Here is a 72,089-nt window from a genome sequence, read left to right as displayed (position 1 = left end):
CTATATCCAAATCAAAAGCGATCTGAGCCAATTTTAAGTAGGATGTCGAAGGGCCTAACACAACTCACTGTCTCAAATTTTAGCAAAATCGGATAATAAATGTGGCTTTTATGGGCCTAACACCTTAATGCGGTGGATCGGTATATAAGGGGGCTATATCAAGATATAGTCCGATATAGCCCATCTTCGAACTTAACCTGTTTATGGACAAAAAAAGAATCTGTGCAAAACTTCAGCTCAATATCTCTATTTTTAAAGACTGTAGCGTGATTTCAACAGACAGACGGACAGACGGACGGACAAACAGACAGACAGACGGAAGGACAGACGGACGGACAGACAGACGGACAGACAAACGGACAGACAAACGGACGGACAGACAGACGGAAGGACAGACGGACGGACAGACGGACGGACAGACGGACGGACAGACGGACGGACAGACAAACGGACAGACAAACGGACGGACAGACGGACGGACGGAGTGACGGACAGACGGACGAACGGACAGACGGACGGACAGACGGACAGACAGACAGACGGACGGACGGACAGACGGACGGACGGTCGGACAGACGGACGGACAGACAAACAGACAAAAACAAAAATCTGCACAAAAAAAGAATCTGTGCTAAACTTCAGCTCAATATCTCTATTTTTAAAGACTGAAGCGTGATTTCAACAGACAGATGGACGGACGGAGTGACGGACAGACAGACAGACGGACGGACAGACGGACAGACGTACAGACGGACGGACAGACGGATGGACAGACGGACAGACGGACAGACGGACAGACGGACGGACAGACGGACGGACAGACGGACGGACAGACGGACGGACAGACGGACGGACAGACGGACGGACGGACGTGACTGGCTCCTCTTAATTTTTTACGATAATAAAGAATATATTGGGTTGCCCAAAAAGTAATTGCGGATTTTTCATATAGTCGGCGTCGAAAAATTTTTTCACAGCTTGTGACTCTGTAATTGCATTTTTTTTCTGTCAGTTATCAGCTGTTACTTTTAGCTTGCTTTAGAAAAAAAGTGTTAAAAAAGTATATTTGATTAAAGTTCATTCTAAGATTTATTAAAAATGCAAAAAAATCCGCAATTACTTTTTGGGCAACCCAATATAAAAGGTCGAAAATGGATATATCGATGTGTTGCAAACGAAATGACAAAATGAATTTACCCCCATCCTTCGGTGGTGGGTATAAAAATTCACAGTTTGGATGCAGGTTAAGGGCTGGTCGCATCATTGGACCGTGCTTCTTCAAAAGCGCTACCGTGAGATGATATCCATGTTTTTTTTTTTTGCCCAAAATGCAAGAGTTTGACTTGCACGACATGTGGTTTCAACAAGACGGTGCCACATGCCACACAGCAGCCGTAACAATGGACTTATTGAGAGGCGAGTTCGGTGAACATTTTATTTCACGTTCGGTAGCGGTCAATTGTCCGCCTGGATCGTGCGATCTATCGCCTTTAGACTATTTTTTTGTGAGGCTATGTTAAAGCTCATGTCTTATACAGATAAGCCCAATTGACAAGTCTAATTGACGCATTGGAATACAACATTAAAGCATTTGCTCGTGAGATACCGACCGAAATGTTGGTAAGAGTATGTGAAAATTTGACTAAACGGAGGGACCATTTGAGGCGCAGTCACGGACGACATTTGCATGAAATAATCTTCAAACATAAAGTTATATGGATTCCATTAAAGAGTTCATGCATTTTTCTGAATTTTATGTGTTTTTTTTTTTTTGAAAAACTGTGCTATAACTCTTAAAAAATAGCCCTTTGCAACTCTATGCTCCCCCAAAAACGCCAAATTCCATGTTGATCTCCTTCGTACTTTTCCTCAGTAACTGCCTCGTTTTGTTTAGCAATTTTGGTTTTGTTTAGCAATTTTTCTTATATGGTAATGTTGATCATATTTCCCTAAAAGTTATAAGAAATGTGCTAAAAGTTTATATATTAGCTCAAATTTAATTTAAACATAAATTTTGTCTTACAAAAAACTTCATTTCCTACATTGTATAGAATTCCAACAAAAACTTCAATTCCATACCATTTCCTATTGCCATTGGATTTCTTGTGGACTTTTCTAAAGTTTTGTTTTCCAGAACCTTCCCATAGTTCACACATGCAAATTATCCCAATCAGATGCTTCATTAGTTGTTCAAATGCACCACGATGTTTGCACAGACAAACTTTTTTTCTTCTCACTGATGCCACACAAATGGGCCCTGGGCAAAGAGTTGGCATGACTGGAAAACCGTACAGCATGCTAGCACTTTGTTTGTTCAAAGCTGTAGATGAAGAAAGCACGTGCAAACCGCCCAAGTCTACAACTTCTTTGAGTGATGGTGACGTGCTGTGAATTCTTCAATTGTTTTGTTATGCCAGAGTATTTAGTGTAAATATTGATCTAAATCTTGGTTGGGCGATAGCTTATTTCCCCATCCATGTCAATGACAATGGTGGAGGACTTTCAGTCTGCTTTTGTGTAGATTTTTACTTTGTTTCAATTGTTTGCCATATTTAGTGCAAACATAGATTCTACCCCCCCTCCTCCTCCCAGTCCCCAACCCCTTGGCAATACTCATAAATAAATTGTTTAGCAGTTGTGCGTTAAAAACTGTTTACACCGCAAACAAATGCACCAAACAAAAAAAAAAAAAAGCAACGTGTGAGAATGCAGCCATCGATGCCAAGCAAAAGAAGAGAGCTTTAAAGTACCTACTCCAGTATTTCAATATTTGTTTGTGTGTTTAGAAGCTAACAGCCATGGCTTGCACACATCCACCACGAAGTGTGATCGGAGAAGAGAGAAGCAGGCGGAAATTCATAATTAACATGCACACATTCTCAAGCCAAAGGGTTTTGATGATGATGATGATGATGTTTAGCCAAAACTTTTTGGGAAAAACAAAATTCAGCTTTGTGTGTCAAAAAACCCATTTATAATGTTTTGTATAAATGTCGAAACATTTTTAGGGGACTTTTGTTTTTCTTTTTTTATTTTTTATTTAGAAAGTATTTAAGCTTTAAGTATGCGTATGACTGGAAGAATATGCGATAAATAAACAGATTTATGCACTAAGTGAGATCTTAATAAGTTTTAAATTAAATAAAAACCAGTAAAAGAGTGCTAAGTTCGGCCGGGCCGAATCTTATATACCCTCCACCATGGATCGCATTTGTCGAGTTCTTTTCCCGGCATCTCTTCTTAGGCAAAAAAAAGGATATAGGAAAAGATTTGCTCTGCTATTAGAGCGATATTAAGATATGGTCCGGTTTGGACCACAATTAAATTATATTTATGTTGGAGACCTGTGTAAAATGTCAGCCAATTCGAACAAGAATTGCGCTCTTTGTGGGCTCAAGAAGTAAAATAGAGAGATCGATTTATATGGGAGCTGTATCGGGCTATAGACCGATTCAGTCCATAATAAACACGTATGTTAATGGTCATGAGAGAATACGTCGTACAAAATTTCAGGCAAATCGGATAATAATTGCGACCTCTAGAGGCTCAAGAAGTCAAGATCCCAGATCGGTTTATATGGCAGCTAAATCAGGTTATGAACCGACTTGTACTTTTTTTGACATAGTTGTTGAAAGTAACAATAAAAAACGTCTTGCGAAATTTCAGCCTAATCGGATAGGAATTGCGCACTCTAGAAGCTAAAGAAGTCAAGTCCCCAGATCCGTTTATATGACAGCTATATCAGGTTATGAACCGATTTGAACCATATTTGGCACAGTTGTTGGATATCATAACAAAGTACTACGTGCCATAATTCATTCAAATTGGATAAGAATTGCGCCCTCTAGAGGCTCAAGAAGTCAAGACCCAAAATCGGTTTATATGACAGCCATATCAGGTTATCGACCGATTTGAACCATACTTGGCACAGTTGTTGGATTTAGAAACAAAGCACGTCGTGCAAAATTTCATTCCAATCGAATAAGAATTACGCACTCTAGAGGCTCAAGAAGTCAAGACCCAAAATCGGTTTATATGGCAGCTATATCAGGTTATGTACCGATTTGAACCATACATGGCTCAGTTGTTGGATATAATAACGAAACACGTCGTGCAAAATTTCATTCCAATCAGATAAGAATTGCGCACGCTAGAGGCTCAAGAAGTCAAGACCCAAGATCGGTGTATATGGCAGCTATATCAAAACATGGACCGATATGGCCCTTTACAATACCAACCGACCTACACTAATAAGAAGTATTTGTGTAAAATTTCATGCGGCTAGCTTTACTCCTTCGTCCGACGAACGGACGGACAGACGGACGGACAGACGGACGGACGGACATGGCTAGATCGACATAAAATTTCACGACGATCAAGAATATATATACTTTATGGGGTCTCAGACGAATATTTCGAGTAGTTACAATCAGAATGACGAAATTAGTATACCCCCCATCTTATGGTGGAGGGTATAAAAACAAGTTATGGTCCGAATCGGGGAGCTGTATTAGGTTTTAGACCGATTCAGACCATATTTGACACGTATGTTAAGGGTCTTGGGAGAAGCCATATGTTCAAACTGTAAAAACTACGGTTGACAGTTGACAACATTATGGCAAATTACCCAAAATCTGACGAACATATGTATATATGGGAGCTATATCTACTTCTGAATCGATTTCGGGAAAAACTTCTCAGATAATGTAGTAGTCGTCGAGGAAAGCGATGTGCAAAATTTAGGCAAGATTGGTCAAACAATGCGCTTGCAGTGGCTCTTGGGATGAAAATCTGGCCATATACATATATGACAGCTATATCTAAATCTGGACCGATTTCTATAAAATTCACCAGTTATATTGAAAGTCATAACAAAATCCTTCCTGCAACATTTCGACAGAATCGGTTAACAATGAGCACTTTTTTGCAATATTTCTCAAAATCGGACGAACATATGAGAGCTATACCTAAATCCGAACCGATTTCGAACAAACTCCTCAGATACTGTGGCAGTCGTCTACGAAAGCGTTTTGCAAAATGGGTCAATAAAGTGAAAATTGGGCGATGTACATATATGAGAGCTATATCTAAATCTAAACCGATTTCCATGAAATTCACCAGCAATATTGAAAATCGTAAAAAAAAATCCTTCCTGCCAAATTTCGAGAGAATCGGTTAACAAATGAACTTTTTATTGCATTATTATTGAAAATCGGACGAACATTTATGTGGGAGCTATATCCAGATCTGAACCGATTTTTTCCAATTTCAATTGGCTCCGTTTCTAGGCCGAAAAACAGACTGCACAAAATTTTAAGCCGATCGGATGAAAACTGCGACCTATTCTTTGTACGCAAATTATTGTAATATGGACAGACGGACAGACAGACGGACATAGCTAAATCGAATCAGAAAGTGATTCTGAGTCGATCGGTATACTTATCAATGGGTCTATCTCTCATCCTTTTGCGTGTTACAAACTAATTCACTAAGTAACAAGTAAAAAGGCGTTAAGTTCGGCCGGGCCGAACTTTGGATACCCACCACCTCGGGTATATATGTAAACCACATTTCATCAAAATTCGGTGAAAATTTCATACCTTATACTCATTTACCTCATACCGATCTGAACTATATACGACACCGATGTCGAAAAGCCGAACATAAGTCACTGTGTCAAATTTCAGTGAAATCGGATTATAAATGCGCCTTTTATGGGGCCAAGACTTTAAATCGAGATATCGGTCTACATGGCAGCTATATCCAAATCTGGACCGATTTGGGCCAAGTTGCATAAACATGTCGAAGAGCCTAACACTAAGCACTGTCCCAAATTTCGGCGAAATCGGACAATAAATGCCTCTTTTATGGGCCCTAAACCTTAAATCCAGAGATCGGTCTATATGGCAGCTATATTCAAATCCGGACCGATCTGGGCAAAATTGAAGAAGGACGTCGAAGAGCCTAACCAAACTCACTGTCTCAAATTTCAGCGACATCGGACAATAAATGCGTCTTTTATGGCCCCAAAACCTAAAACCTAGATATCGGTCTATATGGCAGCTATATCCAAATCTGGACCGATCTGTGCGATATTGCAGAAGTATGTTAAGGAGCTTAACTTAACTCACTGTTTCAAATTTCGGGGACATCGGGCAATAAATGAGCATTTTATGGGCCCAAAACCTAAAACCTAGATATCGGTCTATATGGCAGCTATATCCAAATTTGAACCGATCTAAACCAAATTGAAGAAATATGTCAAAGGGCCTAACACATCTCACTGTCCCAAATTTCAGCTAAATCGGATAATGAATGTGGCTATTATGGGCCTTACACCATAAATCGGAGGATCGATCTATATGGCTGCTATATCCAAATCTGGACCGATCTTAGCCAAATTAACGAAGGATGTCGATGGGCCTTACACAATTCACTGCCCCGAATTTCATCAAAATCGGATAATAAATGTGGCTTTTGTGGGCCTAAGACGCTAAACCGGAGGATCGGTCTATATGGCAGCTATATCCAAATCTGAACCGATCTGGACCAAATTCAAGAAACATGTCAAAGGGCCTAAGACAATTCACTGTCCCAAATTTCAGCGAAATCGGACCATAAATATGGCTTTTATGGGTCTTAGACCCTAAATCGGAGGATCGGTCTATATGGCAGCTATATCCAAATCTGGACCGATCTGAGCCAAATTGACAAAGGATGTCGAAGGGCCTAACACAACTCACTGTCCCAAATTTCAACAAAATCGGATAATAAATGTGGCTTTTATGGGCCTAAGACCCTAAATCGGCGGATCGGTCTATATGGGGGCTATATCAAGATATAGTCTGATATAGCCCATCTTCGGACTTAACCTGCTTATGGACAAAAAAAGAATCTGTGCAAAATTTCAGCTCAATATCTCTATTTTTAAAGACTGTAGCGTGATTTCAACAGACAGACGGACAGACGGACGGACATGGCTAGATCGTCTTAGATATTTGCGCTGATCAAGAATATATATACTTTATAGGGTCGGAAATGGATATTTCGATGTGTTGCAAACGGAATGACAAAATGAATATACCCCCATCCCTCGATGGTGGGTATAATAATACCCTGTACCACATTAGTGGTGTAGGGTATAACAAGTAAGGAAAGGCAAAAGTCGATCGGTGCTGACTATTTAATACCCTACATCCACCCCATAAGTGGAAATAGGAATTTTGGCTTAGTGTTTCCCAAACATCCCATTTTCACATTCGAGATTGTGTGCAAATGGTAGCTCTAACTACTCCAAATTTCAAAGAGATATCGCTCGATATCGTTCTCACACAACATATTTTTTACTAGTTTTTATTGATTTTCTCCCACTGTGCGTGAAAAGTGACACCTCCTTGTAGAAATGTTGTGCATGGCTGAAATAATCACAAATGTTTCCAGCATTTGGTGAGGGGATGACCACCGCTGAATCTCTGAAGGTGTTCTTGCCGGCAGGATTTGAACCCGGTCATTAGGGCATGCTAACCCATGCACTACGGTGGACCGTAGGACTTAAAATGTTATGATGATCAAGAATATATATTCTTTGTGGGATCTTACACGAATATTTTGAGGTGGAGGGCATACAAATTTGGAAATCGGTCCACAAATGATGATTTGTCAACCCGAACAAATCCTGACACCAAGTTGCGAGATGTTTTTCACCACTTGAACATTCCATCGGTGTTTTGGTCCTACACAGTGTTTGCCTTCAAAAGACTTCTTAGCTGAATTCTTCATTTATTCTGACAAAAATACTTAGCCAACGCAACCGTCATATCGTCATACAGCCCAAATCGTCATACAGCGCATGCAGTTTGAGGTTGATAAGATGCACAGTGGTGCGGTTTGAGTTTTTTCGTTGCAAAAACCTAAACGGCGTATGATAGCTAAGTGTTCAGCCTATGAAATTAATGTTTGGAAAGGGTGCTACGTTTTTCAGGTAACTAAGTGGAGAAAATTGTTTATACCCGTGTAGGGTGTGGTACAGGGTACTATAAGTTTGTGCATTTGTTTGCAACGCTAAGAAAGAGAAGAGCTAGACCTAGGTCGCATTTATTGTCTGATTGTTATGAAACTTTGCACATGTCACTTCTTTGGCTCAAGGACGAACGCTATTAATTTTGAAAAAAAATCGGTTCATATTTAAAAATAGCTCCCATATATGTCTTTCATCCGCTATGGCATTTTAAGGCTGTAGAAGCCATAATTTTTGTCCGGATAATTTTGTAACCTTTTGTAATCAGTTTTGAAATTAGTTAAGAAATAGTGATTGAAATTTTAAAAAAGAAATTAAATAAATTTGAGACAAATTGAAGAGGACTGTTGAAGGGCCTCACACAACTCACTGTCCTAAATTTCGGCGAAATCGAACAATAAATGAGCCTTTTATGGGCCCAAAATCTTATATCGAGAGCTGCTAATCAGACATATGGCAGCTATATCCAAATCTGGACCGATCTGAGCCAAATTGAAGAAGGATGTCGAAGCGCCTTACGCAACTAACAATCCCAAATTTCGGCGAAATCGAACAATAAATGAGCCCTTTATGGGCCCAAAATCTTATATCGAGAGATCGGTCTATATGACAGCTATATCCAAATCTGGACCGATTTGTTTCACATGCAGAAAGATATCAAGGGACCTAACTTAACTCAGTGTCCCAAATTTCGGCGACCTGCTTATGGACAAAAAAAAAAGAATCTGTGCAAAGTTTCAGCTCGAAACCTCTATTTTTATACCCTCCACCAAAGGATGGGGGGTATACTAATTTCGTCATTCTGTTTGTAACTACTCGAAATATTCGTCTGAGACCCCCACAAAGTATATATATTCTTGGTCGTCGTGACGTAAACTCGCCGCTTAAAATTTTGCACAAATACTTCTTATTAGTGTAGGTCAGTTGGTATTGTAAATGGGCCATATCGGTCCATGTTTTGACATAGCTGCCATATAAACCGATCTTGGGTCTTAACTTCTTGAGCGTCTAGAGTGCGCAATTCTTATCAGATTTGAATGAATTTTGGAAAGACGTGTTTTGTTATGATATCCAACAAGTGTGCCAAGTATGGTTCAAATCGGTTCATAATCTGGTATAGCTGTCATATAAACCGATCTTGGGTCTTGACTTCTTGAGCCTCTAGAGGGCGCAATTCTTATCCAATTTGAATGAATTTTGGCACGTAGTATTTTGTTATGATATCCAACAACTGTGCCAAATATGGTTCAAATCGGTTCATAACCTGATATAGCTGTCTTATAAACAGATCTGGGGACTTGACTTCTTGAACTTCTAGAGGGCTCAATTTCTATCCGATTTGGCTGAAATTTCGCAAGACGTTTTTTATTGTTACTTTCAACAACTATATCAAATAAAGTACAAGTCGGTTCATAACCTGATATAGCTGCCATATAAACCGATCTTGGGTCTTGACTTCTTGAGCCTGTAGAGGTCGCAATTGTTATCCGATTTGCATGAAATTTTGTACGACGGATTCTCTCATGACCATTAACATACGTGTTTATTATGGTCTGAATCGGTCTATAGCCCGATACAGATCCCATATAAATCGTTCTCTCTATTTTACTTCGTGAGCCCCAATGGGCGCAATTCTGATACGAATTGGCTGAAATTTTACACAGGTCTCCAACATATAATTTAATTGTGGTGCGAACCGGACCATATCTTGATATCGTTTTAATAGCAGAGCAACTCTTTTCTTATATCCTTTTTTGCCTAAGAAGAGATGCCGGGAAAAGAACTCGACAAATGCGATCCATGGTGGAGGGTATATAAGATTCGGCCCGGCCGAACTTAGCACGCTTTTACTTGTTTTTTTTTAATACTTTTGAATACCTTCAAAGCCAAGTAACTCCTTTGTTTGTTACTTGAAATCGCATACAAAGAAAACTTTGTCTTTCTCTATGCAAATTAGTTTCTCCACCCGAAAAGCAGATTTGTTTCAGTGTTTTTTTGCATAATTGTTTGAACAAACTGTGTCACTTGTTAAACAATTTTCTAAACGTGTTTGATTTTAATACAATTCAACAAGAAAAGCGTTGCTTTTTGTTACTTCTTGCCCAAACATTTGAATGTTTTCTCTGGCAGAGTTGTGCTGTTTTTTATTCGATCGTTATTGTCACATTGTCATCATTAGAGTCGTTTCAACAACCACGACTTTTAGTCAACCAGCAGCAAAAAAAAAAGCTATGCTTAGAAAAATAGAAATTGTGATTCTGGCCACATAGCGTTGGATTTTTGTCCAGGTTCGTTTTAAATGAAATCAGTAATGACTGCCAATGCGAGCTGAGTTCATTGAGCAGTTAGGATATGTAGCCAAGAATGTGGCCAGTTCATTAAATTAACAATCCTTTTATAAAATGGACAAAAAGTGTTTGAGATTTAAAAGGAAAAAAATGCTAAGTTAGGCTAAATGGGGGTGAATTAAAAATTAAGAAAAAGTGGCTATTTTTAAGTTTTAGACAACTATTGGGTTGCCCAAAAAGTAATTGCGGATTTTTCATATAGTCGGCGTTGAAAAATTTTTTCACAGCCTGTGACTCTGTAATTGCATTCTTTCTTCTGTCAGTTATCAGCTGTTTCTCTTAGCTTGCTATAGAAAAAAAGTGTTAAAAAAGTCTATTTGATTAAAGTTCATTCTAAGTTTTATTAAAAATGCATTTACTTTCTTTTAAAAAATCCGCAATTACTTTTTGGGCAACCACATTAGCAGAGAAATTTTCTTGAATAAAAGAAAAGACTTAGATACATCCATCCATGGGCGCACCGGTAGCCTAGTTGGTGTCCTGCTTGGATTACGAAAGCAGGGGACGTGGGTTCGATTCCCGCCAGAAGCCTTGGTCTGTCGCTACTGTCGTATCACAATGGACTTAAAATTGTCTAAGTGAGTCTGTAAATGACTGCCACTCTTACCTATCCTAACCCAACCTACATCAATCGACATTTCTTTAAAATAGTAGTAAAAATCAATATCATTTTTTTTTTTCAACAATTTCTTCTTGCGTGTACTTGAGTACTTCCCAGAAACCCCACCTTGTTTTCATTTTAACGTTCACTTGTTATTTATTTCTCCATTTGTCTGTTTTGGTAATTATGCAAACATCTCTAACACAATTTTGATATGAATAATCGTTATGGTTGTTGTTGCTGAAAACAAGTTTCCATTTTTTCACAATCGATATCAAGCAACTACTTTGCACATGGGATGGCGTGTGAATATTTCAAAATTGTTTTAAGGTGAATTGGTCAACAGACTTATTTCAGACAGACATGCAATGTGCGAACGCAAAAATGTAGTGCAAAAATCAACCAAATAGCAAAAATAGCAGAAAACTAATGTTATCGAATATGGTTAATGCCAATCGATTTGCCAAAATCAAAAGACTTAAGAAACAAACTTGGTGTGTGGTTGGACAACTTTACAATTTTTACACAAAATCACTTCAAGGCATGATGGTATATGGGCAGATCACAGAAGCAGTTTACCAACCAGCAAATTATCAAATGAATTTTTTGGTTAAAACAATGTTAGAGTAGATATTGAATTTTAAAAAGCTATAAAAAATGGGACTTTGATGATATAAAACATAGAAATCATATACAAATTCTTCCCTATCTTAGGGTCCCTAGCAATACTAAACAGGTAAAAGCGTCCTAAGTTCTGGCGGGCCGAATATTACATACCCTCCACCATGGATCGCATTTGTCGAGTTCTTTTCCCGACATCTCTTCTTAGGCAAAAAAAGGATATAAGAAAAGATTTGCTCTGCTATTAGAGCGATATCAAGATATGGTCCGGTTTGGACCACAATTAAATTAAATTCGAATAAGAACTGCGCCCTTTGGGGGCCCAAGAAATAAAATAGAGAGATCGATTAATATGGGAGCTCTATCGGGCTATAGACCGATTCAGACCATAATAAACACGTATGTTGATGCTCATGAGAGAATACGTCGTAAAAAATTTCAGGCAAATCGGATAATAATTGCGCACTCTAGAGGCTCAAGAAGTCAAGACCCAAGATCGGTTTATATGACAGCTATATCAGGTTATAAACCGATTTAAACCATACTTAGCATAGTTGTTGGATATCATAACAAAATACGTCGTGCAAAATTTCATTCCAATCGGATAAGAATTGCGCACTCTAAAGGCTCAAGAAGTCAAGACCCAAGATCGGTTTATATGGCAGCTATATCAGGTTATGAACCGATTTGAACCATACTTGGCAGAGTTGTTGAATATCGTAATAAAACTCGTCGTGCAAAATTTCATTCCAATCGAATAAGAATTGCGACCTCTAGAGGCTCAAGAAGTCAAGACCCAAGATCGTTTTATATGACAGCTATGTCAGGTTATGATGCGGTTTGAACCATACTTACTACAGTTATTGGATATCATAACAAAACACGTCGTGCAAAATTTCATTCCAATCGGATAATAATTGCGCCCTCTAGAGGCTCAAGGAGTCAAGACCCCAGATCGGTTTATATGGCAGCTATATCAGGTTATAAACCGATTTGAATCATACTTGGCACAGTTGTTGGATATCATAACGTAAAACGTCGTGCAAAATTTCATTCCAATCGGATAATAATTGCGCCCTCTAGAGGCCCAAGAAGTCAAAACCCAAGATCGGTTTATATGGCAGCTATATCAAAACATGGACCGATATGGCCCATTTACAATACCAACTGACCTACACTAATAGGAAGTATTTGTGCAAAATTTCAAGCGGCTAGCTTTACTCCTTCGGAAGTTAGCGGGCTTTCGCCAGACAGACAGACGCATGGACAGACGGACGGCCATGGCTAGATCGGCATAAAATGTCGCTACGATCAAGAATATATATACTTCATAGGGTCTCAGACGAATATTTCGAGTAGTTACAAACAGAATGACGAAATTAGTGTACCCCCCATCCTATGGTGGAGGGTATAAAAAACAATAATTAATATTTTTATATCCACCACCGAAGGATGGGGATATATTCAGTTCGTCATTCCGTTTGCAACGCATCGAAATATCCATTTCCGACCCTATAAAGTATAGATATTTTTGATCAGCGTAAAAATCTTAGACGATCTGGTCATCTCCGTCCGTCTGTCTGATGAAATCACGCTAAAGTCTTAAAAAACAGAGAAATCGAGTTGAAACTTTGCACAGATTTTGTTTTTGTCCATAAGCTAAGTTATGTTCGAAGATGGGCTATATCGGACTATATCTTGATATAGCCCCCATATAGACCGATCCGCCGATTTAGGGTCTTAGGCCCATAAAAGCCCCATTTCTTATCCGGTTTTGATGAAATTCGGGACAGTGTATTGTGTTAGGCCACGCGACAACTTTCTGCAATTTGGCCCAGATCCGTTCAGATTCGGTATAGACAGATGCGGTATAGCGACACCACTTGGTAGAGAAGTTTTAACATGACAGGATACCTCACAAATGTAGCCAGCATTAGTAAGGGGATAGCCATCGCTGAAAATTTGTCTGATGTTTACGCCGGAATTTGAACCCAGGCGTTCGGCGTCATAGGTCTCTGTTTCCGCGAAATCGGTCTAAAAATCCACTTTTATGGAATTAAGAATCTAAATTGGAAGATGGGTCTATATGGCAGCTTTATCTGTATACGGTCGGATCTGGACCATATGCTGTTCGGATGACAGCGGGCTTAATACAAGTCACTGTGACAAATTTCAACGAAATTTTGTAATAAATGCAGCTTTTATGAGCTTAAGACCCTTAAACTGCGGCCCGCTCTATATGTCAGGTATATCTAAATACAGAGATATTCGGTTCCAATTTCAGCAAAATCGGATAGTAATTGCGGATTTTATAGCCTAAAGCCCGGCCGACACCGGATAAATATGAGTACCACACAGGCTGAAACTTTGGGCTCTGATTTGTGTGTTGTCCATCGTTATCACGGGAAGCTTAGCTAAAAGCTACCGGGCGCATCCACAGGTTCCGGGTGGGGGAAAGCTCCGCGGGCAGTTAGCGATTTTCGAGAGGATAGTCTCAGTGAAGAGTCGGGTGGCACTGGCTCTTAATTAAATTTTGAGTGCCAATTACATTCGAGATGACAAAGCAAGTTCAAATAACCAGTGGCCAATATCAGCGTCTGTTCCCAAGTTAGAGTCGGCAGGAGGTGAGCGTCGGATTTTGAAGCAAGCGGCTTGCCACAACGAGGGGCGCTGGGCCAGTAACCCGCCCCCAGAAAACTGTGACAACCACTATGACGAACAGAGGAATAGTAATAACGGACCCCCTTAACGTTGACGACCAACGCAGACGAAAAAAGGACCATAATGTGTGGATCTGCACCTGGAATGTCTGAACTCTCTATAGAGAAGGTGCAGTATATGCGCTAGTGAATGTATAAGAAAAGTACAAAGCAGATAATACCGCCTTTCAGGAAGTGCGATGAACTGGTAATGGCGTCACTACAACACCAAACGGTGACGAATTATAATTTAGCTGCCATAACACTAGGCATGAATCTGGCTGTGGATTTGTGGTTAGTCGTAGACTGAAACACCTTGTCTCCAGCTTTACTCCGGTGGATGAGAGGCTAGCCACAAACCGCATAAAAGCCAAGTTCTTCAACATCAGCCTTATTTGTGCCAATGCCTCGACGGAAGACAAACACGAGCAGACCAAGGATATTTTCTACGAGCGCCTAGAGAGAGAATATGACCGCTGCCTCGTCCATGATATTAAAATCGTTATGGGAGATTTTAATGCGAAGATAGAGAAGGAAGATATCATTGGTCCATCATTGGAAAGTTTAGCCTCCAGTAATGGGTTGAGGCTGATAGATTTCGCCGCGGCAAAAACCATGGTAGTTAGTAGCACCAGATTCCAACATAAAAATGTTCACAAAGCCACATGGTTGCCACCCGATCAAAACACGAGGAACCAAATTGATCACGTTGTGATAGATGGAAGGCATTCACCCAATGTGTTAAATGTTCGATCGATCTGTAAGGCGATTATAGATTCGGATCATTATCTTGCTGCAGCAAAGGTTCGATCTGACACTGCACGAAAGCTGATCATTGAAAAGTTGCAAACACAACAAATGGTAGCGGCATACTCCACTCGACTGTCCCAACTGCTTGATGTGGCAAACAATTGCCCACTTTATGGAAAATGTCGTGAAATCCGTACTTGGATACCGGAAGCCTCTCCAAAAAAAACCCATGGTACGACCAAGAATGTCGAGATGCTACTGATGCCCAAAATGCGGCATATAGAGCAACCCTGCAATCAGTAGTAAGGCGCCAGATGAAGTGGAGGTATCGGGAAAGAAGGAGAGAGGAGAAACATCAATTCCGCAGAAAGAAAAAGGAAATGGAAAGACGTGAGTGTGAGCCAATTGAGGAGTCAGAATGAAGTCCAGAAATTCTACCAAAGAATTAAACACCAAACCGATTGCTTCAATGCGGGCACATCCCCCTGCAAAGACAATGAAGGAAATCTGGTAACCGACACCGATAGCACGCTGAGGATATGGTAAGAACATTTTACCCAACTGCTAGTGTCCGATGTTGGCGGCGTAGAGTATACCGCAGAACCAATCAATGATGATGGTATGGAATGTTTACCTCCTAGTCAGAATGAGGTCCAAGTGGCAGTGACCCGTCGGAAGAACAACAAGGCAGCAGGAGCCGACGGGTTACCCGCTGAACTATTTAAGACCGTTGGCGACATGCTGATAAGGCGTTTGCATCAGCTTGTCTGCGCAATCTGGCTAGAAGAACGCATACCCGATGATTGGAACCTCAGCATACTATGTCCCGTTCACAAGAAAGGAGACAAGACCAAATGTGCCAACTACAGAGGAATAAGTCTCCTTCCCATCGCATACAAGATACTCCCGAGCGTACTGTGTGAAAGATTAAAACCTAAAGCCATTGACATAATTGGATCCTATCAGTGCGGTTTTAGACCTGGTAAATCCACCCTAGACCAGATATTCACACTGCGCCAAATACTGGAAAAGACCCGAGAAGGATAAATCAACACCTACCATCTCTTTGTTGACTACAAAGCCGCCTTCGATACTCCTTTACGATCAAAGGTATTTCAAGCCATGTCTGAGTTTGGTAGGGCTGCAAAATTAATAAGACTCTGCAGGATGACATTTGCTGATACGCGTTCCTCAGTAAGAATAGGAAAGAATCTCTCCGAACCATTTAATACCAAACGAGGTTTCAGATAAGGAGACAGCCTATCGTGTGATCTCTTTAATATCCTGCTGGAGAAGATTATACGAGATGCAGATGTGAATAGATATGGCACACTGAGCACAAGGGAACACATGCTACTCGCCTATGCCGACGATATCGATATCATGGGTCGGTCACCGGAAGTAGTAACTGCAGCCTTTGAAAGAATCCAAGGAGAGTCAGTGAAAATGGATGTGGCAGTAAATGGAGATAAGACGAAATGGATGGTTTCAACTCCCAAAAAGCCTTGTACGCCCAGTAGATTAAGAAAATGAAGAAAGTTGGGAACCACAACTTTGAGACAGTCAGTAACTTTAGCTACCTCGGCACGTTTTGAGATTAAGCGAAGAATAATACTGACAAAAAGATGCAATTTTGGATTAAGTAAGCAGTTTAAAAACAAGGCCACCTCTTGACAGATGAAGATTACACTGTACAATACACTGATACTCCCCATGCTGTTATATGGTTCTGAAGCATGGGTACTTGTGAAAGCAGATGAGGCAGTGCTTGGAGTATTTGAGAGAAAGATTCCTCGTAAAATATATGGACCAGTTTGCGTTAGCGGAGAATATAGGCGACGTATAAACCACGAGCTGTATGAGCTGTATGACGACGATAGCATAGTTATACCCATCAAAATACAACGGCTAGGTCATGTTGTCAGAATGCATGAAGAAGCTCCAGCAAAGAAGTCATTTGAAGGCAAACACGATGGAATGCCGGTATGCTAATCTAGTCATTCCGTTTGTAACACCTCGTTATATTGATCTAAGGCACCATGAAGTTTATATTTTCTTGATCGTCTCGACATTGTGAGTTGATCTAGCCATGTCCGTCCGTCCATCTGTCGATATCACGATAGCGGTTGAACTCGTAAAGCTAGCCGCATGAAATTTTGCACCGAGACTTAATATTGATAAAGGTCGTCGATGATGGCATATGCGCAATATTGGTTCAGATTTGGATACAGCTCTCATATAAACCGATTTCCTGAGTTGACTTCTTGGGTCCTTACAACCGCAATATCTATTGAATAGCATAAACTGTAATTATTGGGTTGCCCAAAAAGTAATTGCGTTCTATCTTCTGTCTGTCTTCTGTCTGTAATTGCATTCTTTCTTCTGTCAGTTATCAGCTGTGACTATTAGCTTGATTTAGAAAAAAAGTGTAAAAAAAGTATATTTGATTAAAGTTCATTCTAAGTTTTATTAAAAATGCATTTACTTTCTTTCAAAAAATCCGCAATTACTTTTTGGGCAACCCAATACTTACTTTTTCACCATTTAGAAAATTTGCCATTTCCTTTTTGCCACATCTGACTTGATCTAGATTTCCTGAAATATCAAAAAAAAAAACACACACTCCTAATGAACTGCTGCTGATGCTGTTTTGATATGAAAAACATTTTAATATTTTTTTTTTGCATGTGTGAATATGGCTTTCTTCCTACATCCCATTGAGCAGCACCCTGCCAAGCAGCTTCTTTGTTATCCTCTGCACATTCTCCAATAATTTCAATACTCTGCCTTTGTCGGTTTTTAATATGATCATGAAAATGCTCCTGCTGCTACAGGTATTTTTTTTTTTTTATTTCTATGGGAGTTTGATTTGCTTTCATGCATGCATGCTGTATGCCAAATGATGATGTGGTGCCGTTTTGGTGTGTAGGCTTCCCCCATTGGTTGCATGTTTGTGAATGTTGGTCTGCCGATTTTCTTTCTATCGATTGTGCTTCACTTTAATCTATGGCCCATATTGTAGGGATCAAAGGTTAAAGTGAATGGTTTATTTAGAAAGTGGAAACTCATTTCGCCTTATTTTATTTGATTTCAATGATTTTTTTTAAGGAACAACCAAAGCAACGATATATGAAATTATGAGGGTATGAAACTAGTAAAAGAGATGTAAGAGTAAAAATATGAAGAACCCACGACTTTGAATGTCAATTTGGATATTAACACCGCGTATTACTTAAAAAACCATCCTGTTTAGCCAAATGGCCATGATGGCCACCTCTGCATAAATAAGATTCCAAGTACATTTTTTTGACAGAATTCCATGTCTGTAGTTACAAACAAACAAGCAACAGTGACCATTTATTCACTAGGCAGCCATTAATTTCACAACATTATGATAATACCTTTAAACAGTGCTTGTTGCTTAAGTCTTTCGTTTTAAAGAGTTGCCATTCAATTTCCTCATGAATATTCCCAAGCTGAGTCATGTTGGTGGCACCATCAGCAATTGATGATTCACCCGACAATTGTTAAAATGTTCTAACAGCTCCTTAAGTTGCGGTTTGAAATATTCAAATTTTTAATATTTGCATAATTTTGATGATTTTTGGTTATTTTTTTTTCCAATTTACTCAAATACTTAAAAATATTTGGCATAAAGTGTTATCTCGTGGATGTTGCATTATTTTTGTACAACTTTTGTCGCCATTAATTTCCTTCAAATTTAAAAGTATTGGTCGAATGTGTTGTTGTTGCCCAATTTTGCTTTTGTTTAAGAGTCGTAGGGCGTGAGAACTGCATGAGATCTTGAAATTAAAATTAAGCACAGTGGTTTAATGGGATTGTGGAATAATGAATATTATCGAATGAATATCCTGTTGAGGTACAGCGAAAAGACTCCTGTTCCAATAGGAGCCTTACTTCCCCCACTTTAATGCCGGCGTTCAGATGCACCAATAGCGGTAGATCCTTTAAAATATTCTTAAACCAACAAGTCGAGAGGTTTCAAATGGTATGACAACGCTAATATATTCCTTTCTAAGGTGGAGGGTATAATTGTTGCACTAATCCCGGAAAAGTACAAGTAAATGAACACTAGATTTAGACCCACCTCCATTGGATGGGGGAATAAAGTATTTTACATATAAAAACAAGTAAAAAGGCGTTAAGTTTGGCCGGGCCGAACTTTGGATACCCACCACCTCGGGTATATATGTAAATCACCTTTCATCAAATCCGGTGAAAATTTCATAACTTATGTCCCATATCAGTTATATCAAATATGTTCCGATTTGGTCCACCGAATACTAATAAGTACAGTAGCTATTGGGTTGCCCAAAAAGTAATTGCGGATTTTTTAAAAGAAAGTAAATGCCTTTTTTAATAAATCTTAGAATGAACTTTAATCAAATATACTTTTTTTACACATTTTTCTAAAACAAGCAAAAAGTAACAGGTGATAACTGACAGAAGAAAGAATGCAATTACAGAGTCACATGCTGTGAAAAAATTTGTCAACGCCGACTATATGAAAAATCCGCAATTACTTTTTGGGCATCCCAATATATCTAAAAATAAACCGATCTGAACCATATACGACACGGATGTCGAAAAGCCTAACACAAGTCATTGTGTCAAATTTCAGTGAAATCGGATTATAAATGCGCCTTTTTTGGGGCCAAGACTTTAAATCGAGATATCGGTCTACATGGCAGCTATATCCAAATCTGAACCGATTTGGGCCAAGTTGCATAAAAATGTCGAAGAGCCTAACTCAAAGCACTGTCCCAAATTTCAACGAAATCGGACAATAAATACCATTTTTATAGGCCCAAAACCTTAAATCGAAAGATCGGTCTATATGGCAGCTATATTCAAATCTGGACCGATCGGAGCCAAATTTAATAAGGATGTAGAAGAGCCTAACTTAACTCACTGTCCCAAATTTCAGCGACATTGGATAATAAATGCGTCTTTTATGGCCCCAAAACCTAAAACCTAGATATCGGTCTATATGACGGCTATATCCAAATGTGGTTCGATCTGTGCGATATTTCAGAAGTATGTCTAGAGGCTTAACTTAACTTACTGTTCCAAATTTCGGCAATAAATGAGCATGTTATGGGCCCAAAACCTTAAATCAAGAAACCGGCCTATATGGCAGCTATATCCAAATCTGAACAGATCTGAGCCAAATTGACGAAGGATGTCGAAGAACCTAAGACAACTCACTGTCCCAAACTTCAACAAAATCGGATAATAAATGTGGCTTTTATGGGTCTAAGATCCTAAATCGGAGGATCGGTCTATATGGCAGCTATATCCAAATCTGGACCGATCTGGACCAAATTGACGAAGAATGTTGAAGGGCCTAACACAACTCACTGTGCCAAATTTCATCCAAATCGGATATAAAATGTGGCTTTTATGGGCCTAAGACCCTAAATCGGAGGATCGGTCTATATGGCAGCTATATCCAAATCTAGACCGATCTGAGCCAAATTGACGGAGGATGTCGAAGGACCTAACACAAGTCTCTGTCCCAAATTTCAGCAAAATCGGATAATAAATGTTACTTTTATGGGCCTAAGACCCTAAATCGGAGGATCGGTCTATATGGCAGCTATATCCAAATCTAGACCGATCTGAGCCAAATTGACGGAGAATATCGAAGGGCCTAACATAACTCACTGTCCCAAATTTCAGCAAAATCCGATAATAAATGTGGCTTTTATGGGCCTAAGACCCTAAATCGGCCGATCGGTCTATATGGGGGCTATATCAAGATATAGTCCGATGTAGGCCATCTTCGAACTTAACCTGGTTATGGACAAAAAAGAATCTGTGCAAAATTTCAGCCCAATATCTCAATTTTTAAAGACTGTAGCGTGATTACAACAGACAGACGGACAGACGGACAGATGGACGGACATGTCTAGATCGTCTTAGATTTTTACGCTGATCAAGAATATATGTACTTTATAGGGTCGGAAATGAATATTTCGATGTGTTGCAAACGGAATGACAAAATGAATATACCCCCATCCTTCGGTGGTGGGTATAAAAAGTTTCTCTCAAAAACCCATGTCCAAACTGAAACTTTAGTAGACGACATGGGAGTGAGAGCAAGGACAACGGAGGACATGTTGAGGCTTTTGATGAAAACCCATTTCGCACAGGATACGACGGGACTCACGGAGACACCGGAATCTTGGAATAATGACGTTGATCGAAGGTTTATAATAACGAAATTTATGGTGAAGGAATCCTTGAGGAGCTTCCAACCATTTAAGTCACCCGGACCTGATGGGATATTATCGGCGTTACTACAGAAAGAGGCAGATTATCTGGCGCCTCGTCGGAGTAAGGGCAAATGAAAGGACCGCCAATTTGGCAGTGAAGGCCAGAGGGCTGCCGTCAATAAACTTGGTTGACCCGAAGCCTTTCGGGTCGACGAAGTTAAGGGCGTGGGTGACGAACACAGTGTTACATGCCACTGTGGAACAGCGAACCACTCGGTAGGACGGCGAAAATCCTAAGGGGTAATCCGAATCGTGAGAGGACGAGGCTATTATTGAAAGGAATTAAGTAGGAGGTCACTATAGCTGTTATCATATATAGCGAAGATCATTAAATTTTATATTTTTGTTTGTTTCCCTTTCGAGACGATCTCAACGATCGGTGATTTTTCTTTGCAAATGGAAAAGGAGAGCCAGTGATCGCAACACACACCAATCACTATGAAAACACTAATTAATTTTTTTATACATAGATGAAGTTTTCATTTAAATGAAGCGGCAATGTTGAAGGGAAGATATAACGACCCATTATACTATCATGGATTTATTGGCACAGTTGATATCAGTTAATAGTGCAATAATTTCATGCCTATCCGATCATTCTCTTTTCTTTTAAATTATGTCAAATAGGCGGTTAAGTGACTTCAACTGGGTTTTCGATGGATTTTGATGAAGCGCTGGCTTTAACTTTGGTAGCGCCTTGACTTCGGATTTCGTTTTTCAATTCAAAAATGTCAATTGAAGAAATTCCAACAAATTCCAATAATGTAGTACAAACTAACTTTGCAGGTCACCGTAGCGCAGAGGTTAGCATGTCCGCCTATGACGCTGAACGCCTGGGTTCGAATCCTGGCGAGACCATCAGAAAATAAAATTTCGGCGGTGGTTTTCCCCTCCTAATGGTGGCAATATTTGAAATGTACTATGCCATGTAAAACTTCTCTCTAAAGAGGTGTCGCACTGTGGCACGCCGTTAGGACTCGGTTATATAAAGGAGGCCCCCTTATCATTGAGCTTAAAGTTGAATCGTACTTCACTCATTGATAGGTGAGAAGTTTGCCCCTGTTCTGTAATGGAATGTTCATGGGCAAAATTTGTAATTTGCCACCCTGTCCCTCACTGAGACTATTCTCTCGAAACCGCTGATTGTACGCGACTGCAGTTTAAAGTACTCCGTATATCTACAAGGCATTGCATTTTTTGCTCTAAACTGAGCTTCTCATCATAACGAGCCAATCGGTCCAATCGGAGCACATCCATCTAAAAATATGCCTATGTTAGGTTATGTTGAAAAGAGGGTACACCCATGCCTCTACCCCTGTGTACTTTTTAATCTCCATACCCACTGTGCAATAAAATGCATCTCCCAGAATCCTTAATTTCATCTTAAACCACATGAACTAAAACTGAATCACTAACGCTCTCATCTGCAGCTATGTGTGTTTATGCATATAAACGCATCACTTGCTCCAGCGAGAGAGAGAGAATGAGCAGAAGCAAAAATGTGCGTGTGTATGAGTTTAAAGACCTCAAGGAATTTTAATTAGAAAACCAAACATTGCAAAAGCGAATTTGGACCAAAGAATCAACAACAATTTGGTAAAATGCCACAACAGCGAGCCGCAACAGCGAGCTAATCAAGGCGCAAGCGCAAGGCAAACGGCAAAACCCTTTTCAAAATAAGAAGCAGAAGAAAAAAAGTACCAACGAAAAAGGAACACCGCCGCCATCAGCGAAACATCAGAGATATTTAAGCCGCTGGCATAGTGGCACACACACACACACACACACACACACATAAACTCCAACACACTCAAGTGCGATAGGCTTTCAAGGCAATAAATAGCCCGCCATGCGGCTATCCAGTCAATGCAGCGTTAATAAATTGAAAATTCCTTTGATTTATTTTCTGAATTCGATTGGGAAAGATATTTTTGTTTAATTAGGAACACAAAACATACGAAATAACTTCAAAAGCAAAAATGTTGATTAGTCAAAAGAACCATCAACAGCAGCAGCAACAAAAACAAAAACAACAGCATTAACCATCAATGACCAACCAAGACTATTGACCATCCATCCTTCATTGTGGAGTTAACCATGTACGCCCTTTTCCGTTGTGTTATTTTCTTGCCTTAATGTGACCAATGGTGACAGCCATGGGAGCGAATTGAAAACACTTTACTCCACCGGCTAATTGGAATAGTCTGAATGAAAAACCCAAACAAGAATTTTTCCACAATTTTCTTGTGTTTTCATTAGAACATCGTTGGTGATCCCATTTGACATTGTGTTAATGTCGCTGACATTTTTATTTGCCTCCAAGATTAGACCCTAATAAATTTAATTAGACAAAGATTTAAGATTCTTAATGATTTAATTAAAATATCATTGAGGGCTATTGAAAATCTTTCATTATATTGATGGACGTTTTGTGATATTCTTTTTCTACAATATTTGCTTTAATTGGAAGTTGAATGTTAAGAATATTTCTTTAATTGAGAATAAAGCATAGCTATTTGGCAACAATGCCTTGGCAGCCGGTGGTACGCCCCGGATTGAACCGACAGATTCCTTCATCGGCAAGGGCTGACGCCTCAGTGTACGTGTTCGTCCTTTTTTCGTCATGGGAGAGGCACATGCTGGGATTGAAAAGAACCCCGGACACAGGTTCTGTTCGGTTTACCAGAAACGCCTCCATCATCGGTCGGTGTCTGTGAGTTGTAATCAGTGCATGGAGTGGGAACATTTCCGATCTTGCTCTGGCCTAACATCACTACGAGAGTATAGGCATACTGAATATGTTGCAAGTGTGCGAATATAGACAGCAGTTGGTCAAAAGCATCGACGGCGTCGCCTTCTGCGTCCTCGTCGTCGGACTATGTGACCCCCCCAGGACTTCGCCCGTGCGGCAATATACGCAACAGCAGCATCCCAATCCCAATATTGCCAAGTCAGTGCCGGGAAGTGTATCATTTTTGCAATTGAATAGCAACGGTCTCCAAGGCAAGATCGACGAGATTGTGGATTTCATGAGTGGGAGGAATATATTGGTTGCAGCGATCCAGGAGACAAAGCTGACCAACACCTGCAACATGCGCAGTTGTCGCGGATACCATGCGCTACTTAAGGATCGCTCAAGGAATGGAGGTGAAGGATTGACCGTCGTGATACACCACTCCGTGGAGTATAGACCCATCTCGCCTGCGCCGGGCGCCAGTGACCCCTACATGGAATGCAAGGGGATAGCACCCAGATCCGGTACTGCCGAGATAGAGCTATACAACGTGTACATACCGCCGGTTGGTAGCTGTATCCCAATTCAAGGCCAGGCTTATAAGCCCGACATAAGTGGGCTACTATCTGGCCATAATCATCTGGTTCTAGGAGACTTTAATGAGCATCACATTTCATGGCATTCTCTTCTAGATAACAACCAGCGGGACATAGCTTTGGCAGAGCAGATTAAAGGCTCCGCGTTTTGCATGGAAAATGAGGATGCCCCCGCTAGGATTACGAGGAGGTGTAGCAGCTCTCCAGACATTGCCATTGAATCCCCTGATCTCCTGAGTGCATATCCTGGCAAGCTGTCATTTCTTTGGGGTCAGACCACCTCCCCATAATTCTGACCTTCGACCGAAGACCCGACTTCATAACCTCAGAGCGCCGGACGTTTATCTTCGATTCAGATTAAAGGCTCTACGTTTTGCATGCTGAGTGAGGATGCCCCCACTAGGATTACGGGGAGGTGTAGCAGCTCGCCAAATATAACTATTGCATCCCCTAACCTCCTGAGTGACGCATGCTGGCAAGCCGTCATCTCTTTGGGGTCAGACCACCTCCCCATAATTCTCACCATCGACCGAACACCCGACTTCATAACCTCTCAGCACCGGACGTCATCACATTTCATGGCATTCTCTTCTAGGTAACAACCACTGGGGCATAGCTTTGGCAGAGCAGATTAAAGGCTCCACATTTTGCACGGTGAATGAGGATACCCCTACTAGGATTACGAGGAGGTGTAGCAGCTCGCCAGACATTGCCATTGCATCCCCTGATCTCCTGAGTGACATATCCCGGCAAGCCGTCATTTCATTGGGGTCAGACCACCTCCCCATAATTCTGACCATCGACCGGCCAACCGACTTCATAACCTCTGAGCGGCGGACGTTTATCTTCAATGCAGATAAAAGGCTCCCCGTTTCGCACGGTGAATGAGGATGCCCCCACTAGGATTACGGGGAGGTGTAGCAGCTCGCCAAATATAAACTTTGCATCCCCTAACCTCCTGAGTGACGCATGCTGGCAAGCCGTCATTTCTTTGGGGTCAGACCACCCACCCATAATTCTAATTCTCACCATCGACCGACCACCCGACTTCATAACCTCTGAGCGCCGGACGTTTATTTTCGATTGAGATTGAAAGCTCCACGTTTTTCATTGTAAATGAGGATGCCCCCACTAGGATTACGAGGAGATGTAGCAGCCGTCCTCTTTTTGGAGTCGGACCACCTACCCATAATTCTTACCATCGACCGAACACCCGACTTCACAACCTCTGAGCACCGGACGTTTATCTTCGATTCCGATTGAAAGCTCCAAGTTTTGCACGGCGAATGGGGATGCCCCCATTAGGATTACGAGGAGGTGTAGCAGCTCGCCAGACATTGCCATTGCATCCCCTGATCTCCTGAGTGACATATTCCGGCAAGCCGTCATCTCTTTGGGGTCAGACCAACTCCCCATAATTCTGACCATCGACCGAACACCCGACTTCATAACCTCTGAGCGCCGGACGTTTATCTACGATTCAGATTGAAAGCTCCAAGTTTTGCACGGCGAATGAGGATGCCCCCATTAGGATTACGAGGAGGTGTAGCAGCTCGCCAGACATTGCCATTGCATCCCCTGATCTCCTGAGTGACATATCCCGGCAAGCCGTCATTTCATTGGGATCAGATCACCTCCCCATAATTCTCACCATCGACCGACCAACTGACTTCATAAACTCTAAGCGCCGGACGTTTATCTTCAATGCAGATAAAAGGCTGCCCGTTTCGCACGGTGAATGAGGATGCCCCCGCTAGGATTACGAGGAGGTTTAGCAGCTCGCCAGATATTACCATTGCATCCCTTGATCTCCTGAGTGACATATCCCGGCAAGCCGTCATCTCTTTGGGGTCACACCTCCTCCCCACAATTCTCACCATCGACCGAACACCCGACTTCATAACCTTTGTGCGCCGGACGTTTTTCTTCGATTCAGATTAAAGGCTCTACGTTTTGCACGGCAAATGAGAGTGCCTCCACTAGGATTACGAGGGGGTGTAGCAGCTCGCCAGATATTGCCATTGCATCCCCTGATCTCCTGAGTGACATATCCCGGCAAGCCGTCATTTCGTTGGGGTCAGACCATCTCCCCACAATTCTCTCTCACCATCGACCGACCAACCAACTTCATAACCTCTGAGCGCTGGATGTTTATCAATCAGCAGAAGGCCGATTGGGCTGGCTTCAGAGAGTACACCAATCGCCGCTTCAGTGAACAGACACCCCCCTCGTATATGCTAGTTGCCGAGAGGAAATTCTAAGACATCCTTAAAGCAGCAGCCGCTCGCTCTATACCAGCCGATCGAATAACCCGAGTGCGGTCCAATTTCCGGGCGCAGGCAGTAGTACTCGCAGACGAGCGAGATGAGATTAGTTGTTTGGACCCACTAACCCCAGAATCTGTGAGCTGAATCTGGAAAACAACAGGGTAGTTAACGGAGGCCACCGTAGTGCAGAGCTGAACGCCTGGGTTCGAATCCTGGCGAGACCATCAGAAAAAATTTTCTGCAGTGGTTTTCCCCTCCTAATGCTGGCAATATTTGTGAGGTACTATGCCAGGTAAAACTTCTCTCCAAAGAGGTGTCGCTCTGCGGCACGCCGTTCGGACTCGGCTATGAAAAGGAGGCCCCTTATCATTGAGCTTAAAAAATTAAATCGGACTGATATGTGAATTTAGTTAACGAACATAAGCGGATTTTTTGGCTAAAACACTTGGAGCAATGCAACTTAGGCACTTGGTGTACTGTTTAGTCTCTCTCGAACTCCGGTAAACGGGATGACAGGACTTCAGTCACTTTTGGCGACGTAACCGGGATTGATCTGAAGAGATGCGCCAGGTTGTTCTACAGACAATTTGTGCAGCCCGAAAGTGACAGGGCAAGGAGAAGAGCCATTCGCCGTATTAGTGGTCTCCGATCCGATGGACAGCTATCACAATTTACCGTGGGCGAAGTTATCCAAGGCGTTAGGCCCCGATGGAATCTTTACACTGACCGATCCGCCGATTTAGGATATTAGGCCCATAAAAGCCACAATAATTATACGATTTTGCTGAAATTTGAGACAGTGAGTTGTGTTAAGCGCTTCGACATCTTTTTTATACCCACCACCAAAGGATGGGGGTATATTCATTTTGTCAATCCGTTTGCAACACATCGAAATATCCATTTCCGACCCTATAAAGTATATATATTCTTGATCAGCGCAAAAATCTAAGACGATCTAGCCATGTCCGTCCGTCTGTCCGTCTGTCTGTTGAAATCACGCTACAGTCTTTAAAAATAGAGATATTGAGCTGAAATTTTGCACAGATTCTTTTTTTGTCCATAAGCAGGTTAAGTTCGAAGATGGGCTATATCGGACTATATCTTGATATAGCCCCCATATAGACCGATCCGCCGATTTAGGGTCTTAGGCCCATAAAAGCCACAATAATTATACGATTTTGCTGAAATTTGAGACAGTGAGTTGTGTTAAGCTCTTCGACATCTTTTTTTAATTTGACACAGATCGGTGCAGATTTGGATATAGCTGCCAAATAGACCGATCCCCCGATTTAGGCTCGTAGGCCCATAAAAGCCACATTTATTATCCGATTTTGCTGAAATTTGGGTCAGTGAGTTGTGTTAGGCCCTTCGACATCCTTCTTCAATTTGGCTCAGATCGTTCCAGATTTGGATATAGCTGCCATGTAGGCCGATCCTCCGGTTTAGGGTCTCAGGCCCATAAAAGCCAAATTTGTCATCCGATTTAGCTGAAATTAGGGAAAGTGAGTTGTGTTAGGCACTTCGACTTCTTTCTTCAATTTTGCTTAGATCGGTTCAGATTTGGATATAGCTGCCATATGGACCGATCTCCCTTTTTAAGGTTTTCGGCCTACAAACGGCGCATTTATTGTCCGATGTCTCCTAAATTTGGGACAGTGAGATGTATTAGAACCTTCGATATCTTTCTTCAATTTGGCTCAGATCGGTTCAGATTTGAATATAGCTGCCATATAGACCGATCTCTCGATTTAGGGTCTTAGGCCCATAAAAGGCGCATTTATTGTCCGCTTTTGCCAACATTTGGGACAGTGAGTTGTGTTGGGCCCTCCGACACCCTTTTTGAATTTGAGCCAGATCGGTTCAAATTTGGATATAGCTGCCATATAGACTGATAAACTGATTTAGGGTCTTAGGCCCATAAAAGTCACATTTATTATCCAAGTTTGCTGAAATTTGGGATAGTGAGTTGTGTTGGGCCCTTCGACACCCTTTTTTGAATTTGGGCCAGATCGGTTCAAATTTGGATATAGCTGCCATATAGACCGATCCCCCGATTTAGGGTCTTAGACCCATAAAAACCACATTTATTATCCGATTTTGCTGAAAATTGCGACAGTGAGTTGTGTTGGGCCCATCGATATCCTTCTCCAATTTGGCTTACATCGGTTCAGATTTGGATATAGCTGCCATATGTACCGATCTCTCGATTAAAGGGTTTGGCCCATAAAAGGCGCATTTATTGTCAGATGTCGCTGAAATTTGGGACAGTGAGTTGTGTTGGGTCCTTCGACATTCTTTTACAATTTTGTTCAGATGGATCCAGATTTGGATATAGCCGCCATATAGACCGATCTCTCTGTTTAAAGTCTTGGCCCCATAAAAGGCGCATTTTAAATCCGATTTCACTGAAATTTGACACAGTGACTTATGTTAGGCTTTTCGATAACTGTGTCGTATATGGTTCAGATCGGTTTATTTTTAGATATAGCTACTAAAAAGACCAATATTTTGTTATACACAATTGAACAATGACTCGTACTTATTAGTATTTGGTCCAAATCGGAACATATTTCGATATAGCTGCTATGGGCCATAAGGTATGCATTTTTCATTGGATTTTGACGGAAGGGGGTTAACATATATACCCTAGGTGGTGAGTATCCAAAGTTCGGCCCGGCTAAACTCAACGCCTTTTTACTTCTTTTTTTTAAATATTGAAAATTTAATTTAAAAAAAAAATTTTTTTTCAATTCATAAAGAAGTGTTTAAATATGATTTTAAGGAATACATTGCCAAAAATGTCTGATTTAATAGTCCAATTAAATATAAAAATACTAAAATTATTTTATTTAGAATTAATGATATATTTCTCCATACAATGAACTTCCACTATGGGTAACCTGTCAACAGCAACAACGATAATCACAAACAATCTGTTTTTGGAAAATCCCTTTTTTTCCAAACGACCCACTTAAATGGGCCAACCAGCCAGCCAGCCATCGAAACCATCTCATAACATTAACAATTTGTATTGTCATTTGTTAGCAATAACTGCAGGCAAGAAAAAAACGCTCAACTCCTACAACTTAACTAAAGCCAAATGAGAAGAGTCTGAAACCACAAAAAAGTCTTTACGATAGCCTGGTGGGGGGATGCCAACAAAAGCATCATATTTCTTAGCTTATGACAACCTTCAAGATACGAAGACGACAACAACTAACTGCTGCCGCCATAACAACAAAGACAATTCCATATTGCAGGCTTTGCGATGACGGGCGACAACTGCGACGACCACGACGACACAAGTCAACTACAGCCTAAATACGAGTACATAGCGCGAAGGCAGTATACAATGCTGCGCATGCGCCTATGCGCATCGTGCTCTCAGAATCCCTGGTATGACAGTAAAGTAGGATAAGAAAAACAAACAAACACTCACCTCAGCAACCGCACACCGCCACACTTGCCAAGAGTGCTGCGAAAGCCACACAAATTAAATGGTGTTTCTGAGTGTGTGTGTGTGTGTGTTTGGGGAAAATATCAAAGAAATGAAATAACCATAAATGTTATTAAAATGCATTACAAACCGCAACAACCACAAGTCTACTCTTAATAATGATCTGATCCTTTTTTATCGAAGTGTTTTCATGTCTGCTGCTATGTTCGTTTAGAGTTGGCTGGCTGGCTGGCTGGTTGGCTGCGGGAAAAATAAGCCATTTTCTGTTTACTTCAGATTACATTGTCTTCGATTTGATTGTTGAAGTGAGAGCGTAAAAGGAATTTTCAAAGCATGTGGGTGGAAAAAGTGTTGGAAGAAATGAAACGTCGCAGCAGCATTGGCCTCAAACACACCGCAAAACCCATTGTAAAAACCAGGGAATTAAATTTAACAAGGAAAATTGTGAAATGTTTGTTATTAACAACTGATCGAACATAGTTGAACCATGATTATGGCGCACAATTAAACTTTAAAAGACTTTCCACAAAATTGTTGTTTTTAAAGTCAATAATAATTGGTGATCTTAGCTAAAATTCTTATTCGTATATTCAAAACATCAAATATTGGGATTGATATTGAATATGGGATCTGATTGATAATTTCCAAGTTTTGTGGAAGAAAAAGTGGCAGAGGCATTTTTAACATAAAAAACTAATCCAACACGCAGGGGAAGTCCCCTATGAATGCAGTGCATTGCGTTGGCGTAGTGCTTACTAACATTCGTCGTAAATCTTTGGATGTCAAAGTGGGTGCGAAAAACCTTAGCCGGAAGTCGATTCCATATACGAACGGTTCAGGCGAAATAAGAATTCTCTCAATAATGCATTGTGCGGTCGACTGGTCAATCAATTACAAACGGGTGTGAGTTCCTGGAATGTCTAGTATCCCTGACATACAACCTTACATGAGGAATAAGAGGACGAACGAATATCAGACGAACTCACACCATGAAAGTACCGATAGAATAGCGCCAAACAATCCACATTGCGACGATGAGGAAGGGAGGCAATAAAGTTGGATACCCCACTGTCTCCAATCAACGCCATCGCTCTCCTCTGTACACGATCCAGTAGCTCCAGGGATGATTTTGAAGCTCCAGCCCATACATGTGAGTTTTAATCCATTTTGGGCTTTATGAAAGTGGTGTAGATGTTACGAAGATCAGACGGAGTGAAGTAATTCTTACTCTGTTTAAGGAAGCCTAAACTTTTGCACGCTTCTTTTGACATTTCAAATACATGTTTAGCCCAACGGACATCACTTTGTATTTTCATGCCCAGAACATCAGGAGCTTCTGATTGCTCAACAATTACACCGTTGGTAGACAATATGATCGTTACGGGTCAGCGAATCGTTTGTGTGACAACAAGCAGCACTGAGTCTTCCGTGCATTAAGATCTACTCGATTCATACGACCCCACTCAGAAATGGTCAGCAAATCCTGGCAGAGTGTATCGTCCATAACCCACCTCTGAATACGAATGACAGTGATTACTGTCATTCGCAAAAGAGTAAATCGGATTCGACGTTTGACCCAACAGATCGTTGACGGAATAAGAACAAGTATGTCGAGGGGCTTAACTTAACTCTTTGTCCCAAATTTCGGCAACATCGGACAATAAATCCGCTTTTTATAGCCCCAAAACCTAAAACCGAGAGATCGGTCTATATGGCAGCTATATCCAAATCTGGACCGATCTGAGCCAAATTCACGGAGGACGTCGGAGGGCCTAAGACAACGCAATCTCCCAAATTTCAGCAAAATCGGATAATAAATATAGGTTTTATGGGCCTATGACCCTAAATCGGAGGATCGGTCTATATGGCAGCTATCTGATCGATCTGAGCCATATTGACGAAGGACGTTGTAGGGCCTAACACAACTCACTGTCTCAAATTATAGCAAAATCGGACAATAAATGTGGCTTTTATGGGCCTGAGACCCTAAATTTTAAGATCGGTCTATATGGCAGCTATATCCAAATCTGAACCGATCTGAGCCATATTGACGGAGGACATCGGAGGGCCTAAGACAACGCAATCTCCCATATTTCAGCAAAATCGGATAATAAATGTAGATTTTATGGGCCTTAGACCCCAAATCGGAGGATCGGTCTATATGGCAGCTATATCGAAATCTAGACCGATCTGAGCCAAATTGACGGAGGATTTCGAAGGGCCTAACACAACTCACTGTCCCAAATTTCAGCAAAATCGAATAATAAATGTGGCCTTTATGGGCCTAAGACCCCAAATCGGAGGATCGGTCTATATGGCAGCAATATCCAAATCTGATCCGATCTGACCCAAATTGACGGAGGATGTCGAGGGGCCTAACATATTTCACTGTCCCAAATTTCAGCAAAATCGGATAATAAAAGAGGCTTTTATGGGCCTAAGACCCTAAATTGGAGGATCGGTCTATATGGCAGCTATATCCAAACCTGGACCGATCTGAACCGAATTGACGGAGTATAGTGAAGGGCCGAACACAACTCATTGTCCCAAATTTCAGCAAAATCGGATAATAAATGTGGCTTTTATGGGCCTAAACCCCTAAATCGGAGGATCGGTCTATATGGCAGCTATATCGAAATCTAGACCGATCTGAGCCAAATTGACGAAGGATGTCGAAGGGCCTAACACAACTCACAGCCCCAAATTTCAAAAAAATCGGATAATAAATGTGGCTTTTATAGGCCTAAGACCCTAAATAGGCGGATCGGTCTATATGGGGGCTATATCAAGATATAGCCCGATATAGCCCATCTTCGAACTTAACCTGTTTATGGACAAAAAAAGAATCTGTGCAAAGTTTCAGCTCAATATCTCTATTTTTAAAGGCTGTAGCGTGATTTCAACAGACAGACGGACAGACGGACGGACATGTCTAGATCGTCTTAGATTTTTACGCTGATCAAGAATATATATACTTTATAGGGTCGGAAATGGATATTTCGATGTGTTGCAAACGGATTGATAAAATGAATATACCCCCATCCTTCGGTGGTGGGTATAAAAAGAGAAGGAGAAAGAACAAAGCCCTGGGGTACACATGCGGTCAATTTATGCTCATTGGATGAGAACCCATCTATAACGACTCGAATAATGCGATCTCTGAGAAAGCTCGAAATAAATCGAATGAAGCCTTTACCGACATCAAATGCGATAAGCTTTGATAGTAGTGCACCGTGCCAGACCCCTTAGAGATATCTGGAGCCACAACCTTACTCTCACCAAACTGGTGGATTGAGCGACTCCAGTGTTCCGACAGAAGTGTCATGAGATCGCCCGCAGAGCGATTTCTGCGGAACACATGCTGTTGGCCGCTAAGAAGGCCATTCGACTCTAAATACCTCACAAGATGGTGATTAACCATGCTCTCCATGACCTTGGAGAGAGAGCGGAGCACATCGCAATTGGCCGATAATTCACAAGGTTGTTTGCCTCACCCTTCTCGGGTATTGGCTGAACGTTTGCAAACTTCCAACGCGTCGGAAAGACTCCCGTACGGTAGGCAAGGTTGAAAAGGTTGCCTAATGAATGAGCGAGCATCGAAGAACACCTGTTTAAGACAAGTGTTGATATGCCATCCGGGCGCGGGGATTTATTTACGTCTAGATTCTCAAGAACCCTTTTAACTCCAATAGTTCGAAAAAATATTTGGGACATGACGCCAAATACATTTTCGATTGAGGGGAGTGGTTGATTGCTATCCGGCAGGGAAGAGTTCCTTGCAAATATATCAGTCAATAGGTTAGTCTTATCAATCGGGTCAGTGAACGTTTGATCATCCTTAGCAAGAGTTGGAATAGATGAAGAACTACCCTTTACCCTTTTCATGAACGACTAAAAGCTCAAGATGCCAATCCAGATCCAACAGAAGATGCTCGCACACGAAGAACTTCAAAGCAAATGTTCGCCTGTTTTTTTTCGGAAAAAGTGGACATGTCACAATCGTATCACTAGAATAACGCAGAGCAGTCAATTTTGAGTGGTGCACAGTCATATGATTGTCAGTTGTCTTCCATGAAATCGGGAAAACCAACCGCCTAAGACGGATCACTCTTCACCACGACAATGCGAGCTCTCACACATCGGCTCAAACAACTGAAATTTTCCTTAATGGAATGTTCATGGGCAAATTTGCATAGACCGATCTGATCTGGTGAAGAGTCTGAAGCCCTTAAAAGCTTTATTTATTGCCCGATTTCGATTAATTTTGAAATAGTAAGTTGTTCAAAGCTTCCCGACATACGGTCCAAATATAATCCAGATATAATCCAGTTTATAAAGGTATAGCTGCCATATAGACCGATGTTGCAATTTGGGGTCTTAATCCAAAAAAATCGGATTTTTTGCTTGATTTCGCTTAAACTGTTTTGGGTTGCCCAAAAAGTAATTGCGGATTTTTTGAAAGAAAGTAAATGCATTTTTAATAAAACTTAGAATGAACTTAAATCAAATATACTTTTTTACACTTTTTTTCTAAAGCGAGCTAAAAGTAACAGCTGATAACTGACAGAAGAAAGAATGCAATTACAGAGTCACAAGCTGTGAAAAAATTTGTCAACGCCGACTATATGAAAAATCCGCAATTACTTTTTGGGCAACCCAATATTTAGATAGATTTTGAATATGGAAGTGGAGTTATAGTAAAACTAGCTCGACAGGGCCCGCTCCGCTGCACCTTCTCTCACTCTCTTATTATATATGAGCCCTCTACTGGCACGGTCAGGAATATCCTGTTTGGGGGTACTGGTACGTCCTTTCAGATATTTCTTACATTTATAGGACTTTGGAGGTAGATCAAATCATATTTGAGCTACATATTTCTATAGTCGGTATATATGTGTGGTTTAGAGGGAGTTTAGGTAAGGCGTCCCTGAAACACTTGGTCATAAAACAGATTTCATATTTGAACCCCTTATTGTCATAATCCACAGATATGTCCACTTAAAAGGATATCTAGGGTGGGGCGGGCACCCACGCACTTAGCCTTGAAAAATATCAGCATCGTTCTCTACTCTCACTTTTCTTTTATTTGAGTGGAGCTATTGGTTTAGGGGAAGTTTATGGGGTGAAATGGCCCCCCAACCCTAATTGTCGCGATATACATGTCCTGCTGAACGGCTGGGCGTGACCCAGACTCTTGAATTCATATATCAACATTAGATTCGAAATCTACTGACATAGACCTGAACTACACGTCCTATTCAAAGGTATTTAGTGGGTGAGCCGGTGGGCCAGGTTCTATCCCAAATATGTATACCAGATTCGTAGTCCACTCCCAAAGACCTTTCACATTATACCCATTTTGTAACGTTGGAGATTCCTACTCGTTTAAGGGGTTTTGGAGTTGGGGAGGCCCCGTAGATACCTTTGACACCTCCATACTGTCCCAATTGGTAAATAAGCCCTGACGGGGTTACTGTCCCCTGGGGGGTTTTGGGTGGTTGAAGGCACCCCATTTACCAAGCAATAGATTTTTTATATCAGATTCTTTCTTTACTTTTAAATAACTTTCATTTGATATCCATATTGTCCCAATTGGTAAATATGGCCTGCGGGGGGTTTTGGGTGGGACCCTCAGACACCAAGGAAATTGTCAGATTTGTACACTACATTTAAATACCTTTCATTAGATACCCATATGTTTCAAAGCGGTAAAAGAGTACTGTTGGGGGGTTTTATGGAGGGGGGGGGGGGGGGGGGGGTGGAGCCCTAAACACTTCGTTTACCAATTCTTACTCTACTCTTAAATACCTTTCATTTGATACCCATATTGTCCCAATCGGTAAACATGTCCGTCCGGCTGGGTTTGGGGATAGGGCGTCCCCCCCAGGGTTATTTGACCCCAAAATTTTTACAAATTTCATGTTTTTCGGGTACCATTAGGTGGCATACAAAATGTCACTTAAAAGTGGTACACGCATCTCTGAGATCTAGCGTTTTTGAAAATTGGGCTATGGAAGAGGGTCCGCCCCTCCTTCGGATATCACCGGGGGCACAAACTCTACCATCTGTGAAAATTTCATGAAAATCGGTTCAGCTCCCACCGAAGGATGGGGGTATATTCATTTTGTCATTCCGTTTGCAACACATCGAAATATCCATTTCCGACCCTATAAAGTATATATATTCTTGATCAGCGTAAAAATCTAAGACGATCTAGACATGTCCGTCCGTCTGTCCGTCTGTCTGTTGAAATCACGCTACAGTCTTTAAAAATAGAGATATTGAGCTGAAATTTTGCATAGTTTCGTAATTTTTCTCCATAAGCAGGTTAAGTTCGAAGATGGGCTATATCGGACTATATCTCGATATAGCCCCCATATAGACCGATCCTCCGGTTAAGGGTCTTAGGCCCACAAAAGCCACATTTATTATCCGATTTTGATGAAATTCGGGACAGTGAATTGTGTAAGGCCCATCGACATCCTTCGTTAATTTGGCTCAGATCGGTTCAGATTTGGATATAGCTGCCATATAGATCGATCCTCCGATTTATGGTGTAAGGCCCATAAAACCCACATTCATTATCCGATTTTGCTGAAATTTGGGACAGTGAGTTGTGTTAGGCCATTTGACATATTTCTTCAATTTGGCTCAGATCGGTTCAGATTTGGATATAGCTGCCATATAGACCGATTTCTTGATTTATGGTTTTGGGCCCATAAAATGCTCATTTATTGTCCGATGTCGCCGAAATTTGGGACAGTGGGTTAAGTTAAGCCCCTTGATATACTTCTGCAATATCGTACAGATCGGTCCAGATTTGGATATAGCTGCCATATAAACCGATATCTAGGTTTTAGGTTTTGGGGCCATAAAAGACGCATTTATTGTCCGATGTTGCTGAAATTTGACACAGTGAGTTTGGTTAGGCTCTTCGCCGTCCTTCTTCAATTTTGCCCAGATCGGTCCAGATTTGCAGATAGCTGCCATATAGACCGATCTCTCGAATTAAGGTTTAGGGCCCATAAAAGAAGCATTTATTGTCCGATTTCGCCGAAATTTGGGACAGTGCTTGTGTTAGGCTTTTCGACATGTTTATGCAACTTGGCCCAAATCGGTCCAGATTTGGATGTAGCTGCCATGTAGACCGATATCTCGATTTAAAGTCTTGGCCCCATAAAAGGCGCATTTATAATCCGATTTTACTGAAATTTGACACAGTGACTTATGTTAGGCTTTTCAACATCCGTGTCCTATATAGATCAGATCGGTATGAGGTATATGCGTATAAGGCATGAAATTTTCACCGAATTTTGATGAAAGGTGGTTTACATATATACCCGAGGTGATGGGTATCCAAAGTTCGGCCCGGCCCGGCCCGGCGTTTTTACTTGTTGGAGTAGTGTTTATTTATCCTTACAGATCAATAGGATAATAAAATTATTTCGCTTTAATTTTAAAATCTAAACTAGTATGCCTTTAATTGATATGAAATTATCCATTGAGATCAATCATATCTTGACTTTGTCATCAACCCTCTGATCGCCAAATTCCTTGTCCGTCTTAATTGTTGCAATTGTTTTCAACCATCAATTACATCATCGAACCATTGGATTTGGTACTTGTATTAAATTTAGGGGTTGCTTTTTTGCCATTCAAAATTATGTCTATGGCTTGGCGTAAAGCCATTGCGTAATTGTGCAACGAATGTGATGTGGGCAGTAAGTTGTCGTTGTCAACCAACATCTATCTATGTTGCATGTGCAGCAAATAATAAAGGCGTTATTGTGGGGGTTGTAACCTGATTATGGTGATATCAATTTAATTCGTTACATATTGAGATTTTTTTTCTTCTTTCAGTTTGCTATAGCTGCATTGAGCAAAAGGATCCGGTTTTAAATCAAAAATCTGAACATGTGACAATTTCGCATGAAAAATTTTGTTGATTACTAAAAAATGTGTGTTTATGTGGTAAGGTAGCGATTTTATCTTTGAGGCATGTTTAATTTGTATACCCTTCACCTTAATAGCGGGTTTGCTAACTTTGCCTATTAAGTTTGTAATACCTTGAAATACTCTACAAAGTACATGTGCCATGACATTCTATGTCGATGTGGTAGTGTCCGTTCGTTCGGGTGGGTATCAGTCCATCTGCTGGTCTGTCCATCTGTCTGTCTGGCCGTTTGTCATTCTCTCTGTCTGTCCATTGTTCTTTAGAATACTAGTTTTCGTATTACTTTCGCAAGCTGCTTCGAATTTCGCTCAAATACTTTTGGCTAATATACCTCGCTTGTGATTGTAAGTGGAACGTATGGGCCCGAGTTTATGCAGCGCCTATATAAACTGATCCATCGATTTGATTTCTTGATTTCTTGGCACAAATCTTTCCGATTTGAATGTTATTTGATATGTGAGGTTCCAATATGACATCCCACATCCAAGCGGATCATCTTATATATAACAAGTAAGAAGGCGTTAAGTTCGGCCGGGCCGAACTTTGGATACCCACCACCTCGGGTATATATGTGAACCACACTTCGTTAAAATCCAATGAAAAACGCATACTTTATGCCCCATAGCAGCTCTATAGATATCATCCGATTTAGACCAAATGCTTATAAGTACAAGTCATTGTTCAACCGAGAGATCGGTCTATATGGCAGCTATATCCAAATCTGAACCCATCTGAGCCAAATTGAAGACAAATATCGAAGGGCCCAACACAACTCATTGTCCAAAATTTCGGCGACATTGGACAATAAATGCGCTTTTTATAGGCCCAAAACCTTAAATCGAGAGATCGGTCTATATGGCAGCTATATCCAAATCTGAACCGATCAGGGCCAAATAGACAAAAGATGTCGAAGGGACTAAGGCAACTCACTGTCTCAAATTTCAGCAAAATCGGATAATAAATGCGGCTTTTATGGGCCTAAGACCATAAATGGGAGGATCGGTCTATATGGCAGCTATATCCAAATCTGCACCGATCTGGGCCAAATTGACAAAGGATGTCGAAGGGCTCAACGCAACTCACTGTCCCAAATTTCAACAAAATCGGATAATAAATGTGGCTTTTATGGGCCTAAGACCATAAATAGGAGGATCGGTCTATATGGCAGCTATATCCAAATTTGCAAAGATCTGGGCCACATTGACAAAGGTTGTCGAAGGGCTCAACGCAACTCACTGTCCCAAATTTCAACAAAATCGGATAATAAATGTGACTTTTATGGGCCTAAGACCATAAATCGGAGGATCAGTCTATATGGCACCTATATCCAAATTTGGACCGATCTGGGCCAAAATGACGAAGGATGTTGAAGGGCCTAACACAACTCACTGTGCTAAATTTCAGCAAAATCGGATAATAAACTTGGCTTTTATGGGCCTAAGACCCTAAATCGGCGGATCAGTCTATATGGCACCTATATCCAAATTTGGACCGATCTGGGCCAAATTGACGAAGAATGTTGAAGGGCCTAACACAACTCACTGTGACAAATTTCATCAAAATCGGATGATAAATGTGGCTTTATGGGCCTAAGACCCTAAATCGGAAGATCGGTCTATATGGCAGCTATATCCAAATCTGAACCGATCTGGGCCAAATTGACGAAGAATGTTGAAGGGCCTAACACAACTCACTGTGCCAAATTTCATCAAAATCGGATAATAAATGTGGCTTTATGGGCCTATGACCCTAAATCGGCGGATCGGTCTATATGGGGGCTATATCAAGATATAGTCCGATATAGCCCATCTTCGAACTTAACCTGCTTATGGACAAAAAAAGACTCTGTGCAAAATTTCAGCTCAATATCTCTTATTTTAAAGACTGTAGCGTGATTTCAACAGACAGACGGACAGACGGACGGACAGACGGACGGACAGACGGACGGACATGTCTAGATCGTCTTAGATTTTTACGCTGATCAAGAATATATATACTTTATAGGGTCCGAAATGGGCATTTCGGTATGTTGCAAACGGAATGACAAAATGAATATACCCCCATCCTTCGGTGGTGGGTATAAAAATCAATTTGTGTGTTCCTTATAGACTCAGAAACGGCTGAACCGATGTTCTTGAAATTTTCACAGATGGTGCATAATGACGCCGTGGTGAAAATGGGGTACTAAATTTTTTGATATCTTCAGAGGGGTGGACCCTCCCCCTTACCCTTATTTTCAGAAACGCCAGATCTCGGAGATGAGTCGTGCAATTTGAGCGAAATTTTGTGTGCTCTCATATAGTACCCTAAAAATAAAAATTTGGTATTCAAATTTCGGATGGGGTGCCTAGGGGGGCTGCCCCACCCTAAAACCCACCAAACATATATTTAGAACAATCAAGACAATATGGGACTCAAATGAAAGGTATTTAGGATAAGAAAACGTATCTGATATCCAATTGACGGACCAAGTGCTAAGTCCGTCAATTGGATATCAACCCCCAAAACACCCTTAAATCGGACTTAGGGGGGAGCGGACTCTCCCCCTAACCTCAAAGGTACTACCCAAAAATAAAAGTAGAGCGATCGGGACAATAGGGGATTCAAATGAAAGGTATTCAAGTGATCAGGATGAAGAAATATACTTTATAATTTGTTGATATCGGAAGGAGGGGGAGGGCTAGGGGGCCCTCCCCATTATCCCAAAAATACCACCCAAATTCACAAGTGGACCGATAAAGACAATATGGATATCAAATGAAAGGTATTACAGAGTAGAATAAGAATATGGTATTAAAAATTGGTTTCAACTACCCAAGAAGTCGCCCTAACCCCAAAATATCTAAAAACGGACAAATTGGTCGCCCATATCAATATGGGGCTTAAATTAAAAGTATTCGGGAGTAGATTACGAATCTGGCATACAAAATCAGATCGAAGTGTAGGGGGTCACCCTACGTATGGTATTAAAAATTGGGTTCAAATACCCAGGAAGTCGTCCTAACCCCAAAATGTCTTAAAACGGACAAATTGGTCATCCATATCAATATGTGGCTTAAATGAAAGGTATTCGGGAGTGGATTACGAATCTGGCATACAAAATCAGATCGAAGTGTAAGGGGTCACCCCCCACCCCCACAAAAACTCCCCAAATGGACATATAATCCATCGTGACTTTATGTGACTCAGTTTGTTTGTTTGTTTGTTCCGTAGAATCAAAAAAAGGAAACATAGGTTATATAATTTTTAGATATCGGATGGTAGCTGACCCTCCCCCTCATATCAAAGACTCCACCCAAATCCAAAAGAGGACTGATGGGCACAATATGGGTACCATATGAAAGGTATTGACGACTAGAAAATGAAAATCATATGAAATTTTAAGTTCAACTACCCAGCGGGCCGCCCCAAACCAAAAGCTCTTCTAAGCAGAAATATTCGATGTTCCTATCAATATAGGACTCAAATGCAAAGTAACCGGCAGTAGATTACAAATATGACATAAAAAATTAGGTTCAAGTAAAGGGAGGTCGCCTCACTCCTAAATACCCTCAAATGGGTATATCAGCCGACCATGGCTGGGATTCAAATGAAAGATATTTGGGAGTAGATTAGTAGATATGACATTAAAATTTGCCTTCAAGTCTAGATGGCTCTTTTTCTCCTAAAAATACGTCGAATACATTAATTGACCCATTATGGCAGTATGGGACTCAAATGAAAGGAATTTGAGTGTAGAAAACGAATTTGATGACCAATTTTGGGGGTAAGCCCTAAATCACACCTTAAACTGAACTTTATTTCGGATCATAGCAATATGGAGCTCAAATCAATGGTATTTGGGAGTAAAGAACAAATTTGAAATCTATTTTTAGGGCAAAGTGCCAGTGGTCTCCCCAGCCCCAAAACACCATCCAAACGGTTCATATTTACTTATCGACCATGACAAAATGGGGTTCAAAGTAAAGCGATTTGGGAGTGGACACGAATTTGTTATCCATATTTGAATCGAACATGTCTCCCCTAAAAATGCAGTTCTCATTACCCTAATTTCAAAAATACCAGATCTTGGAGATTGGTAATGCGATTAGTACGAAATTTTTTGCACTCTAACAAAAACCAAAAAAAATATGGTTTCTATTTTTGGGGACGGGTGCCGCGGGGACAGCCCCAACACCGTCAATGGCTATATAGAGCCATGTGTTTGGGGATCCGCCCCACCCCAAAATCCCCTTCCTATTGCATAAAAGCTATTTGGGTGGATATTTATTGATTTTCGAGAAATTTGTATTCATTTTCGTATAAAATTCTTGATTTTCAGGAAATTCATATTCATTTTCGGGACAAAGAATCTGGGGTCCACCCCACCTTCAAACACATTATGGAACTCATACGAAATGTTTCTGAAAGTAGAGCTCATATTTCTCATAATTACTTTGATGGCCAAGTGACCACCCCCGAAATACCCCCTAAACCCAAAATATTTACCAATATGGGACTCAAAAGAAAGGTATTTGAGATTACAGTACAAATTTGCCCAGGAACCGAGCAGGGTCAAACTTTTCATACATCAATGAGTGCTTTTCGATTCAAATTGAGTTTATCAACGATAAAGGGGCTTTTTTATAGCCGAGTCCATACGATGTGCCGCAGTGCGACACCTCTTTGGGGAGAATTTTTAACATGACCATGCATGGTATTGTACCTCGCAAATGGTATGGTACCTCGCAGCATTAAGAGGGGATAACCACCGCTTTAAATTTTGTCCAAAGTTCCGCCAGGATTGGAACGCCGGCGTTCAGCGTTTTAGGCGAACATAGGCTACAGTAGCATGATATCCACATTCAGGGCGAAGTGTCCCCACCCTATATAGAGATTAGAGAGCAGGTATCCGGAGCGGGTAGCTTTTTTCCGCTCCGCTCCGCTCCCGCTCCGGTAAAATTTTTTTCGCTCCGCTCCACGCTCCGCTCCGTGAAATTTTTTGGCGCTCCGCTCCCGCTCCTTTTTATATATAAAATTCTAAGTGTTGGATTTTTTAAACCTAAAAGTATATGTATTCTTCATCGTCACATCGTCAGGTCGGTCTAACCGTCATTTCGTCTGTCTGTCTTTGGCAAAATACTTCTTAGTTTCTCGACCCTCTTGCGAGCGCAGTGTTTGTTTCTATAAAACCCGATTTCCTTACTTAAAAAAATCATTTTAAGTCAAAATTAAACCAAATCAAATCTGCTCAGCTGAACTTAACGCTGTTTTACTTGTTGTTTATTAGTTTGTTTTTCTTTATAGATTCAAAAATGGCTTAACGGATTTTCCTGAAATGTTTTAATTATGTTGGTTAACACCCTAGTGGAACAAACCTTGACTGTTTGGGAATTAAATCAAGAAACTTTAGAAAAACATTTCTAAGTGAGTCTGATGACAGACTGCTACTTAAACCTTACCTAAACTAAGAGAAAAATTACACATCCAGATTTGGGCCATAGATCCTGGGGCCTCCGCCTCTGCACTAACATGTAGTGCCACTTTATGTATAGTACACATATTAGGTTACATTTAATTCCTTTTTATTTGGAAAAAAAATAAGATTTAATTATTATTTAATTTAAAAAAAAAACAAAAGTATTTCATTGATCATGGAGCACATAAACATAGGAACTTCTAGGAATATTGATTTGTCTTGAATAATTTTTTCCGTTCAACGGAAAAGTAAATAACAATTTGCATTCAAATTTGACTGGCTACCACAAATAAGGTAGCTCTAAACTTAAAATTATTGTGTTGATTTTGTATTTAAATTAATTAAAAGAATATTTGAGAGATTTTCTTCAGTTAAACGGCATCTTAAATGATTATAAATAAATTTAAGTGCAGAAAAATTCCGCTCTACACTAACTTGCGTAGCTGGAACTCCTAAAACCACACATGCTATATCATAAAGGGGGTGTGATCGACGTGCGTCCCAAAATTCTAGAATATCGCTCTGCGCCGTAATGCGGGGATAATGTTGAAAGCTATTTATACTTTCCTTAATTTCATCCTCCCTTACGACCACTTCAGGTATAGCAGTGTTTGATTGCGATTGAAGAAAAGCGTCCACCTCACTTAACTCGTGACCCTTAAACAAAAACAAATATTGAAAAATAAAGTTCGGTTTAAAATTCAAAATTTATTTTCTTAAATTTTACTTACCAATGTACTGCTCACATCTCCATTGTTTTTATCCTGCATAGTAGTTTCTGATTTTAAATTTTGAATTTGACGCCAAGTTTCTAAAAGATACCTTTTTGCATTTAAAGCTGATTCACGATTTAAAAGGCTTTTGTATCGTGGGTCTAAATAAAGTGCAGATATGACTGTTGTCTGGCTTAGCAGAACATCCTCGCGTTGCATTAAACACGCCATTAGATCTTTTGCCATATTTTGTTTCATTGAAGAAATCTCAAGTCTCATTTTGATCCAAACACCAAAGAAATCTCCAATCACCAATTGTGCTGCCTGTAGGGCTATTGTGGCATCCTTAACGGGTTTCATAACTGTGACAAACTCCTCCATGAAATCCCAAATTGTATTTGGTACATATAAGACTTTGTGTGTTTTGCAATTTTTTTGGCAAAATGGTCGGAGTTCCAGCAAACGTTCTAGCATGCATATAGTTGAATTCCATCTGGTTTTGGTATCCAATATTGGGTGTTTAATATTAAGTGCTTTTATGAGAAGCATAATGGTTGGCGTCCGAATTTCCTTTGAAAGTTGGCGACATTTATCTATTTTGCTGGCTATGTTTCTGTATTTATAAAATGCATATACTGCCAATTGGAGTGTGTGGGCAGCGCATCGTACAGATTTTAGCGCTAATTTCACAGTCTATACCTTGCTCTTCTTCGGAGTCTTCTGTCTCTTGATTCTTGTCAATAGCATCATTTTCCTCAAGCTGACCCTGTTCATCGTCAGAATCGACATATGTTGGATGCCGGTTTTCCATAAGATGAACTGCTTTTAACATATTAGACCAATTATCCGTGGTAACAGAGTATATTTGCTCAGGTTTTATTTCATATTCTTCGAGAACAGATAGCGTAACACTTTAAATATAATCGCCAGTATGGCGCTCTTTAAGTTCTCGCATTGCCAATGTTTTTATACATATGGATTTATTTTTAACGTATTGAACATTCATCCCAAGAATACTACGATCTAGTCCAGTTGCCACATCAATTTTTAATGATATTAAGCGGTTTTTAATTTCCGTCGAAATTTCGGTCTTAATCGAGTTGGCAAGGTATTTTATTTTTTCTTGAACTGTTTCTGGTGTGATCGCCATTTTGCTGTTTAAAGCCGTTAAAATAGGGTCAATTATTTTTCGAAATCCTGAATCATTCATTAATGAAAAGGGTCTGGCATTTGTTGTGACCATTTCAACACATGCATTCATTAAAATTTTCTCATTCATACGAAGCTGTACTGTGATTGGTTTCACATTACCTCCAAAAAAGTCCGTAATTTTTGTTTTTTTTTTTTGATCAAGATGGACTATTATCATTTGGTGCCTCTAAATTAGACACACTTTCCGGGTGACGGCGCTTAACATGCCGTAGCATGTATCACTTTTTCACATAAATCAATTTGACAAATAAATTCACTTTCCGATTTTCTTTTAAATATTTAACTTGTACACAGGCTTAGACATTGTGGCAAACTAATAAAATTTCTAGTTTCTGTGATCTGCTTGTTAAATAGTATAACGGGAAATTAACGACAAAATGCAGCCAATAATGAGAGTAATTTTATCTATTATAAAGAGAAAAAATGAGAATAACGACAATTTGATGCTTTATGCCTGAGAAAAAAAGGGGTTGAAATTTGAAGCACTAACACTCATTGAGAGTTAAAGCTACTGCGAAGCTACAAACTTTATTTGCTTTGTTTACAAAATGTGAAAGAGATAGTTTCAGATAGATAGTGGTGTGCTTATTTGCAATATCTTGTTGGCGTACTTAAAAATGATTGTAGACGTTGCGCATTTTATTTGTCGGTAGATAGCGCTAGTTAGTTAAATTATTTAAATTTTTGTTTCAATTCGCTAAAATAACAAGTTCATAATACAAAACAATGTTTATGTTTCAGTTTTTTATTTTGTCGGAGCGGAGCGTATTTTGCGATTGGAAACCGCTCCGCTCCGTGTTCTAAAAATGTCGCTCCCGCTCCGGCAAAAATAGGCTTGCTCCGCTCCACGTTCCGCTCCGCTCCGAATCCCTGTTAGAGAGTTAAAGAAGGCGCAGCGGAGAGGGCCCTGTCCAGCTAATTTGATATATTTTCATAACTACAACCTCCCTTTAAACTTTTAATTACATTTTACTCAATCCAAATTTCTAGAACAACTAAAACCAAAATCAGTCTGAGAGCAATCCGGTCTTATATCAATTCATTGCAATCAGCAAAAGGATATTATTAATGATCAACAATTTAAAATTAAACTTAACAAATAACTGAATGTGGTTGCTGCACAATCAGCTACAAGGCATCTCACTCGCTCTCTGTGCTGTAGTTCCCCCAAAAACCCAATATAGCAGCATAAATCACACAAAACCCCAATAAGTCGAGTTGAGCCAACTTAAGGCAGCAGCAGTAGCAAACAACAAAATCGTAAACGAGAAGTGGAGGAAATTCATGGAGAAAAACCAGTCGAAATCCTCGAAAAGCTCTTAACATGAAACGACCCCATGAAGTGCAGATTGGAAATTATGAGCGCATAATTTTAAATTGGCTAAATACTTGATGCCGCAGATTATGTCAATAAAATTTACGCCAGATTTATTTAATCTAATTGCTGCAAATGTAAGAACAACATAGAACTTCACTCCTCCTCCCAATTGCAATCTGAACCAATTGCAGTACTTCCTCTAAGCTAATCTAAGGATGCAGTGCAGCTTCACCACTCTATCTTTGTTGGAAAATAAAGGCCAATTTTGAGATTTCAACTGCTTAACTAAAGAAAATGAAGCTACCACCACAAATGTATCGTTGTTGAAAAAAAAAAAAAAAATAAATCCTCGCCTAATTGACATCTGGACAAGTGTGTGCACATAGACCCGCCAAAAACCGAACGCACATTGCGTGAACAACAAAATCCTTGGCACGCACAGGAGTCCAACAATATATGCGTGCCGGCCAACAGCCTTTGGTGGCGATGGCGAATCCAACATTCAGGGCTGGTTTTTCATAGCCATACGCTCTGCTTGTCTTTTTGATAATCTTCGAAAATCTTTTACAAGCCTTTGAATCTACCCAAGCTTGTTAAGCAAGCAAGCGAGCAGGCAAGCAAGGAAACGACGACACTTTAGGCCAAGGAGACGAGTTATTATTATCGTTAAATCAAACATATTGAGTAATCAAATTGAACACAAACAACCATGCGCATCGACAAATCTAATCTGACAAGGACGTCTTTGAACAGGAATATTTGGACAGCAGCAACAGCAGCAAGCCACACACTTGCCATCCCAACAACAAAGAAGGTTAAGGCGTGTTCTTGTTGTCATGTCACATTGGGGTGGTTTAAGCACCCAGCCAAACACTTGTTTTGGCCTTAACCGCAACATGGTATTGTAACCAACCACCAAGTGGTTAGCACAAAAATTGTAACATAAATTATCCTCCATGTCCTGAAAGGGTCCTTTGTCCTTTGCTGATTACTGTTAAGCAAAAAGGGGGTTGATTTTGAAAACCTTTTCAAATTGTCCATATCATTGGAGTGGTGTTAAGATGCCGAATTGAAATTACAAAACAAATATTTCATAAATGGTATGGTTGTTAATTTTTGTTGAACAGATTTATGAACTTTTTCCATATGGAAGGAAAATAGCCATTAGATTTGAGAGGAGGAAATGAAAATTTTGAATAATCGAATTTACGTTGAAGAAGATTTATGAGTAAAGCAATACAAAATTAATTTTTGCTTCAAAATCCAGGGAAGTCAAAAGTCAGGCGGAGCCGACCATATAATACCCTACACCTACCGTACAGTTACAAATTCGGGCGATATATATATATATATATATATATATATATATATATATATATATATATATATATATATATATATATATATATATATATATATATGTATATGAGAGCTATATCTAAAATTGGTTCAATTTTAAACAGGTCGTTTGAAAATTGTTGTTACAACGACCATATAAGTGCAAATCTGGCGATACATATATATGGGAGCTATATCTAAATCTGAAACGATTTTGACGAAATTTTGCAGATATGTTAAGATTAATAGCAGAACAATCCATGCCAAATTTTGTGCACATCGGTTGAAAATTGTAGCTACTAAGACCATTTTAGTGCAAATCAAGCGATACATATATATGGGAGCTATATCTAAATTTGAACCGATTTGGATGAAATCTAGCACATATGTTGAGATCAGTAGAAAAACTATCCGTGACAAATTTTGTGCAGATCGATTGAAAATTGTAACTACTACGGCCATTTAAGTGCAAAACGGGCGATACATATATATGGAAGCTATATGTAAATCTGAACCGATTTTGATGAAATTTTGCAAATATGTTAAGATTAATAGCAGAACAACCTATGCCAAATTTTTTGCATATCGGTTGAAAATTGTAGCTACTAAGACCATTTTAGTGCAAATCAAGCGATACATATATATGGGAGCTATATCTAAATTTGAACCGATTTGGATGAAATCTAGCACATATGTTAAGATCAGTAGAAAAACTATTCGTGCCAAATTTTGTGCAGATCGGTTGAAAATTGTAACTACAACGGCCATTTAAGTGCAAATCGGGCGATATATATATATGGAAGCTATATTTAAATCTGAACCGATTTTGTTGAAATTTTGCAAATATGTTAAGATCAGTAGCAAAACAATCCGTGACAAATTTTGTGCAGATCGGTTGAAAATTGTAGCTACTAAGGCCATTTTAGTCCAAATCAAGCGATACATATATCTGGGAGCTATATCTAAATCAGAACCGATTTGGATGGCATCTGGCACATATGTTGAGATCAGTAGAAAAACAATCCATGTCAAATTTTGTGCAGATCGGTTGTAAATTGTAACTACTACGGTCATTTAAGTGCAAATCGGGCGATACATATATATGGGAGCTATATCTAAATCTGAACCGATTTTGATGAAATTTTGCAAATATGTTAAAATCAGTATCAGAACAATTCATGCCTAAGTTTATGAAGATCGATTGAAAATTGTAGCTACTACGGCCATTTAAGTGCAAATCGGGCGATACATATATATGAGAGCTATATCTAAATCTGAACCGATTTTGATGAAATTTTGCACATATGTTAAGATCAGTAGAAAAACAATCCGTGACAAATTTTGTGCAGATCGGTTGAAAATTGTCCTTACTACGGCAATTTAAGTACAAATCGGGCGATTCATATATAAGGGAGCTATATTTAAATCTGAACCGATTTTGATGAAATTTTGCAGATATGTTAAGATTAATAGCAGAACAATCTGTGCGAAATTTTGTGCAGATCAGTTCAAAATTATAGCTTCTACCACTATTTAAGAGCAAATCGGGCGATACATATATATGGGAGCTATATCTAAATCTGAACCGATTTTGATGAAATTTTATAAATATGTTAAGATCAGTAGCAAAATACTCCGTGCCAAATTTTGTGCAGATCGGTTGAAAATTGTAGCTACTATGGCTATTTAAGTGCAAATTCAGCGATACATATATATGAGAGCTATATCTAAATCTGAACCGATTTTGATGAAATTTTACAAATATGTTTAGATCAGTAGCAAAATACTCCGTGCCAAATTTTGTGCAGATCGGTTGAAAATTTTTGCTACTACGACCATTTAAGTGCAGATCAGGCGATACATATATATGGGAGCTATATCTAAATCTGAACCGATTTTGATGAAATTTTACAAATATATTAAGATCAGTAGCAAAATACTCCGTGCCAAATTTTGTGCAGATCGGTTGAAAATTGTTCTTACTACGGCACTTTAAGTGCAAATCGGGCGATACATATATATGGGAGCTATATCTAAATCTGAACCGATTTGGATGGAAATTTGCAAATATATTTAAATCGGTAGAAAAACACTTCGTGACAAATTTTGTGCAAATCGGTTGAAAATGTTAGCTACTACGGCAATTTAAGTGCAAATCGGGCGATAAATATATATGGGAGCTATAATTAAATCTGAACCGATTTTGATAAAAATTTGCATATATGTTAAAATCAGTAACAGAACAATCCGTGCCAAATTTTGTGCAGATCGGTTGAAAATTGTCCTTACTACGCCAATTTAAATGAAAATCGGGCTATACATATATATATGGGAGCTATATCTTAATCTGAACCGATTTTCATCAAAATCAATAGCGTTTGTCCTAGGGCCAAAGAAGTGATATGTGCAAAATTTCGTGATGATTGGACAACAAATACCACCTGCACTTTAATTAGAAGAATACATGGACTCACAGACGTACAGACGGACATGGCTAAATCGAATCAGAAAGTGATTCTGAGTCGATCGGTATATATATCAAAGGGTCTAGCTCTTCTCCTTCTTAGCGTTGCAATCAAATGCACAAATCTATAATACCCTGTACCACAGTGGTGGTGTAGGGTATAAGAAAGGTATATCCAATGTTGATCTATTGGGTTGCCCAAAAAGTAATTGCGGATTTTTCATGTAGTCGGCGTTGACAAATTTTTTCAACGGCTTGTGACTCTGTAATTGCATTCTTTCTTCTGTCAGTTATCAGCTGTTCTGTCAGTTATGTAAAAAAGTTTAAAAAAGTGTAAAAAAGTATATTTGATTAAAGTTCATTGTAAGTTTTATTAAAAATGCATTTACTTTCTTTTAAAATATCCGCAATTACTTTTTGGGCAACCAATATTTGGACCATACTTGATTATGCAATGTTTATGAGCTGTGTACGAGGGCTGCTACATAAGTTTCAGGCCTAGGCAATACCAAGTGTTGCTAGGTGCAACTTGACTTTTTCCTTGGAAAGTTTGACATTTTCTAGAATAATCGTACTCAGAACATTTTCACGTACGATAATCATTTTTGTTGCTTACAGTGACTTGAAAGAATTAATTTCGACGACAAATTGGAATTAACTCGAGAAAAATTCGTGCGACTATTTTTCACAACTTTCAGCGTGGATAGTCACGACAGTGCTGAACTAAAATCTTCGTATGGCGATGAAGCACCGTCCAATTCAGTTAAAAGACAACTGAATGGGTCGTTGCAAAGTTCGGCCGTGCCGAATCTTATATATAAAAATCAATTTGTGTTTGTTTGTTTGTTTGTTTGTTTGTGTGTTCCTTATAGACTCGGAAATTTTCACAGATGGTGCATAATGATCCCGTGGTCAAAATAGGGTACTAAATTTGTATACCCACCACCGAAGGATGGGGGTATATTCATTTTGGTATTGTTCGGCCCGCCCGAACTTAACGCCTTTTTACTTGTTTAATTTGGCCGATATCTATCCACATTTTTATAGTGCTGCCATATACACCGATATCATGATTTAAGTTCTTGGCGCCATAAAAAGTACATTTGTTATCGATGTCGCTGAAACTTGACACAGAGACTTATGTTAGACTTGTCGACATCCTTGTCCTATATTTTTCAGATCGGTCGTTATTTGGATAAAACCGCCACAAAAGCTTGTATTTATTAGTTGATCTAGCCATGTCCGTCCGTCTGTCGAAATCACGGTGGTGGTCGAACGCGTATAGCGTGCATCTTTTTTTGCACAGGTACATAATATTGATGTTGGTCGTTGGAGATTGCAAATGGGCCACATCGGTTCAGATTTACATATAGCTCCTATATAAACCAATCTTTTGATTTTACTTCTTAAGCCCCTGGAAGCCGTATTTGTGTCTGATTTTTCAGGAATTTTGCACACAATGTTCCGTTCTGACTTTCAACAACTACGCCAAGTACAGTCCAAATCGGTCTCTAACTTGATATAGGCTCCCATATAAACCGATCTCAACGATCTCGGTTTATATGGGAGCTATATCAGGTTATAGACCGATTTTGACCTCACTTGACGCAGTTTTTAGAAGTCATAAAAGAACATTATGTGCCAAATTTCTGCCAAATTGGATGAAAATTGTGACTTCCAGGGGCTCAACAAGTCAAATCAAGAGATCGGTTTATATGGGAGCTATATCAGGTTATAGACTGATTTGAACCTTATTTGGCACAGTTGTTGAATGTTAAAACAGAACACTGCATGCAAAATTTCAGCTAAATTACACTATGTGCAAAACTTTAGCCAAATCGGATGAAAGTTGTGGCTTCCAAGATCGGTTTATGTGGGAGCTATATCAAGTTATAGACCGATTTGGACCGTATTTAGCACAGTTATTGGAGGTCATAACAGAGCCCCATGTGCAAAATTTTAGCCAAATCGGATGGAAATTGTGGCTTCCAGTGGCTCAAGAAGTCAGATCGGGAGATCGGTTTATATGGAAGCTATACCAGGTTATAGACTGATTTGGGCCGTACTTAACTCAGATATTGGAGGTCATAGCAGAATACTATGTGCAAAATTTCAGCCAAATCGGATGAAAATTGCGGCTTCCAGGTGCTCAAGAAGTCAAATCGGGAGATTGGATTATATAGGAGCTATATCCAAATCTTAACCCATATCGCCCATTTGCAATCCCCAAAAACCTACATCAATATTAAGTATCTGTGCAAAATTTCTAGCGGGAAGCTTGAGGTGTTCGACCGATATCGTGATTTCAACAGACGGACGGACGAACTAGATTGAATCAGAATATCCGAAGGATTCAGAATATATATTGGGTTGCCCAAAAAGTAATTGCGGATTTTTTAAAAGAAAGTAAATGCATTTTTAATAAAACTTAGAATGAACTTTAGACAAATATACTTTTTTTGCACTTTTTTTCCAAAGCAAGCTAAAAGTAACAGCTGATAACTGACAGAAGAAAGAATGCAATTACAGAGTCACAAGCTGTGAAAAAATTTGTCAACGCCGACTATATGAAAAATCCGCAATTACTTTTTGGGCAACCCAATAGTATAGTGGGGTCGGAGATCAGTATTTCGAGGTGTTACAAACGGAAGGACTAGATTAGTATACCCCCATCCTATGGTGGTGGGTATAAAAATTATGGACCACTGTGATAATCGTACCAAGTATGGTCCAAAGGATGGAGGCCACTGTAGCGCAGAGCATAAATCCAGGATTCGAATCCTGGCAGGAACATCAGAAAAATTTTTCAGCGGTGGTTATCCGCTCCTTATGTTGGCGATATTTTTGAGGTACTTTTCCATGTAAAAACTTCTTCCCAAAGAGGTGTCGCTCAGCGGCACGCCGTTCGGACTTGGCTATTAAAGGGAGCTCCTTTATTATAGAGCTTCAAATTGAATCGGACAGCACTCATTGATTTGTGAGAAGTTTGCTTCAGTTCCTTAATGGTATTTTCATGGGCAAATTTGCGTTTGCATGGTCCAAATTGGACTTAGGTTAGGTTAGGTTGAAGGGAGGCTGCAGATATTAATACGCCCCATGCCACTATGGACATAAACCTTAGCCAGTAATTGGCTAGTTGTGCGCTCTTAAAACTATAAAGTAACCTCTAAAGAGAAAATTTTAAGTTAGGAATTCCGTGCTACCTAAAAAATCCTTAAATGTTTTCAACACCACTCCCCTAAGTTGGTTCAGGTCTGATATTGAGTCCCCACCTAAGTGTCGCTATCTGTTAGACTCGAAAGCCGGGCAATGACAAAGGAAATGCTCCAACGTCTCATCATCTTTTCCGCATGCCCTACAGTATTGAGCTCGTATTACTGTGTGCCCCGTTATGATACCAATAGCTGTACTGACATCCTTCTTACTTTCTTTCAGTTATAGCCTCGTCTTCTCACGATCTGGATCCCCCCAATAGGATTTTCGCCGTCCTACCGTGTGTTTCACTGTTCCACAATGTTGCATGCGCATTCGTCGCCCACTTCCTTAATTCGGACTGCATCGACCCGTAAGGCTTCGCATTAACCAAGTTTATTGACGGCAGTCCTCTGGCCTTCACCGCCAAATCGTCTGCCTGTTTATTTCCCCTTACTCAGTTATGGCCCGGCATCCAAACGAAGCGGATTTTGCCATCCTCAGAGAAGGCGTTAATGTCCTTTTTACACTGTTAAACTTCGTTAATCTCCTTCTAAGACTGTTCGTGACCTTAACGTCCTGGATGTTACTGCCCTTATGGCAATTTTACTGTCCGTAAAGAGGTTCACACTCAACGTCCTTGCTTTAGTACCAAACAACTTCAGGCATTCCGTAATCGACGGATCTCCGCCTGCAGACCTGTATTATGGTCAGGCAGTCTAAAACTGATCTTAGTCCCTGGGTTCTCAATGTAAACCGCCAGGCCCACTCTGTCCTCTAGCTTTGATCCATCCGTGTAACATAATCTTCCAGATGGCAATACTAGGGTTCCGTTAATCAAATTGGACTTAATTGTACCCACCACCGAAGGATGGGGATATATTAATTTTGTCATTCTGTTTGCAACACATCCAAATATCCATTACCGATCCTATAAGGTATACATATTCTTGATCAGCATAAAAATCTAAGAAGATCTAGACATGTCCGTCTGTCCGTCCATCTGTCTGTAAAAATCACGCTACAGTCTTCAAAAATAGAGATATTGAGCTGAAACTTTGCATAGATTATCTATTTGTCCATAATCAGGTTAAATTTGAAGATGGACTATATCGGACTATATCTTGATATAGACCCCATATAGACCGATCTTCTGATTTTAGGGCCATAAAAGCCACATTTATTATCCGACGATGCTGAAATTTGGGATAGTGAGTTGCCTTAGGCCCTCCGACATCTTTCTTCAAATTGGCCCTGATCGGTCGATCTCTCGATTTACGGTTTTGGGCCCATAAAATGCGCATTTATTGTCCGATGTCGTCGAAATTTGGGACAGAGAGTTAAGTTAAGTGCCTTGACATACCTTTGCAATATCGCACAGATCGGCAAAGATTTGGTTATAGCTGCCATATAGACTGATATCTCGGATTTAGGTTTTGGGGCCATAAAAGGCGCATTTATTGTCCGATGTCGCCGAAATTTGGGTCAGTGAGTTGTGTTACGCCTATTGACACACTTCTTCAATTTGGCCCAGATTGGTTCAGATTTAGATATAGCTGCCATATTGACTGATCTCTCGATTTAAGATTTTGGGCCTTTAAAAGGCGTATTTATTGTCCGATGTCGCCGAAATTTGGGACAGTGAGTTGTGTTAAGCCCATTGACACACTTCTTCAATTTGGCCCTGATCGGTCCAGATTTGGATATAGCTGCCATATAAACCGATCTCTCGATTTATGGTTTTGGGCCCATAAAAGGTGCATTTATTGTCCGATGTCGCCGAAATTTGGGAAATTTCGTCGTCCATCTTAAATTTTGCCCAGATCGGTCCAGATTTGAATATAGCTGCCATATAGTCCGATCTCTCTATTTAAGGTTTTGGGCCCATAAAAGGCGCATTTATTGTCCGATTTCGCCGAAATTGGGGACAGTAAGTTGTGTTAAGCCCATTGACACACTTCTTCAATTTGGCCCAGACAGTGAGGGGACAGTGAGTTGTGTTAAGCTCCTCGACATATTTCTGTAATTTGGCCAAATCGATCAAGATTTGAATATAGCTGTCATATTGACTGATCTCTCGATTTAAGGTTTTGGGACTTTAAAAGGCGCATTTATTGTCCGATGTCGCCGAAATTTGGGACAGTGAGTTTTATTAGGCTCTTCGACATTTTTCTGCAACTTATCCCAAATCGGTCCAGATTTGGTTATAACTGTCATATAGACTGATATCTCGGTTTTAGGTTTTGGGCCCACAAATGGCGCATTCATTGTCTGATGTCGCTGAAATTTGAGACAGTGAGTTTAGTTAGACTTTTCGACGTCCATCTTAAATTTGGCCCAGATCGGTCCAGATTTGAATATAGCTGCCATATATACCGATCTCTCTATTTAAGGTTTTGGGCCCATAAAAGGCGTATTTATTGACCGATGTTGCCGAATTTTGGGGCAGTGAGTTGTGTTAAGCCCTTCGACATTCATCTTTAATTTGGTCCAGATTAGTTCAGATTTAAATATAGCTGTCATATAGACCGATCTCTCGATTTAAGGTTTTGGGGCCATAAAAGGCTCATTTATTGTCCGATGTCGCTGAAATTTGGGACAGTGAGTTTTATTAGGCTCTTCGACATTTTTCTCCAACTTATCCCAAATCGCTCCAGATTTGGTTATAACTGTCATATAGATATCTCGGTATATCTCGGTTTTAGGTTTTGGGGCCATAAAAGGCGCATTTATGGTCTGATGTCGCCGAAATTTGGGACAGTGAGTTTAGTGAGACTCTTCGACTTCCATCTTCAATTTGGCCCAGATCGGTCCACATTTGAATATAGCTGCCATATAGACCGATCTCTCGATTTGAGGTTTTGGGCCCATAAAAGGCACATTTATTGTCCGATTACGCCGAAATTGGGGACAGTACGTTGTGTTAAGCCAATTGACACACTTTTTCAATTTGGCCCAGATTGGTGCAGATTTAAATATAGCTGCCATATTGACCGATTTCTCGATTTAAGGTTTTGGGCCCATAAAAGCCACATTTATTGTCCGATTTCGCCGAAATTGGGGACAGTGTGTTGTGTTAGACCCTTAAACATTTTTCTTCAATTTGGCCCAGATCGGTTCAGATTTGAATATGGCTGCCATATAGACAGATCTCTCTATTTAAGGTTTTGGGCCCTTAAAATGCGCATTTATTGTCCGATGTCGCCGAAATTTCGGCCCGGCCAAACTTAACGTCTTTTTACTTGTTTGGATATAGTTTTCGTATACATCGATCTGCAAATTTGAGCTCTTCACCCCATAAAATGCGAATTTTTTACCCCATTTGGCTTACATTTGGCCCATTAAGTTGTGTTAAGCGCCTGGACATCTGTATTGAATATAGTCAAGATCGAAATATAGTTGGATATTGCCTGGGCCCATAAAAATCACATTTATTGCCCGATTTTGATTTTTACTTGTTTTAATGAAACCTCATTTTAAAGTGGATTTCCTTGGTGTACCTTGATCTCAAAGTACATCTTCTGTCTTTTAGATTTACACCCAATACACCGTATAAGGGAAAACTTTCATAAAGACATTTGAAGGCAAAACCTTTAACTATAAGGAGTGACTCTCTGTGCATTGTGATTAACCCACCCTTTATATCCATTTCGAATATATCATCCATGTGAACCTCTCTCATGATTTCATATTGCTTATATATCTTTTCTTATTTGAATTCATCTCCCTAAGTCCCAGATGTCCATGAATCATTTTAAATCAATTTCTAGATCTTCTCTTTTTCACCTGCAATCTGTGGACAAATATGATGTCAGCAAAAGTGTTCACCACCATGGTCGATGTTTCTTTCATTTCGGTTCATTCAATTCACACAAAATTGATGACTGTTTTGGGGTTTTCTTTCATCGAACATCTCGTCGTTGCAGTTGCGTTGTTTTGAGCTGTGTGGAAGATTTTACAAAAGATTCGTGTTGACAGTTTTGAAAGATGATTGTTTGGGGCGCAACCGTCGTCTGTTGATGGATAGCCTATTTGGGGGGGGGGGGGGGGGGGATTTGCATAATTGTGTTTTTACAACTTGTCAATTTGTTATTAATAGAGTTCGGCATTATCATGGTGATACCCCACACTTCCTGCTTAAATGCATGATGGATGCATTGGCATGAAATGAAAATTGAAATGCCACGTACGTTTCTTAAGTCTTTTGTTGTGCAGGGAAGGGCTTGCAATGGCCAGGCATTCGACAATTTGTCAATGTCTGCAATATAGAGTTACTGATTTATCTTCTCATATGAGTCCCTTTAACAGATTTCTAGCTACAAGCCATAGACCATTGCCTTCCCCTATCCCGAGAGATGGGCCATTAAAATCGCTAAGAAATTTATGGTAAATCTAAAATAAAGTAATTAACGATTTGCAACAAAATTGCTTAGCTTAACACCACACCACGCCGTGCAAGTGGTATTGAATTACGGCAACTTCTGGCTAGCGGCTACTTGAAACAAAAGAAAAAACAGACGACACGCTCTCTCATCGAGGGAACGTGAACAGGCATCTGAGGCAGCCTAAAAATGGTAAAATCTAATTTAATTATAATTGCTGTTACCAAATGCCAGTGTGGAAATATTTTCACACCTAAGCTACAGTTGCAGCAGGGAGGCCATTTCTGGTTGTATTGTCGGCCAGCAGCTGCTTCAGCTGTGCCTTCCATACAGCTTTAGCACCTTGCCAAAGGTGGCTAATTAAATTGGTAAATGTTGCAGTCGTGAATTTAGATTGACTGCAGACTATGCCTCACATACGTGTTGCCTGCCCCCACTAACATGAAAGCTCTCATGAACATGAACGTTGATCGTCGGTTGCATCTTGCCTCATAAGCCTTGATAGCGGTGATCCATGCCAAAAATGGGCTACGTTAGCAAAGGTGTAGACGTGACCGTTAATGTTGAGGATTTTTCATAAACGCCATTAGATGGCCTTATTAAGGAGGCCACAAGCACCTCATTTAGGCAATAATATCAGCCTAACACACAAAAAAAAGAAAAAAAAAAACAAGTTTCACAATATTTCAACAGCCCAATGGTGGTGGACTTCATGTCATACCGCATACAAGAATTCCCAAGACAATCGGAAACAGATGTAGAGCAACACTAACACTCTATGACCAATTTATGGATGAGGATTTACTCATTTTTTTTTTTTTTTTTTTTTGTTCAAGAGACATGCTTTGACACATGGTGATGGGCTTGGTTTGGAGCAAAAGTGTTTGGTTGTTAGTCTTTTTTTCGTTTATTTTTTGCTGCCTTCAATTCATCCGTGTTTGTATTTGGCATTTCTTTTTCATGTCTGCAACACTTTAATGGGATAAGAAAAGAAAGGCTTAAACAAGCAGATGTCTAAAGACATATTTGGCATGAAAAGACCATAGAGAAACGTAAAACGGTTTGCAAGGATGAAATCGAAAATGCTATACTTCCCAAAAAAAAAAAAAAAATAAATAAAATCAATATCATCCTACTGGCAACGCTGGACGTCAAGAACGCATTTAACAGCTTCTGATGAGGATCATAAGAACCTATCTGAGAGACCGGGTGCACACCCAACCAGGCTTTGAGTGGTGTGAAGTTACTTTGGGCACTGCACAAGGTTTCATACTTGGGCCCGACCTCTACAACGTCAGCTACGACGGAATACTGAGGATGAAGAGGCCAGTAAACACATTTCAGATGGGATACGCAGACGACATTGCCACAGTCATCACAGCAAGAAATACGGGTGAGATGCAGCTGGTCATGATCAAAACGGGATATTGGTTGGAATTCCAAATGCTACAGCTGACAATGCGAAAGACAGCGGTATGAGAAAATACACAATCCCATGGCAGCCGGATGTACGTACCGGATTGGACTGCCCCCTCACTGTACCACACACTGCTACAAAAACAAAGAGAAAATATTGGGTTGCCCAAAAAGTAATTGCGGATTTTTCATATAGTCGGTGTTGACTAATTTTTTCAAAGCGTGTGACTCTGTAATTGCATTCTTTCTTCTGTCAGTTATCAGCTGTTACTTTTAGCTTGATTTAGAAAAAAAGTGTAAAAAAAGTATATTTGATTAAAGTTCATTCTAAGTTTTATTAAAAATGCATTTACTTTCTTTTAAAAATTCCGCAATTACTTTTTGGGCAACCCAATACATACCCACAAAATAGACATACGGGTCGAGGACTTCGTTTTACCTTTAGAATGTTCCACTAAGGAATCGGGGCAAACTTCTCACATATCAATGCAAATGCAGTCCGATTCAAGTTTAAGCTCAATGATGAGGGACCTCCTTTTCCTAGACGAGTCCGAACGGCGAGCCTCAGTGCGACACCTCTTTGGAGAGAAGTTTTACATGGCATAGTAACTCACAAATGTTGTCAGCATTAGGAGGGGAAAACCACCGCTGAAAATTTGTTCTGATGGTCTCGCCAGGATTCGAACCCAGGCGTTCAGCATCATGCTAATCTCTGCTCTACAGTGGCCTCCATTTTAGAAGTCACGTAAAATATCTAGGGGTACGACTCCATACCAAATTGAAGTTTACAGCCTAGATGCAGTACTCTGCAACAGAAGCGGTGAAGATAACGGGCCAATTAGGGCTATTAATGGCGAACACCGGAGGACCTCTACCAAGTAGGAGTGACCTTATCATGGAGGCCTAAAATATTTTTTTTAAAGGGAAGCGAGATATGAGGTAAATCCTTACAGCCGAAAATCCTTTCGGCGATAAAAAGTTTCTTCTCCTTTAAGTCGCCAGGCGCTGATGATGCAACACCGGTTGAATTAAAAGCTGTGACTGATAGACTGGCTTCCCTGGCTTAGGGAGATATACTCTGCTTTTATCAGAATGTCATATATACCTGTGGGATGAAGGGACACGAAGGTCATTTTCATTTCGAAAGCAGGAAAACCCTACAACACGAAGGCCAAAGATTTTCGTCCCATTAGTCTGTCATCCTTTTGGCTGAAGACTCTTAAGCGGTTGCTAGAAACATATCTTAGGGCAAAGATCCCTGGAGATTGCCTGTCGCGGCAGCAGCATGCATATAGTAAAGGCAAATCCACTGAAACAGCCCTTCACGACCTAGTCGGCGGCATAGAGGGTTGTCTCGCTGCCAAGGAATATACAATGGTAGCATTTCTTGACATTGAAGGTGTTTTCAATAGTGTGAAACCAATGTCAATCATGAAGGAATTTGAGTTTCTAGGCACAAGAAGGTGTACTGTATTATTGTCTCTGGAAGAAAAAGGTGTAAAAATGGTCGCGTATACTGATGACGTGGCAATTGCGGTTAGGGGAAGTTTTCCAGTACTCTAAGAGATATACTTCAGGATGCTCTACGTACAACAGCAAAGTGGGCTACCGAAAGTGGTCTAGGTGTAAATCATTGAAACACAGAAGTAGTTCTTTTCAGCAGGGGATACAAGTTGCCCTCAGTGGAACCTGTCTCCTTGGGTGGAGAGAATGTTCTATGGGTTGCCCAAAAAGTAATTGCGGATTTTTCATATAGTCAGCATTGACAAATTTTTTCACAGCTTGTGACTCTGTAATTGCATTCTTTCTTCTGTCAGTTATCAGCTGTTACTTTTAGCTTGCTTTAGAAAAAAAGTGTAAAAAAAGTATATTTGAATAAAGTTCATTCTAAGTTTTATTAAAAATGCATTTACTTTCTTTTAAAAAATACGCAATTACTTTTTGGGCAACCCAATATTTACAGAAAGTGCAAAATACCAGGGTGTTTTGCTGGACAGGAAATTGAACTTCAAATCTTACATTTTGGAAAGGGCAAGAAGGGCAACTCTTGCCCTACATATACCTGCAAGAGAGCCATTGGCAAAAGTTGGAAAGGGCAAGGAGGGCAACTCTTGCCCTATATACCTGCAAGAGAGCCATTGGCAAAAGTTGGAGGTTTAGACCGTGTCTCAAGCATTGGGTATATACTGCAGTTGTCATACCTATAATGCTATATGGTGTTGTGGTCTGGTGGACTGCGCTTCAAAAGTCCACCTACTGCTCAATACTTAACCGGATCCAAAGGTGTCGGCGGCTGTCCGCTCTGAGGACGACACCATCTGATGCACTGAATTTAATGCTACATCTTATGCCTCTGGACTTTGTGGCTACCCAAATTGCAGTGACCACTGCCGTGAGGATAAGAAAGCTTTCTCATTGGTCATGTGGCGGCTACGGACACTGTGTTATCCTTGATACAATATCCCACGTTCAAGGCAGTGTGGATTACACCCCACCTGAGCCGCTTTTCGATAAAAAATTACTGTAACACTATTCCAGATATCCGATACGATATTCCTGGTAACAGAAGGATGGTTCCAAACTAAATGACCAGATGGGTTTTGGGGTGTACTCTAAAGATTTAGAACTGGTCGTATCGAAAAGGTTACCCGTCCACTGCAGTCTGCATCAAGCGAAGATCCTTGCAATTAAGGAAGTGGTAGAATGGCCAAGATATAATGTCATTAAGACATTTGGCATTAATATCTTCTCAGACAGCCGGGCAGCAATTAAATCCCTGGGGAACGTATTTCTGAACACAAAAACCGCCCTCGACTGTCGCAGATCTCTCAACGAGATGTCTGAATAGTTCAAAATTTATCTGTTCTGGCTACCGGGCCACAGAGATATCCCAGGGAATTGTAAGGCGGACGAGCTTGAGAGACAACGCTACACATTCCAGGGATACTGGAATCTGTGAGTGTGCCTCTAGCGACATGTAAGCTAAGTTTTCAGGACCAGGCCCCAAGGACAACGAATGATGGATGGTCACAAAGAGGGGGCTGTTAGCATTCCAAAACTATGTGGCCTAATCTAGACTTGAAGAGGTCTATCGCTTTGCTGTCATTGGCAAGAACAGACATCTCAGTCATTGTGTCGTCATGACAGGTCACTGTCTAATCGAAACTGAAGGTTGCCAATAACGACCTTTGCAAAAGCTGTGAGGACATCGAAAAAGAAGAGACTATAGAACACCTTCCGCACTTTTGAAGTTCTCATTTCTTTGAGAACCTGTCTGATTTAGCGGATGTGAACATTCGCAAGTTATAGGGCTTTTTAAAGCGATCTGAATGGTTAACGGTAGGAACTAGAAGGCATTTGCCTTCTTCTGTTCCTGTGGTATCACATGGACCAAAACGTCTAAGTGAGTCTAAAGGCAGACTGCCACTTAAACCTAACCTGACCTAACCTACAGACCAGGAGGTCGTCCTCTATACCGAGAGCAGAGGACGAGTGCAGTTCGATTCAAATATAGGCTCAACGATAAGGGGCCTCCTTTGTATAGCCGATTCCGAACGACGTGCCGCAGTGCGACACCTCTTTGGAGGGAAGTTTTTAAATGACAAAGCACCTCACAAATGTCGCCAGCATTATGAGGGGAAAACCACCGCTGCACATTTTTATACCCACCACCGATGGATGGGGGTATATTCATTTTGTCATTCCGTTTGCAACACATCGAAATATCCATTTCCGACCCTATAAAGTAAAGTATTCTTGATCAGCGTAAAAATCTAAGACGATCTAGACATGCCCGTCCGTCTGTCTGTTGAAATCACGCTACAGTCTTCAAAAATTGAGATATTGAGCTGAAACTTTGCACAGATTCTTTTTTTGTCCATAAGCAGGATAAGTTCGAAGATGGGCCAAATCGGACTATATCTAGATATAGCCCCCATATAGACCGATCCGCCGATTTAGGGTCTTAGGCCCATCAAAGCCACATTTATTATCCGATTTTGCTGAAATTTGGGACAGTGAGTTGTGTTAGGCCCTTCGACATCCTTTGTCAATTTGGCCCAGATGGGTCCAGTTTTGGATATTGCTGCCATATAGACCGATCCTCCGATTTAGGGTCTTCCGGCCATAAAAGCCACATTTATTATCCGATTTTGCTGAAATTTGGGACAGTGAGTTGTCTTAGGTCCTTCGACATCCTTCGTCAATTTGGCTCAGATCGGTCCAGTTTTGGATATAGCTGCCATATAGACCGATCCTCCGATTTAGGGTCTTAGACCCATAAAAGCCACATTTATTATCCGATTTTGCTGAAATTTGGGACAGTGAGTTTTCTTAGGCCCTTCGACATCCTTTGTCAATTTGGTTCAGATCAGTTCATATTTGGATATAGCTGCCATATAGACCGATCTTTTGATTTTAACAGCCGCAGTGGGACACCTCTTTGGAGAGAAATTTTTACGTGACATAGTACCTCACAAATTTCTCCAGCATTAGGAGGGGACTTGGAAGCCAGACGTTCAACGTCAAAGGTGGACATACTAACCTCTGCTCAACGGTGTTCCCCTATAGCACGCAGGCAATACTTCTACCATGGATCGCATTTGTGGAGTTCTTTGCGCGGTATCTCCTTTAAGGTATTGCATTGCTATAGGCAAAGAATTTAATGCTGAACAATAAGTCATTGTGTTATATTTCAGCCCATTCGGTTAGGAATTGTGCCTTGTAGGGGCTCAAGAGGCAAAATCGGGAGATCGGTTTATATGGGAGCTGAATCAAGCTATAGATCGATTCAAACAATGTTGGACACGTATATTGAAGGTCATGGAAGAAGATTTTCAGCCAAATCGGATGAGAATTGCGCCCTCTAGAGGCTCAAGAAGTCAAGATCCCAGATCCGTTTATATGGCAGCTATATCAGGTTATGCACCGATTTACACCATAACTAACACAGTTGTTGGAAGTCATAACAGAACACCTCATGCAGAATTTCAGTCAAATCTGATAAGAATTGCGCCCTCTAGCGGCTCAATAAGTTTAGATCCCAGATCCGTTTATATGGCAGCTATATCTGGTTATGCACCGATTTGGACCATACTTCGTACAAATGTTGGAAGTGATACCAAAACACCATGTGCAAAATTAAAGCCAAATCGGATAAGAATTGCGCCCTCTAATAGCTCAAGAAGTCAAGACCCAAGATTGGATTATATGGCAGCTATATCAGGTAAGGATCCGATTTAAACCATGCTTGGCACAGTTGTTGTAAGTGATACCAAAACACGACTTGAAAAATTTCAGTCAAATCGGTCGAGAATTGCGCCCTCTATGGGCTCAAGAAGTCAAGATCCAAGTTCGGTTTATATGGCAGCTAAATCCAGCAATAGACCGGTCTGAACCATATGGGGAACAGATGTCAGTAAGTCAAATGCAGGTCCTTGCATTAAATTTCAGCAAAATTGGAGTATAAATGCACCTTTTATAGGCCAAATCTATTAAGAATTGAGCCCTCTAGTGGCTCAAGAAGTCAAGATTCAAGATCGGTTTATATGGCAGCTATCTCAGGTTATTGACCAATTTGAACCTAATTTAGCGCAGTTGTTGGAAGTCAAAGCAAAACACGTTGTGCAAAATTTCGGATAAGAATTGCGCCCTAGAGGCTCAAGAAGTCAAGACCCTAGATTGGTTTATATGGCAGCTATATCAAAACATGGACCGATATGGCCCATTTACAATCCCAATCGATCTACACTAATAAGAAGTATTTGTGCAAAATTTCAAGCGGCTAGCTGTACTCCTTCGGAAGTTAGCGTGCTTTGGACAGACAGACGGACGGACAGATGGACGGGCATGGCTAGATCGACATAAAATGTCACGGCGATCAAGAATATATATACTTTTTGGGGCCTCAGATGAATATCTCGAGTAGTTACAAATAGAATGACGAAATTAGTATACCCCCATGCTGTGATGGAGGGTATAAAAACTGAATATTAATAAAATTTCAATAAAAACTTTGAAAAAAATATATATTCAAATATTATTGCTGATTAAAATGAAAAATTCCCATACACAGTGTTATCCATATTTTCATATCTACTACATTGTAAAATCGGAATTTCCTTCCCCCACCTCCCATTTAATTGATGCTTAAATACCACATAGCCTCAAGGGTTGTGCTACTGTGCTATTTACCTGGTCGACCAACCCTACCCTACGTTAGCATGTATTCTCATTGTTTTGATGTTAATACACACAGGGACTTTAGGTCTTCCTCCCCTCTTGGTTCCCATGTTTATTGTGTTTGGTGTTTATGGCATCAGTTCTGTATCATTCTTTATGGTGGCTATGACTTTTCCGTTGTTGTTTTGAGGCGTGAGGTCTTTTGTGAAAATATGCCTGAAGACCTGTAATTAAAATTAACCATTTTATTAAGAATGCCTAAATAAGGTGTAAAGAGTATTTTTTAATAACATTTATTATTGTCTTAATGGGTTTGCTATGGTATTGTGTGATGTTGGATGGGTTCTCTATGTCAAAAGTTATAGAGAACCCAGTTTGTTGTTATTTCTGAAATTTTGCTTTGGGAAGTGGGGCATTTTTTTTTTTTTGCTTTGGGAAAAGGTAGGTAATGCATCGGCATGAAAGAGTTATAAACCCCAATTATGTTGGGAATGTCCAGTAGCATTTCGAATATGAAAATACGAAATTTCATCACAAATTGGATGATTTAGTAAATCGAATTTGATATGTAGTAGGTAAGGTTCAGTCACAGAGCAGAAAATGAAAGAGGAGAAAAGTAACGAAGATTGAAAATGAAAGACGTGTAAACCGAGTCCTGTCAGGACGTAGAACTTGGTTTGGATCAAAAACACGATCGGATAAGAATTTGAATTAGAACCAGAAGCAACTGTTGTTGCCAACAGTTCAACCACCCAAAAATCATAGAAAAATTGACAATCTACACAATTATGCAGCAGATACTGACGTGGCATTTAGAATTCAGAAAGAAACCAAAATGGTGCGGTATTGAATATAATTCAGCTGGACATGGTCGGTCACTTTATTCCAGTTTTACTTCATTTCAGGTTTTCATAAAAAAGATACCGATTCAGTCGATCCGTCTTATTCTATTGGGTTGCCCAAAAAGTAATTGGCGATTTTTCATATAGTCGGCGTTGACAAATTTTTTCGCAGCTTGTGACTCTGTAATTGCATTCTTTCTTCTGTCAGTTATCAGCTTGCTTTAGAAAAAAAGTGTAAAAAAAAGTATATTTGATTAAAGTTCATTCTAAGTTTTATTAAAAATGCATTTACTTTCTTTTAAAAAATCCGCAATTACTTTTTGGGCAACCCAATACGATCCGTCTAAACAGCTAAACATTTCATTAAGGAACATGGGATACTTCTCTTATATCAATGAGTGCAGTCTGATTAATTTTTAAGTTCAGCGATAAAGGGCCTCCCTTTTTATGCCGGCATACAGCATAGAGAAGCTCTAACATGGCACGATACCTCAGAAATGTAGGCAGTTTTTGTAAGAGGATAACCACCGCAGAAAATTTTTCTGATGTTCGCGCCGGGATTTGAACCCAGACGCTAGCTAACTTCTGCGCTATAGTGGTCTCCCATCTTATTCTTCTTCTTTTTCTCTCTTCTCGTTATCCTCTCTGCTTTCCGCATTTAAGATCGTTTTACGATGTATCGATCTTATCTTCCATGTCGACTTTACACTGTCCTTCAGCATTCTCCCCCTAGCATTGGTGCAACCTTTAGTGAGGAAGCAATTACACAAATAATAGTTGCAATTTGTTCAATCAGTGCCTCTGACCTCGAGCGAGAAGTTTATTCCTCCAGTGGCTCAGGATTGGGAACGCCCGGTTGCTGCCGATTTCGAGAAGGAATCCTGTTGGTCGATATTCTTTAATTTGACCAGATTAACTTTGATCTTAAGCGATACTCGTTGTTGATTCGGGCGCTACTCAAATGAAAGATATTTTAGACTAGAGCAAAAATCTGATACATGGGGGTCCACCTACATTTGGGAGTAGAGCACTAATATGATATCCACCTTGGGGCGAAGTATCTGAAAGGACGTACTAGCACCCCCAAGCAGGATTTTTCTCTCAGGGCTCAGATAAAATTAGAGAGTGAAGAGGGAGCAGCGAAGCGGGCCCTGTATAGCTAGTAGTCTCTATACTAAAGTCGTGACTTTAAATTAGGTTAGGTTGAAAAGAGGGTGCAACAGGTTCTCCTGTGTCTATCCCAATTTGAGGGTAATAAGTGTACTCTACCACCAAAGACCTTAATTGATGTCCTATTATATCCTGATCGGCCTTCACATATTATTTTCAATTCCTTTTTTTTTGGGTAGGATGGGGTATGAGGATTGCCGTCCGACACGTCCTTTCAGTACAGTACCTACTTGAAAGTTTGGTGTTCTTATTATTAAGAGGTAATCGTCGGATGGACATGCTTAGACCAAAAAACAATTTATTTGAGTCCTTTATTGTCGTGGCACACACTGGCGGTATGCATTGACATCGAGGGGCGTTTAACAATGTGCTGACCGACACATTGTTAAGTACCGGGTGGATCAGTACCGGGTGGACCCGGTTCTTAGAGACTGGATAAACCATATTCTAAGGAACAGGTGGATAAGGCACGCCACAGGGAGGCATTTTATCACCACTCCTATGGGTAACTACCCTAAATGACCTATTACGGATGCTGACTGAGGAGGGATTTGAACTCGTCCGCTACGCATACGATGTTATAATACTTCTAAAGGGTAAGGATCCGAACGAGCTATGCAGAAGTGCCGAAAGTGTCTTGCATATGGCATATGACTGGGACAGACCCAGAGGTCTCAATGTTAATCCAGAGAAGACCGAAATATGGGGTAAGGATCCGAACCGAATATGCAGAAGTGCCAAAAGTGTCTTTGGCATATAACTGGGACCAAAATATACCTGTTCACGAGGAAGACGAAGGTGGGCCAATTTGACTCAATACCTTTCCTCAACAATTCCGATATCTGACAAGGTCAAATACCTAGGTGTGATTTGGGACAGATGTTGGGCTCGAAATGGGGCCTGAATCCAAGAATAGTCCACTGGCTCCACAGGAGCGGGATTAGACCAATACCTTCTTACGCCTTGTATGGTGATAAGGACCATACAACGGGTTCAGAGAACATGTTATCTTGGCATAGGCAAAGCGATGAAGAACACACCCACTAGGGCACTGAAGACTATTCTATTGGGTTGCCCAAAAAGTAATTGCGGAATTTTCATATATTCGGCGTTGACAAATTTTTTCACAGCTTGTGACTCTTTAATTCCTTTTTTTTTTTCTTTCAGTTATCAGCTGTTACTTTTAGCTTGCTTTAGAAAAAAAGTGTAAAAAATGTATATTTGATTAAAGTTCATTCTAAGTTTTATTAAAAATGCATTTACTTTCTTTTAAAAAATCCGCAATTACTTTTTGGGCAACCAATAGATATGCGACCCATTGACATACAGATTAAGTGTGAGGCAGCCCCTGCGGCTATAAGACTTAAGGCGATGGGAGAATGGGGATGAGGATAGGAGCAGCTCATGCCATCGGGGTATAATCTAGGCGACGATAGGAAACCTGGAAGGAAGGGAAGAGGTTTCCGATCGGATACCTGAGATGAACTTTGAGGCCGAGAGCGAGGTACTGCTGCCAGCGGAACAGTCTTTGATTGACAGATTACGGAATGTGTGTGGTGGTGTGGTGCTAACGGAGAACGTCGAGTGTGAACGTCTTTAAGGACAATTAAATTGCCATAAGGACAATAACAACCAGGACGGTGAGGTCACGAACTGTCTTGCAGTGTAAGAAGAAGATTAACGCCTTCTCTGAGGATGGCAAAATCCGCATCGTTTGGGTGCAGCGCCATAGCGGAGTATGGGGGAATAAAAGGGCAGACGATTTGGCGGTGAAGACCAGAAGACTGCCCTCAATAAACTTGGTTAACCCGAAACCTTTCGGGTCGGCACATTCCGAGTTAAGAGCATGGGCGATGAATGCGCATGCAACCCTGAGAAACAGCGAAACACTCGGTAGGACGGCGAAAATCCTATGGGGGAACCAGATTGTGAGAAGACGAGGCTATTACTGAAAGGAAGTAAGAAGTAGATCAGTATTGCTATTGGTAACATAACGGGACACACAGGAATACGAGCTCACTTCTGTAAAATCGGTGCGGCAAAAGGTAGCATATGTAGGGCATGTGCGGAAGATGATGAGACGTTGGAGCATTTCCTTTGTAATTGCCCAGCTTTCGCCGGCGAGGACACAATGAACAACTTAGGAGCGTGGCAAGGAAAAAAATTAAGGATTTTATAAGTAGCACGGAATTCCTGACTTAGATTTTCTTTTTCGAGGTTACTTCTTTTAGTATTTAGAACGCACCACAAGCCTATTACTGGATATATCTGCATCCTCTTTTCAACCTAACCTAACCTATTGTCACCGTAAACATGTCCTGCTGAACGGCAAAACGTGACCCAGATACTTGAATCCTTATATCAACATTAAACTATGACGTCAAACTCTACTGTCATAGACCATTCGCTTAATTCGCCTAATCTTTCGATCGATCTACTCGTCTCGTTGAAGCGTATTAGTTGGTTGGGCCGGTCCCAGACTCTGTCCCAAATGTGTATATCGGACTCGTTGTCAACTCTCCATTACCCATTTTGTGACGTTGTATACTCATGCCCGTTTTGGGGATTTGTTGGTGTTGGAGACGTCCCGTAGGCACCTTGGAACAAATTCTTGTAACAGATGTGTACTCAACTTTCAAACACCTTCCATTTGATACTCATATTGTAACAAACGGAAATATCTCCTGTTGAGGGGTTTTGGAGGGTGGGGAGTAGAGTACGTATGCCAAGTACGTACTCTACTCTTAAATACCTCTCATATGATACACATATTGTCCCAGTCGGTAAACATATCCGCTCGGGTGGGTTTGAGATGGGGCATCCCCCAAGGTTAGTTGAACCCAAAATTTTATGCCGCAAAATTTCGCTTTAATCGATGCACCCATCTCCAAGATGTGGCATTGTTGAAAATTGTGGTAAGGGGGAGGGTTCGCAACCAATGCATTCAGAAAAAGTCACAGTTTGGTGAGGTTTTTGGGCTGGTGCCGTCATTGGACCGTACTTCTTTAAAGATGATGCGAATTGTAACTTAACTGTGAATGGTGAGCGCTACCGTAAGATGATATCCAACTTTTTTTTACCCACAATGCAAGAGCTTGACTTGCATGACATGTGGTTTCAACAAGACGGTGCCATATGCTACACAGCACGCGTAACAATAGCGATTTCGGTGAACATTATATTTCAAGTTCGGGACAGGTCAATTGACCGCCTAGATCGTGTACCACTTTTGTGGTACAGGGCATTATAACTTCGTGAATTATTTTGTAACACCCAAAAGGAAGAGGGATAGATCCACTGATAAGTATACCGGTCGGCTCAGAATCACTTTCTGATTCGATTTAGCTATGTCCGTCTGTCTGTCCGTCTCTCCATGTTAATTTGTGTACAAACTACAGATCGCAATTTTCATGCGATCGTCTTCAAATTTGGTATGTGCATGTTTTTCGGCCTAGAGACGAAGCCTATTGAAATTGAAAAAAATCGGTTCAGATTAGGATATAGCTCCCATATATATGTTCATTCGATTTGCAGTAATAATGCAATAAAATGGTCATTTGTTAACCGATTCTCTCGAAATTTGGCAGGAAGGATTTTTTTTACGATTCTCAATATTGCTGGTGAATTTCATGGAAATCGGTTTAGATTTAGATATAGCTCTCATATATATATTGGGTTGCCCAAAAAGTAATTGCGGATTTTTTAAAAGAAAGTAAATGCATTTTTAATAAAACTTAGAATGAACTTTAATCAAATATACTTTTTTTACACTTTTTTTCTAAAGCAAGCTAAAAGTAACAGCTGATAACTGTCAGAAGAAAGAATGCAATTACAGAGTCACAAGCTGTGAAAAAATTTGTCAACGCCGACTATAGGAAAAATCCGCAATTACTTTTTGGGCAACTCAATATATCGCCTAATTTTCACTCCTAGAGTCACAGCAAGCGCATTCATTGACCAATTGAATTTATTTGCTCGAAATTTGATACGGATTGTTTAACAACCCATCTGAAAACATCCGGCGAGGTCCATCAAAATTGTTTCAGAATTAGACATAGCTC

General features: G+C 40.3%; 1 protein-coding gene across 1 annotated transcript; it reads right to left on the bottom strand.

The window, feature by feature from the left end:
* Nucleotides 1-43,990: 43,990 nt before the first annotated feature.
* LOC131994642 (zinc finger BED domain-containing protein 4-like) lies at nucleotides 43,991-58,749 on the bottom strand. Its single transcript, XM_059361407.1, has 5 exons — nucleotides 58,645-58,749; nucleotides 58,512-58,603; nucleotides 45,214-45,425; nucleotides 44,533-45,149; nucleotides 43,991-44,458 (listed from the first exon to the last, which is right to left on the bottom strand). The coding sequence occupies exons 1-5, from the start codon at nucleotides 58,747-58,749 to the stop codon at nucleotides 44,114-44,116; spliced, it is 1,371 nt and encodes a 456-aa protein (XP_059217390.1). The 3' UTR covers nucleotides 43,991-44,113.
* Nucleotides 58,750-72,089: the final 13,340 nt, after the last annotated feature.

The sequence above is a fragment of the Stomoxys calcitrans genome, chromosome 2, assembly GCF_963082655.1.
Source record: "Stomoxys calcitrans chromosome 2, idStoCalc2.1, whole genome shotgun sequence".
NCBI classification, from domain to species: Eukaryota; Metazoa; Arthropoda; class Insecta; order Diptera; family Muscidae; genus Stomoxys; species Stomoxys calcitrans.
The sequence above is the reverse complement of the archived record's forward strand: the minus strand, read 5'-3'. Positions and strand labels throughout refer to the sequence as shown.

Coding starts and splice junctions, on each gene's coding strand:
- LOC131994642 (XM_059361407.1), bottom strand. CDS start 58,749: ATGGAAGGCACAGCTGAAGCAGCTGCTGGCCGACAATACAACCAGAAA. Junction 58,604..58,644: donor TATTTCCACACTGGCATTTG/GTAACAGCAATT, acceptor TACCATTTTTAG/GCTGCCTCAGATGCCTGTTC. Junction 45,426..58,511: donor GCCGCTAGCCAGAAGTTGCC/GTAATTCAATAC, acceptor TTATATTTAAAG/TGTTACGCTATCTGTTCTCG.